The sequence below is a fragment of the Natrix helvetica genome (genome assembly GCF_964273705.1).
Source record: "Natrix helvetica genome assembly, chromosome: 1".
Taxonomy (NCBI): Eukaryota; Metazoa; Chordata; class Lepidosauria; order Squamata; family Natricidae; genus Natrix; species Natrix helvetica.
In genome coordinates, this window is record NC_138548.1 from 202,941,425 (window position 1) to 203,004,758 (window position 63,334).

The window sequence follows — 63,334 nt, forward strand, 5'->3', positions numbered from 1 at the left end:
GCAACATATTGATTGATGGATTCTCCCGCCTTCTGGGTCCTCATGTTGAATTCCTTGCGGCAGACATGGCGGGAAGGTTTTGGCGCGTAATGAGTTTGCAGAGTTTGTTGCAACGTCGTCCACGATACTGCCTGTATTGGAGTAGGCGCAGTGAGGTCTCTGGCTGTATTGAAGACTTCCTTTCCGCAGTAGCCGAGGAAGATGTTTTTCTTCCTCGCATCGGTGATCCCCGTGTATTCGTTTGCTTCGAGGAAACACTCGAAACGAATCATGAAAGCTTCCCATTCGTCGTTTGCTGGGTCGAAAGGAGCGGGGGGAGCATGCATCGCCATCTTCTCAGTTTGAATTTGCCGCGCTGCGGTGATCTGAGATGGCTGTCGGAATTACTGCCGAATTCCTGGGCTGGATCAAATCCGGAGATTCTGGAGGTAGCGTTCTTCGTCCTATCTGTCTCTCAATCCCACCTTCGTCGCCAATGTTAGATCTGGGCAACGAGAGACAGACTGCGGACACGAAGTGACTTAACAGCTCTTTATTAGTAGTAGTAGTGATCCAGCTTGCTCTGCGGTCGGAGGGTTCCCCTTTTATAGGGATCGGGTACGCCCCTCGACCAATCAGAGGGATACCTGTTTCCCGCTGTAGTAGCGGACCAGAGGGGAGACTTATCTCGATATATGCTAATATCTAACACTGACGTTTACACATTTTAAGTTGCTAAGGTTGGGAAGCATTGCTCTAAGGTAACAGGAACATAGAAGTCATTACATGGAGGAAGTCTGGGCAGGGGACAAGATAAGTGTTAGTTATGCTGATTGCAACTGAAGTAATATGTGTAGCCAGCTAAAGAGAACCTCTATAAGGCAATTAAGACCAGTAGTGTAGTGACCTATCTGCACCACTAGAGAGCGCTGGAGCTAGGCTTCTTTTGGACATAAGATTAATATTGAGTAGGATAGCTGTAGCGATAGCAAGGCCTAAGGAAAAAAATGCTAAGAATTGCAGTTCAGCAAAATATTGGGGTGAGACAGTGTCCTCAAAGGTACCTCTTTGGCATGGGGGGGGGGGAATAGATTTCCATCTGTGAACTAGAGAAATAAAATTCATTGAGATGTTGGTTTTCCAGAAATCTTTACCATGTTTGATGTCTTTCATATACCATGGTTGAGCAAGTATGGGTAGAATGACAATGTTCTTTGAATTCTGACCAAAATTAGGCCTGCAAGATCTTAGGAGAATGTGATCCTATATAGAATGAGCAATTGCATGGAAAACTGCCCATTTTCAACAGCTAACTGCCCTTTCCAAAGAAAAATAAATTAAAACATGAAATTGAAGCATGAACAGGTTTTTTTTTTTGCTAACTATAACATTTCAAATATTCAGTGCAGACGATTTCCTTTAAAGGGAAGCATCAAAATAAAACATGTACTTTGTTAATTTGGCCCACAGGTGACAGGTCCCAGCAGTTAGAGAGAAAGCAAGGGAAAGATAAATGAATGAATGGATGGATGTAATGGAATGGAATGAATTGAATCTCTAACTGCCTGTGAAAGTCCATAATGCATTTTTCTTTCCCCATAGGACACCCTGGAATCTCCTGCCTTCACTTTACCAGCCCTTCCCTTGGGATAGTGTTTCTTCTACTCAATGTTTTTTAGGGATGAAGTATCTTCTGCTTCTGTCTCTCCTCATATGCCTTTCATTTAGTGTTGTGGGAAAGACTTTTGGACGCTGTGAATTAGCCCAAGTGTTGAAGAAATCTGGCTTGGAGGGATATCGTGGATACAGTCTGGCTGATTGTGAGTGCTTCGTCCTTTCTTTGCCATTTCCCCACCTCTAGGTGAGAGCTATCCTGTGTCCAGAGCTGAACCCATCATTCAGAAATGTAATTCTGTTGGCTAGACGGATACATTTCGACAGTAACATGTCAGCCCGAAAAAGTCACGATCCAAACTATTACGAGCTAATCTTCCAAAGAAAAGGACAAAAACCAGACTTTTATGTCACCCTTTAACTATTGGGATCCAGCTCCCATCAGATCCAGCCAATGTGGCCAATAAACAAGGTGATGGAAGTCATAGTCTAAGAACAGCTGGTGACTTACTTATCCCCATGAACAGTTGAGCCAAAACCATGACAATAAGCAAGGGTCTGTGTGTTCAGAAATGCTTGATGAAATAGCATACCTCTTCCAAGTGCCAACCTCAAGCTTTTCCTAGGTCTAATGTTGTGTTGATTGGGAAAGAGAGTTCCAAATGACCCGTTTTCCTTCTCCATGCTACAGGGGTCTGCTTAGCCTTCTATGAGAGCCACTTTGACTCGGCGCTTGTGGACCATGAAGCTGATGGCAGCACCAGCAATGGCATCTTCCAGATCAACAGTCACCTTTGGTGCGAAGATTACAAACACGGGAAACCAAACCTCTGCCAAATGCATTGCAGCGGTGAGCTCTCAAGTGGGTTGGCTTCAGTTCTATACAGTGACATTTAACTGGGCTGCCTGGCAGCCACATAAGAAAAGGTCACTACCATCTAGCTCAGCCCTTACTGTTAGTATTAAGTATAAAATTACCACTCAGTGAGTAATTCTGCTCTTATTTATTGCTATGAAGCCACTCTGCTGGATAGTCTAGGATAGGGGTGTCAAATTCAAGACTTGAGGACCAGATCTGGCCTGCAGAGCTGCCCTGGAAACAGTGAAGGATCAGTCTGTGGTGCCTGCCAGCAAAAATGGAGCTCGGGGAGGGCTGAAGAAGGCAGTTGTGACTGAAAATGGAGCCAGGGGGGGGGCGCATGGCCCACCCAAGTGCTGTTATTGCTAGCAGAGGGCTGCACACGGCCCACTTGAGCTCCAGTTTTGCTCGCAGAGGGTTGCAGGAGACCATCACAGCCGAAAGAGCTCGGGTGCCCGTTTTCACTGGCAGATCACTCAGGCATCTCCGATATAAGTAATCTCAAACTGGCTGTGTCCACCTTGGCCATGACCCCCCCCCCCGGGTCAAACACAACCCAAAAGCAATCGACTTTGACACCCCTGGTCTAGGAACTGCTGTAAGGCTGAGATGTGCTGAACTTTAGATTAGGCTAGAAGGTCTCCCTAAAATAGTGTCCTAACCAGGTGGTTGAGGAAGGCCATCAGGAATTCTATAGCTCTGAAGAAACAGGAGTCTAGAGTCCAGCACCTGATACCATCTTCTCTGTTATTGCAGATCTGCTGACAAGTAATATCAACGATGATATCGTCTGTGCCATGCGGATTGCACAAGGACCCAGAGGCCTGGGATCTTGGTAAAATCATTTGGGGCAGGGGCAATGATCCCTTTTAAGACAGGCAAGCAGATGCACAAAGCATGATAACTTCTTAGCAGCAGTTGGGTTGGTCTGAGCATTATTGGGCCAGGAGGCAGTGATTTATTTTGGGGGGTGGGTGGTAGGGGCTAGCAAGTGCACAATATACTTTATGTATAAAGCTCTCTAAATTATTACTTTTTTTAAAATGAGAAGTTAAAAATGTTATTCACGGGAGTACATAATTGTGCACAAATTACATCTGTGAATCAAAACAATTTTAAAAAAGTAACTTAAATTGGAATGCTTGAATTTAATATTGTTTTTAATCAACTCTATCAGTGATTATTTTTAATAGCAGCATGACCAACTGTTGATTTATTTTTATTTTTTGTTGTGTGTTCTTGTTACTTTCCAGAAAAAAAAAGTGGTTATATCTATTAAGATGGATACATATGGATAGATGTATCCATTTTAATAGATATAAAGAATCAAGGTCAATTTTGAATCTAAGTTTTATATAGGATAGGTCACATTTTAAGCAATGTTTTCAGGATGCCATTTTTCATCTTTTCCAGTACAACAAATGTAAACTTGTGTTTTGGGGGAAAAATGGACTTTTTCATTATATGCATTTTCACTTCTGCCACATCTTTCTCATCTGCAGAAATTTGATTATGAGCCTGACTCACAGGTGACAAATTCAGAATCTTTGCACACTTACATACCAGATTTTGAATTTCTTCACTCCCAAAAATGGATTCTTTGCTTTTGTAATGTTGGTATTTAAAATGCCACCCACTCTTTCAATTCGCCATCCAGATAGTTACATCAGTGGTGGGATTCAATTTTTTTTTACTATCGGTTCTGTGGGCGTGGCTTGGTGGGCATGGCAGGGGAAGGATACTGTAAAATCTCCATTCCCATCCCACTCCAGGGGAAGTTTACTGCAAAATCCCCATTCCCTCCTGATCAGCTGGGACTCGGGAGGCAGAGAATAGATGGGGGCAGGGCCAGTCAGAGGTGGCATTTACCGGTTCTCTGAACTACTCAAAATTTCCACTACCTCTTCTCCAGAACTGGTCACAACCTGCTGAATACCACCTCTGGGTTACATACATACTTAAAAACCACCGAACAGTATCATTACTCCAATGCTAATAATAATGTTTTCACTTTGGGGCTGACTTCCTATCCTGGCCTTAGCAAATTCCAAAGCCTTGGCTGATGTAATGCACAGTATACAGTATTTCTGCCAATTCAGCCAAAACAACATTTTCAACAACAGTAGCTATTCCATTCTCAACCTCCTTTGAGAAATACTGCACTAATGGTTTATATAGATTAGTTCTTTGACTGGAAAATATATTGTTTAATGGTCTTCATAAGACTACCTCATATTCTGCAGTTTGGACCATTTCCTCAAATTGCAATTTCTTTACTGATGCCATACGGAATATCACATATACTGTGAAAACAGGTGTTTCTATATCCTTCAACTGAGACAAATTTTTCCATGCATCTTCATTGCCTAGAACTGTCCAATGAGTTAGGCAATGTTGTTCAGTGAGATGTGGAATTTCCTTCTTGTGACACCTCGGTATTTTCCCTATGTGACTCATGCCCCATGTGTAGTGAGCATTATCATCTTTTTTAAAAAAAAATATTTTTTTTATTTACAAACATGTAAAATACACACACACAAAACTTAGACGTACACCACATTTACACAATACAATACGAACAGGAGCTTCCTGTTCTTTCTAATAGCAATTGCCAATCGATATCGTTCACCTTATATTGTTTCCCCTTCTATTATATTTCATTTGCATTTCACCATTCCTAACCCTCTTATCTTACTCCTCTGTCTGCTATATTGGCTGGTTACCTCTAGTAAATTTAAACCACTTGGATACATATATATGTGTTAATTCTCCTTAACTACTATTTTTGGGCTTTGTTGTCTTCCTTCATTGATCCTTGTTTCTTTCCTCCATCCACCTATACCATTTATCTCATATCTGGTAGTATTCTGTTTCTTCTTTTCCCTGGATTTTTTTTGTTAATTTGTCCATTTCAGCACAATCCATAACCTTTCTTATTATTTCATCTTTGCATGGAATTAATTTGTTTTTCCATTTCTGGGCAAAGGCAATCCTTGCCGCCGTAATTATATGTAATATTAAATACTGAATTTCTTTTTTATATTTCACAGTCATTATTCCTAATAAAAAAAACGTCAGGTTTCCATTCTATTTTAACATCTGTTATTACCTTTTTGATCCTTTTCCAAAATTTTTTAGCCTCCTCACAGGTCCACCATAAGTGGTAGTATGTTCACATTTCCAGAATTTTGGGGAGGTATTTGTTGAGATTTTAGTTAACCTTGTTGGTGCCAGGTGCCATCTGTAAAACATTTTGTACTGATTTTCCTTGTATGCAACTGATAGTGTCATTTTTAAGTTTGTTCCCCAACATTTTCCCCATTTATCCAATTCAATATTATAGCCAAAGTTCTGTGCCCATTTTATCATTTGCTCTTTCATGATTTCCTCTTCCATTTTATGCTTCAGGAGAAATTTATATATTCTCTCTATCATCTTTCTACCTGAGCTGTGAATTATTTTATCCAATTCGTGTGGTTCTGTTTCGATGTCATATATTTTAGTATCATTATTGTTTAGTTTTGATTTGCAAGTAGGTTAGCCAGTCAACTTTCATGTTTTGTTCTGCCAATTCTTCAATTGTTTTTAATTTTCCCTGTCCATCAATTATGTCTCTGTATCTTAGCATTTTATTCATATCTATAAAATTTGGATGGATCGTCCTTTCTGTTGGTGATAGCCAATTCGGGATTTTCACATAGTGGATTTTTTTTTATTTTGAGCCAGTTTTGCAATAACGCTCTTCTAATTAAATGTTTTTGAAAGTATTTGTGTGTTTTATTTTTATCATCCCATAGGAATGTATGCCAACCTGCTTGCAAATAATGGCCTTCTAAGGTCAAAATTCTTTTATTCTTTAGCTCTATCCAATCTTTCACCTGTGTTATTGCTACTGCTAATGTGTATAATTTCCAATTTGGTAATGCTAAACCTCCCCTCTCCTTGCTATCTTGCATTGACTTTAGTTTAATCCTCGCTTTCCGTCCTTGCCAAATGAACTTAGCATTATCATCTTTTGCCGATTCAATGTGTTATCAGTGTAGAATTTTGTTTAAAGAGCCAGTTTGGTGTAGTGGTTAAGGCACCAGGATATAAACCAAAGGACCTCAAGTCCAAGTCCTGACTTGGGCAGAAAGCTAGCTGGGTGAATTTGGGCCAGTCACTCTCTCAGCATTAGGAAGAAGGCAAGGGCAAACCACTTCTGAAAATCTTTCCAAGAAAACTTTCATTTAACTTAACTTTAACTTTATTTAATTTCTAGACCGCCCCTCTCCCAGAAGGGACTCGGGGCGGTGTACAGTCATATTAAAAACAGTAAATATATATAATATAAATATAAAATTTATTTATTTATTTATTTATTTCTTAGCGCTTATAGACCGCCCCCTCTCCCGAAAGGGACTCGGGGCGGTGTACAGTCCATATCAAAATACATCATAAATGACTATAAAATTTAAACAATTAAAATATTAAGTGGATAAATACATAAATAAGAGGAGGATAAAAAGATATACAGAACTGTACTGCTAAGTAAATAATTTAAAATGTACAGCATTTAAAACCCCAATATCCTATAAAATTAAATTTAAAAGAGCAACCCCCCTAAAAAAACCAGTAAGAAATATGTATGCGGCAGGAGGAGGTAGCAATAGTTTAGGAAGTTAGGCAAGAAAACTGACTTATTTAGGCAGTCAGCAGGAGTCAAGAATGATTCAAAAACAACCACAAAAATGGATGGTTTAATCACTGTGAAAATCACCTGCATCTTTACAGCAAATACAGTACTATTTTGTAACGCTTAGTATTAAAGGAGCCAAACTTGATAGATAGAGCCCACAATTTACAAACTGGAATCTTGCTACTTTCACCTACCATTAATGTGTAATAAGAGGCATTCAATATCATTCATCACATTTTGGAAGACAACATGGTTAATACACTCAACAAATTCCAAAGTATAACTTTTGCTGCCCCGTCTTTTTGGAAGTGTAGTATAATTTGCTATGTGATTGTGGGTGTTTTGAAGAGAGCACTAAAGCATTCATGGAAATGGCAAGCCGTACAGTCAATGAATATTTTCCACTTGTACCCTTGAGTTTGTCTAAACTCATATTAGTATTTGATTTCCTTACTAAATGTTTTATCCATAGCCTTGTTGAATTCTTCATACCTTGCAGACTTCCTCAAGAAGGGATTCTTCTTTTTTTATTGCAATTTCTCCTTAGGCCGTCAATTTTTATGAATTCCATGACTTTTGATCAGCACAATTCACAACTAAATTTGGTTTCTGCATGTGACAGTCATACTATACAGCACTATCTTCAGTATAAGAAAAATGTTTTTCTTAGCCTATGGGCTACAGGCTTCCTTAGCACTTAGTTGCAGTATACATTAAATAATTAATTTAGCCGTGATAATTTCAAAAGCCATGTGGTTTTTATGTGTCTTAATATCATTGTCATTATCTTGTACAGATCTATGTGCTTTAACATTTTGATGGGATCAAAAAATCACACCGTGGTAACATTTTCTTCAGCCTGGCTCCTAAGCGTGAACATTAGAACCTCCCTTTCTCTCTCCTTAACTTTCCCCCTTGCTTTGATCCCTCCCACCCCCTAGTGGTCCATCCCTTCTTCATCCTGGAGTCTACCAGAAGATGCCCAGGCTTCAGCCTAGCTCCTGAAGGAGAGAAGGTTCCCCTCTCTCCCTCATTCTCTCTCTCCCCCTTTGCTTACCGATTTGCAAAGACACCCTTCATTAGTGCATTATCTTTAACACGGAGGGGCAAAATGAGTCTTATGTGTGGATGTTCAATGGCTGATGTGTGGCCACACAGGTGTGCACCAGAGGTGGGTTCGGCGCAGATCAGGCAAACGGGTAGTAGCGGTGGCGGTAGGCTCCGCCCACCTGCCCAGGTGCTTCTGTGCATGCACAGAAGCATCACACGAGTGCATAAGCATGTGAGCATGTGTGCATGAGCGAACCCGTAGCAAAAAAATATGGAAACCCACCACTGGTGTGCACCACAGACATTGAGCATGGATATCATGATTTTTGTTCTGTTTTTAAGAAAAGCCATCAATGGCCTTGGGAGTTGTTTGAGAAAGAGGATTGAAATTTGAACTTGGGGGGGGGGGGAACCCCCAAGCCCCAAATAGGAGTATTGTCTGTTGTTTTATAGAGGACTTTTATTTTTTAAATCAAAGCCCTGTCCTGATATCCAACATTTGCTGCTAATTCCATCTTCTGGACCAATCTTCCACAACTCAGTAGCTTTCTGATAGTCCGGTTCATATTATCTGGATTTGGGAGTCCAAATCAAACACGTAAGAAGGACAATTGGTTAGAGAAGGCTATTTTGAACACAAATGAAGCTTAGTTTTCTGAATACTAACCAAGTAATAAATGAAAATACCCAAAGCATAATTTAACAGAAAGAAAATGAATTGTATGTATATTATACCAAAATAATGACACACGGTAACTTGAAGAAGAGGACAGCTTAAAAAAAAAAAAAAAAGATCTACAAATATCAGAATGAAAAAATCTCTTCTTAATTGAGTACATCTCAGAATAATAGATTTGGAATTTCATACTAATGAAAACAACATAATTGCTGAAAATCACTAGATTTTTTTGAGTGTCTTTTAAAGTTATCTCTAATCTACATAGATTAATGCTCCATGTATTTGATTAACACTTATTAATTCTCAGTCCTGGTAACAGCACGTAATACTTCTCCTAGAAAATATCTAAAATCTATAAATTGCTTACCTGTACCGTTATCATCTGCTGTCAGAGCTTGGGAGAGGGAAGGAAGAGGAAGAGAGGGAGGGAGCAATAAAACTGCAAAGAAATTCCTGACTCTTGTTTGCCATCTAGTGGGTTTTATGGATTTTTTGCAGGTTAGATATGGTGGTTGTTGTTAGTTGCGAAGTTGTGTCCGGCCCATCGTGACCCCATGGACAATGTTCCTCCAGGCCTTCCTATCCTCTACTATCCTCTGGAGTCCATTCAAGCTCACACCGAGTGCTTTGGTGACTCCATCCAGCCACCTCATTCTCTATTGTCCCTTTCTTCTTTTGCCCTTAATCTTTCCCAGCATTAGGCTCTTCTCCAGTGAGTCCTTCCTTCTCATTAAGTGGTAGCCCGATACTATTGTTTTAAGAACACCATTACAGTAATTGATGAAGAGAATGTCCTACCCTTTCTCTGCAATATTTGAACACTACAACTTGATGCCATCTAGTGGCTACTCTGAAAATGTGGCGTCACCGAATTTGCATTTTAGCACCTGAATTTGGCAATATTTTGGCTGTTGTTAATATTATCCATAGGCCAGTGGTTCCCTAACCTTTTCTTCACCACAGACCCCCTTTAAATACCTTTTGGGGCCACAGACCCCCAAGACTTAACTCAGGGTTGGCTGGGAAATTCTGGGAGTTGAAGACCACAAGTCTTAAAGTTTCCAAGTTTGGACACCCCTGACTTAACTCAAGATTTAAATCATAACATTTTGTTAAGCCTTTGTGGACCCCCTGTAATGACATCCCGGCCCCTGCCCAGGTTAAGAGCCACTGCCATAGACCATCTTATCTTATCTTATACCTCCAAAGAGATTGGGATAGTAAGCATGTTCCCTTCCTGTTGTATCCTTCCAACTACCATATCTATCTTGTGAGAAAGATGAAATGAGCTTCGATTACTGAACACATAGCACAACTACTGTGAGTAGGAATTCAAAGCCAGGACTAACCCTGTGTTGGAGCTACTTGCACAATTGCAACCTTGTGAAGCAGGAGAATAGCCACTGCTAACTAGCCCTATCAGTGTGCATGGGAAGATGTCTGCCAAGGAGTTTCTTTTTCCTAACAAATCTCTCTTCTTTTGTATGGAGTCTCCCAGGCAATTAGGATGTGAGTTATAAGGACTTATCCAACGTGTAGGGCAGGGCAACTGGGACAGGAGTGATGGCAGAGACTAGCCCTTCCCTCTTAATTGTGAATGGAATAGAAAATAGAAAAACAGAGTTGGAAGGGACCTTGGAGGTCTTATAGTCCAACCCCCTGCCTAGGCAGGAAACCCTACACCACTTCAGACAAATGGCTATCCAACATCTTCTTGAAGACTTCCAGTGTTGGAGCATTCACAACTTCTGGAGGCAAGATGTCCCACTGATTAATTGTTCTAACTATCAGGAAATTTCTCCTTAGTTCTAGGTTGCTTCTCTTCTTGATTAGATTGATTATTGAATACTCAAGACGGTTTGTTGACAATCTAGACAACACCTGTTCTAGTTCCACACAGGCTTCTTCCAATCCCAAAGATCCTCAACCAAGGAAAACTCATATCTAGTGTTGTGAAAATTCATATCTCGTTCTCCCTATAGAACATCTAGCATTCTAGTACTGCATTTGTCAAGCTAAACTACATTGGTAGGCACATATTGGATCACAGTCCAATGATTATATTCTGGTATATCTTTCCCCATTTGTGGTAATACTCCATGCTATTTGGATTTCTTATCTCAAACACCAATGTTGGCTGGGAATATATGATGGAAATGTCAAGCTAGAAATGCTGAGATTGTCTGCATTAGAAATAAAACGTTTAAGGTTAATTAAATGAAAGGACACAAGTAGTTACCAGAACTAACCTCAAAGAAATTGGTATTTTTGCATCCCCACAATCAATATACAGATAGTCCTTGTTTAGCAACTGCCCCGTTTAATGGCTGTTCAGAGTTATGAGTGATGAAAAAATAATTTTGTGACAAATACTCACATTTAGGACCTTTTTTGGGTCTGTAAAGCAAAGGTAAACTGAAGTAAGATTATAAACACAGTTGTGGTTGCACTTAATGACTGATTCACTTAATGACTGAGTTGCTGGTTCAAATGGTGGTCATTAAATGAGGACTACCTATAATGGCTACATTAGTCTTCTTTCCTGTCTGCTTAAAATTGCTTGTTTCTTACAATGGGAATCCAGTGATCTTTAAACAAGCTTCTGGTGAACTGGAGACTCATTTATTCCGTGTTCTTTCTAATGTTGCTACTAGACTGAGGGGGTTGCGTAAAGTCAGACACGAGTGCTATATGCAAGGCATGGATGACTGCATGTCATAAGCATGAATGCATGTGCAGTTCCTTTTGCCTGGCCCAGCAATAATTGTGAAGCTGCAGATAGGACTTGTCCACCTTGCATTTCTTGGGTTGAACAGCTAAGTGTTCTTCAAGAAGCCATTCATTGAGCTTTGCAACTGCATTGCTCTTGTTTTGAGAATATGCAAAGGGTAAACTGTAGTCTTGCCATTTGTGTTATTTGCTTAGGTTGAATGTGCTAATAGGAGTCTCCTCTCCCCCCTCATTTGCTCTCAGGATGGGTTGGAGAGAAAATTGTGAAGGTCTACAGTTGTCTGGCTGGTTGAAAGGATGCAAACTATGAGAAGGAGAGACTGAGAGAAAAAAGAAGGTACCAAAGGCCATGAAAATGATTGAAGAGCCCTGGGACTGTTGCCTTCCTGAAGCTAAGCAACCCTACCCGATTTAAAAAAAAAACTAAAAAAAAAAACCCTCTTGGATTGTCCCTTACCAGAAGAGCAACTGTAGCTTGGACTTTTGAGAAAAAAGATCTTGTGGTATAAAAAAAGCTTATTCAAGCAATATGATTGAAATGACATCTATTAAAAACTCATGTGTAAGTTTGGACTGGGAGTTGTGATGTTCCAGTTTTCAATTCATGAAAGATAAAAATTGCCAGATAAAACTTCTTTAAAAAACACGTTAATGACTTAAAACTGCTTTTAAAAACATGTTGATATGATTCTCCCAAGACATTTTAAATTTCTAGCAATTCAATAGGCAAGAGATAAAAGGAACCAAGACAGTTGTTCTGATGTCAAGGCCGCAACCTTTGAATTGGCATTTTTAAAAGTTTACTATTTTTGAACAATTTAGTATTGTGATTCTAATGACCACCTGAAATCACCTCCATAATTTGCCTAATCCCTAGATTAAGGCAGTGACAAGTAACAAATCTGAAGCCTACCATATGCATCCACTTAATTTGGTGATATTAACCAAGTTTGGGATTGTTGGCAATAAGAGTGAAGTGACAAATCCCATTGCATATTACATCTTCAAAAAAAATGGGTGGCTAAAAATTAAGAGGGTTATCCAAAGATAAACCACCAATTTTGTCTTGAAAATATTTCCCATTCATGTGCACATCTGGCTCTCTTATGAATTTTTAAACTCAAAAAGCAAGACTGTTAAACTAGTCTTCCTTAAAATCTGTAGGCCATCATAGTAAGAATTCTCAGCACTAGGAAACACTGATCAGGGAAGGGTACAATGCACACTATGAAATGTTGCTTTTTAAACTTTTAAAGTCAAAAGGAGGTGGTTTAGTGGGCTAGCCATTAGAAATAGGTATGGTTATGAACATTTTCTCAGTGGCACTTTAAAAAATCATTATGGAATAAGCTTTAGTTAAGTTAGAATGTGGCAAGCACCCGTTCTGTTGCAAACTCCCAACTGCAACAAGTTGAAATACTGAAAATAAAAGAGACCCTTCATATTTACCCCTTTGGTTATCTATGAGCATTTAACCAATCAAACACAGGTGATAAGTTTATTGCAATTTTATTTATAACTTGCAACATTATATACAGGATACAGTTTTTAACATTTTGCATTCAATGAGATACATTTAACATATTATAGATCAGAAATTTTATAAAACCAATTCTTTGGTTTTTTAAAAAAGTATTTTAATAAAAGCATAGGCTATTATAAGTATGCAGAACTTTTTTCTCTCTCTCCATGCATTTGGAAAATCCTGATTTGGGAGCTACCCAAACAATGTAGCACTTACAGAGTTGCTTTTAACATGAAAGTGCTAAAGTTTGAGCTGCACCCAGCCAGAAGGTTGTGCAAGCCAAGTTAGGCCAGGATAGTTGTCTTGAGCCACCTAGAAACCACTTCATCACAGAGCACTTAGGAGCACATATGACACAGAAGGACTCCTGGTGAAGTTGTCTCCAGGAACTATGAAGATCTTAAAATGGGACACCAGAAAAGACACAATCCAGTTTGGAGTGAACCTGAGCCGGAGCTTCACCCAAACAATGAAGCACTTTCCAGATTAGAAAAAAGAAAGTGCCCATATCTGGGCAAGGCTGAGTCAGCGAGATGGGATCATGGAGACGCTTCTCTTGGCTTGTTGGGAGTTCTGCAGACAGAAGAAAAGACTTTTAGAGAACATAAAAAGACTGAATGCATTTCTTATCCATTGCAGTTTAAAGAAGCTAAAGTGATAAGATGCCTGGGTTTGTCGTTCTGCCAGGCCCAAATCCCACACAAACAATATAGCACTTAATTGAATTTATTACTACAAGAAAGTGCCACTGTCTGCGTGGGCTTCAGGAGGCCACGTTGGGTTAGCATTTTCACCCATAGATTCAGCTCCTGGAAAAAACTAAGCTCGACAAAACTTACGAAATAAAACGATTTAAAACGATCCCGGGCGCGGCGTTTCCTCGCCGGCCGCCTATTTGGGAGAGTACTGCGAATAGGCGGTCCGTGGTTGACCTCGGCCCGCAACTCAAAAAATTTGTTGTGAGCCAATGGCGCGATGCAATTCTACCACCGGTTCAGAAAGGTCGCCTACACGGGGACGGTTGATTTTTAAAACACGTGCGAATCCGCCGCTGCTAAATACGGACGAAGCAAAGTACGCGCGACTTGGCCGTCTTAAAAAAGTTGCGTAAGGCCGCCATTCCCGTTTTCTCCCACTAGGGGTGATATAAACTCGAAACGAACCGTACTACTTAGTGGCTGTGTGGCCAATGGACGGGCGGATGGCTCAAGGTACCTGGATTAGACGAGTTTTAAAAGTTTTAAAAACATCCATCGGAAAGGCCCTTTTCTGGGATATGACGCACTACAGTCACCCCACACAACACCCCCCCCCCGGCACGCAATGGAGACAACGTGACCAAGACGACGCCAATACAAGGAAGCACTTTCTTCTTTAAGATTACAAGGCAGTGCAACTATATTGGTGGCGTCGAGGCAGCTGAAAAAGGTGTTCAAATGCGCAGGACCGCACTCCTCCGTTTTAAATGTCTGTAGGGTTTTCTTTTTCGTTTCAGATCTGCAGGTTGAGTTAAGCTGTATGTCCGGGTGCCCAAAAATCTTTCCACCCACGTAGCACCGATCCAAGAAACTTTCTCGCCCCACAAAGCTGATCCTTTGACCACTCCAGCCACGTGGTCCTCAACCCAACTCAAAAAGGGGTCGGCTTTCAGTTTTCCCACTTCCCCAGATCTTCCACCCACCCGCTTCCCAGATTGCCCGCTCTATATCACCTTTCGCATTCTTCCTGCCGTCGAAGGAACTTTTCAGTTGCAGTCTGTGAAGTCTTGTCAATATTCAAGCGCGGGCAGCAGCGACATTGAAGCGGTCTTGAGGGGGGGGAAGTTGGTCGGGGTAAAAAAAAGAGAAGAAATGTCATATCTGCTGGCCTGACTCTCCTCCGTTCACCAAAACCAAGGGTACCAATTTCCGCTTCCAGCTTGCCTTCACTCCACCCGGTCCCCATAAATAGTTTTGGAAGGTCAAAAGATAGGTAAGCTGGAAAGATCTCACGTGCTCGGGAGAGCGGAGATAACGAGCCCAGCAGCAGATCTGTTGGGACTGTCCCTGCAACCTCTCGCCCCACCGCCAAAAACTCCCTTTTTTAAGAATTCCAGGAATTTAAATTTCCCGCGTGCCTCCCCTTTCCAATTGGAAAAGTCCTCCAAAGCAGCGCCCCCCAGAGCCCGCGTCTCCTCTCATGCTTACCAATCGTGGCAAAGCCGGCAGTGAAGTCTCTCTTCTGGGATCCTGTGCTGTCCACCCAGTGCGCTACGCTTTATAAAGCTTGGGACTTCTGGGGTGCCATTGGCTCGTGACTTCCCACCATTGGCTTTCCTCCTCCAATCAAGTTCAAGAGCTGTGATCCCTTCTCCACCCACATTTCCCCCTCCCCTGACCAAACCCTTGTCTGATCAAGGAGTGGATTAGGGGAAGGAGGTAAAGCAATCAAAGAGTTGATGGAGGGCAGATAGCTCAATCCATGGCTGGAGACAATGGGTCAAGCCGCCCCCCCCCACCCCATCCAGGAAGGTGGATGATACAGGAAGCCTTAGGCATGAATATTCCCGCCCATACCATTCCAATGGGCCATTCTTTCTTTAGCTTGATGGTTGAGGAATGCTTTTGTTTTACAAATATTCAGGTGATCAAGCCAAATCTTGTGATTTTGTAGCATTTGAAAAGGCCAGGCAAAAGTACTGGGGCAAAGTTGAGGGGGAAATTCAACCTTTGGGTCTTATCCATGACCTTTAAGACTTGTTAACCTTCTGTGGCCAAAAGAGTTGCCATTCCCCAGCTACAATTGATGCTTATTTTTGCAATATATAGGTATATTCTTCCCAAATTGGTTGAACAGGCCAAAGGATATAGAAATTTAGCTCAAATAACAACATTGAATGTATGGATGCCCATGCTTATTTCATTTATCTTTAATATATTCTACAGCATTCTTCTGATGTAGGCTTTTAGCCATAGAAACTGAAGCTCAGATAATTTATATCAATTCTCCAGATGCCATAGCAAAGTTGATGTAGGTACTTTTCTAGAGCTCAGTTGTACAGAATGTATGTGCATTTCCCTTGTTCCTAGGTATATGCATTGGTTATGGCAGTATTAATCAAGGAATATTAAATAAATTAAAATTTCTTCCAGTTGTGATCACTAATTACAGAAATTTCAAAACTCTTCTCTAGCCAGGGCCTTCATTTTTTTTTTGCTATCCAAAGAGCATCCTTGCTATTTCTTTGTTCATCTGCAAAAAATCAAAAAGAAAAAAACCCCAGATTTTCTCACCCCTAATTATTTCTTATTTCTTTCTACTTTAGTTCCATTGTTTGCTTTCAGTTGCAGTCTGTTGACAGCATACCCTTAAACTTTGGCTTCTCTCAAAATATTTTTTTGAGTCTGGCATTTAAAAAAAAATTGATGATATAATCTAATGCCCTCTTTTGAATGAAATGGGACTGATCAATAGTGCTGGAGTGTTGAACACCCTCCTTCCCCAAAGAGTGCTTGTTTCTTGCCACTGCTTAAACTTTGCTCCAGAGAGTAGGTGTAGCATCATTGAGAGTTCTGAAGAGTGATAAGCTTTTAAAATCTATAGCACTTTTCTTCATTCTAGTGTGCTCCATATGTGTTGAATTTCAACTCTCAGTGTTTCCTAGTCAAAGCCAACATATCTGACCAACTCAAAATTGGAAAATCCTATTTTATGTCTTCAGTTGTTTTCTACAGTTTCTATGGGGCATAGAAGGTATCATTTCTCTTTATTCTATGAGGTCTATCATATTGCATGGGATGAGGGATTTATGTGTTTATTGATTTATTTAATTTATATCCCACATTTATTATTTTTATAAAATTGCTCAAGGCAGTGAAATACCCAATATACATTTTTCCTTGTATTTCCCACCCAAACAACACCCCTGCCTTGTTCTATGGGTAGTGAGCTTGTGACTGAAAAGTGTTGGAGCTAGAAGTTCCAGAATGGAGTCTTGTAGTTCCAGTACATCCATGAGCATCAATCTGCTGCAATGCTTTTCAACTTTGGCAACTTTAAAATGTGTGGACTTCAACTCCCAGAATGCCCCAGCCAGCTTATGCTTGCCAAGGTTAACAAAGCCCTGGTCTGCCGTATGAAGCTCAGGGTGACCATGAAACTCTGTTGCTCTCTGGGACAGTGTACAATTAGGAAACTCTTCCTTGATGGGTTCTATTTCCATGTTCCTTAATTCTCTCTCTCCCTGCCCCCCTCCCCCAAGGAAATCCAACTACACCTTCACTGATTTAAGGAATCACTGCCTGATCCGAAGTCTTTCTTCCAATCATATAAAACTGATTTTTGCCTTTCAGTGGCATCTTGTTGATGTGGTGTATTAGAAAATGGGTGACAGGTGACATCAATTTTCTTCCTTGTTAGAATAGGCAGGTTTTGAGTAGTTAGAACAAATGCTCTGTGGCAGGATTTTATTCCTTCATATTAAAAAGAATAAAGCATGTCTTGGGTTTTTCCCCCTAATTTTTATGTGTAAGAATATATATATATGTGTGTGTAAGAATATATATATATATATATATATATATATATATATATATATATATATATATATATATATATATATATATATATATATATATATATATATATATATATATATATATATGTTGTATTTGTACTGATAAATAAATAAAGGGAGACAATTTTGGCATACCAGGGGTTGTAACACAAATATATATATATTCTCCACTGAATTCCAAAGATCTTCTCCTAGTTCAGGGCATGGAATTGTAATCTTAAAGTTTCTTCTTTCTCCCTTTATATGGGAGTCATCTAGTGGGTTTTCTACTCCTGCTGGCTTTATTTGAGCCTATTCTTGAGCAACTGGAAGGGGGTGGGGATGTAAGGAAGGGGAAATGAAAGTGCAATGAAATCAGCATACATTATACTGTAAAAGCAAATTCCCCGAGTTTTGTCAAAATTTTCTTCGTATTTTTATTCCAACTGATACCCTTCAATCCAAGATTCCACTTCTAATTTTCCTGCTACTGGTGTTTTATCATCATAGCAACTTTTATTAGGTGCATGGTCTAACATTGCCCAGTGCATTTCTCCTTGAGTGAAAATTTGAACTCAAGTCTTCTTCTTTTAGTCTAGCATCCTCCTCAGTACACAAATGGGCCAATGGGGGTGGGGGTGGGGTGGGGTGAGATTGCTAAAACAATAGCTGGTCAATTTCTCAACCCCCTCCCACCAAGGAAAGGATTTCTTCCCTGCATAATTAACTCATGGGATGTTTTGCCACAAGAAGTGGTAATTGCTTTAAAAGGATATTAAACACATTACGAAGGATAAGTTTTATCCGTGATGATCAGTCATAGGGTATATATGAAAGTTCCAGGTCCAAAGTTAAGTATTTCACTTTGATTTGATTTGATTTTTTTTAACATGGAAGAACCACCATGCCTGATTTATTTTTGTTTTGAAAGATCTGATTAGAAACTTAGGAGAACGTAAGATTACTAGGTGGACTTTTGACCTGGTTCAACATGCTTCTGATGTCCAATATACTGGCAGGTGAGAAGAGGTGCAGATTGCCTCCACCCTGCCCCTCCCAACAAACCACAGTCTCCCTGCATCTTGAATGAAATAGTATGAATGCCAGATCAATAAAGGTGAGATTTGAACTGGGAGGTGGGGGAGGAGGGAGAACTGGGGAAGGTCAAGAGAAAAGCATTTCTGAAGAATGAATGCTTGTTTGAATGCTGATGGGAAAAGGCAGCTAGTTAGATCAAGATGGAATTTCATATAAGTTCAATACATTGGTTCTAATGCAGGTAGAACCTTGCTTAAATCTTGAAATAATACATGAGTTAGTCATGATTTCACAAGGGTGGAAATGGGAATCGAATTTGACTAAGATCCCATTCAACCCAATCTCCCTTAATACCGTAACCTTTTGTTCCTTTTGAGTATACAAAGAATGCGGAATGTCTCACTCATCTTTATAACTGCCCTACAAGTAAATGCCTGGATCTGTTTCCTAGATCAACCATCTGTGGTTGTGGTCAGCTTGCCTGAGGGCATCTTTGGAAGCAATGAGAACTTACACACCGGATCTTCCTTTTCCCCAACTTAATATTGGAGCACCAAGTAAAATTGCACAAGGGCATCCTTCAGAAATTCTCTTTTGCAACCTCAGTGGAAGTGAGCAAGACTATTGCACATCTCCTGTTGGTTTCACTGGTTAGTGTGCAGGAGTGTTTTCTAGTGCGTTGTAATTTTCTTAGAGAGGGGTCTTTATTTGATAAAACAACTTTGCTATACACATTCATCTCCTCCCCACCCACCCCTGTGTGTGTGCATGAGTGCACTTGCCTTTTTCCCCCTTCATTTTTTATTCTGGAATTACAGGCCTAACTGATTACTTGAAAATGGATATAGATATTCCTTGAAAGGAATACAGTTCTCCCAAGTGTGGCAAGAGTTCACAAGAAGATTTAAAGTTCTCAGAACAGAATTTTCAGGAAGAAAGTCTAGGATTGCACTCAACTCAATGGCCAGTGATAGTTTACCACATTGTGAAAGAAGTGAGGTAACCTTCATGGGTATCTAAAGAGGAAGGGAAGTTTATTACCATTACATCCAGAATTGCAGGACGGCGTTGCTGGCTTTAAGGCAGTGGTACCTTATTTAGATGTTTCAAACATTAGACATTTAGATAGATATTTCAAGGGGGCCACAGGTGAAACATGCAATAGAACCCATGACGTGCAGAAAAGTAAAGTGACTTATACTGCAAATATTGCCTTGTTGATGTCAGAAACGCAGCCACTGTCTGGGTTATATTAATTGACCAATGAGCTACAGTCAAAATTACGTAAGTAGTTGTGCATTGTAAAACTGCATTACTGCGCTTTTTTAATAAATAAAAGCATGTATTCTATTTGCAAGCCAAGTCTGTAAATGAGAATCTTTTTCACCAGTGATGGGACCCAGACAGAAGAAAAGCAGGGTTAGTAGGGGCCATGAGTGGGGGGGGGGGGGAAGCTTGAGAAAACTTTTAAAGCACAAAAATCTGAACTGACAAAGATGCATCACAAATGCATGCAATGAACTGTTCACAGGGACCCTGCTTTTCTTCACATCCCCAAATATGTCCTGCTTGCCACAAGATTTGAAGGGGCTACGCTGGACTTTGAGAGGAGGGCTCTCAGAGCTTATACTGGGAGATGCACAGAGGATTTTACGCCCTTCCTAGTAAATGTGGATCTCCCTGCTCAAATCGAAGAGGCTGAGAATTGAATGAACAGACTCAGATTTTTTTCAGAGTTGTGGAGTGAAGGTGAAGGGCTGAAATCCAACTACAAGTTGGCATCAGATGGAAACTTACCTCTTAGAGGTAAGAAAAACAGCTGCAGAGATTATTTTGTTAGGCAAAACTCTGCATCCCACACAGAGATCTGGGAGCTTGCAAATTCTGAGTAATATTATTTGCCCTAAAAGCCGTAAAACAGAATAGATTATAATTAGTATGTCCCATTTTGTCTGAACAAACTTTTGCCTGCAACTAACTGGGGCCTTTTTCAGAGTAATCCTGAATAAAATCAGAGTAGATCATAGAAAACACCCTCACAATTTAAATTTTGACCTTGAAATCCATATAGAAATAAAAAGGATCCAGGCAAACTGGAAGAGAAGGAGCATTGCCATTCCATTTGCAATCAGCTGGAACATTTTGGGTGTTTCTTGAGCAAATTCCAGCTTCTCATTCACATTGTTAAGTCTTTAGCTTTCTAAGCAGATTTATTTTGAAGCCAGCCCTGTTGTTCCCAAGACTATATGTGCCCCAATATCCCTGCTATTGATTGCTGAATTGGAGTCAGAGATACAGATCTGCTTTAACCTCTCAGGGATGGCAGTACAAATAATGCTGATGTTTTGAGAAAATCATGGTTCCAGTTTCTCTTCGGGTTTTCCCTAAATTTCTAGAGGTTCCTTAATTGCCAAGAGTAGATGCTCATGAAGGCTGCTCTTAATTCTTCAGCTGACCATTGCATCTGTGTTAAAATAGGTTGAAATATCCTACATTTTGTTGCATTTCACCCCAAGAAATTTGGTGCAACTCACAACAACCCTGTTAGGCTGACCAGTTGGAAAGATAGTGAATGCTGGGGTCACACTGTGTTTCCTAGCTAAATGGGGCCTTGATACCATCCCAATGCTCCCAAGTCGTAACTAAGTGGGCTCCCTGCTAACTACATCCCCAATATATCTTAAAATACTGCCTGCATCCACATTTGGTAAGGCAAGAAACTGATGTATGGGATGAGATTGATTTTCCCGCCAAAATGTCTTTATATTTTTGGAGCAAAAGTCTTATCTAGTTGGTAGGCTGGAATGGTGAATGTGCAGTAGTTCTTCATTCTCACACTGTGAAAACTGGGTTCTGACACTGAGCTAGGCATGGATTGTTCCACCATACCTAGACAAAAATGGAGATGATGGTGGTGGAATGGTGTAACAATTGTGGGACAATGTGTGATCAAATGTAATCCTTTTTTTTCAAACAAAAAAATGCTGATTTTTATTAATATGAAGCATTTCCCTCAGGAGCTTAAGGCAATATACATATAGCCCTCCTTTCTGCAATTTTCTCCAGAACAACAACTCTGTGAGGTAGGCTGGATTGAGGAAAAAATAAACAAACCCAAATCCACCCAGTGAGCTTCTGTGGCTGCAGCTAGAACTAGCAAGAGGGTTTCCCTGCTGTTAGTCTGACCACTATATTGCTAAGGCTGTGCAAAGAAAGCTAACCCTGGGATGGTTTGAGGGAAATGTAAATGTGGCCGGGAGATCTGTTAAGGTGCTTGCCTACAAAACAACAGACAGTGAGTTCTAGTCCAGCCTTAGGAATGAAAGCTGCTGGGTAACTTTGAGTCAGTCATTCCCTCACAGCCCAACCCGCCTCACAGACTTTTGGGCAAAATAGGAGGAGGAAGAAATATTAGTTATGTTCACCACCTTACTCCTAAAGTAATAAAAATAGGATTAAAAAAACCCCAAAAGAACAAACAAACAAAACATACAAACAACAAAGGTTTGCAATGCATGTACTTCCATGCATGTAGAAGCATGCATGGTGGTTTGCAATAGAAAACATGCAGGCAATTGAATTGACTGACCCACATTGCAGGTTTATTGCATGGATCATGGAGGAGTGGTTTTAGGTTACTAAAGCTGAGTTATCATATAATTGCTGTATATTATTTATTGTTGGCATATGGCTGAGGCTGTTGCTGGAAGTAAGGTCTGCCCTCTATGCCCATCAATAAACTGGTAGACTATGTTCCCATTGAGAACCACTAGAAAATCAAAAGAAATTCTTTCTGCCCTTCAGCTGAAAGTATTTGGAAGTATTTCTTCTTTGCACCACTTTACAAGTATGGGACAGCCCCATGTTCCTCCTCCTCTGACTCATTCTGTTTCATTCAGTTCACTTTGCTGTGTTTCAATTCATTCATTTCCTCTGGGGAGAAAAAAATAGCAAATGAACAATACAGTATTGTTAATATGCTAATATATTAATCCCTTTAGATTTTTAGGTTTGCAGGACAAATTTGCATGGGAATTAGTGAAGGAGGTGCTTAGATTCTGTATGTATGGAAAAAAAGATTAGATGATGCTAACTTGAAATCTATTTTATGTGAAGGAGTGGTTTTGGTAAATTCTGACATTTACTACTACTGAGATGATATAATTTTGGTTTTTTGTAAACTATGAGTGCGAACAGGCTTATGGACTATTCCAACAAAGAAGGAAATATCTACTCAAAGTTGTTACTTTTTGAAATAGCCACAGATACAATTTGAGTACTTCTAATTCTATCATTGGATAGTTTACTGTGTCTGGCCTTATAGCAAAAATCAACAATTTGATTCAATTAGTTTGAGTACTTTTCACTATATTTTTGTTAATTGCACTCCCTCTGAATCTTGACTTGGGCATTTTGGACACAATCCAATCCTCAAATAAGCATTCTAGGCTGCAACCTTGAAGCTCAGAAAAAAGCCCCACTGAATTTGATGGGATTTATTTTTGCATAGATGTGGATAAGATACCACCCATCAATCTCTTTTGGTTCTTATTCCTGGTTTCTCTTGATTTTTTTCCCCTTTGTGTTTGCATTTGGACATCATAACTAACATAATCTCTTTTTATATATAAAAAATAAAGGTGACATACCCCTTCCCATTAAACCAGTAGCAATCTCGTAAGAGAGTTTTTGTTTGTTACATTTTGATGAGTCTGAAGATGGGATGAGTCTTTACAAGCTGAAACTTTGGGAAAGGAGCAAAATTCAGCTTCACAATTTTGATGGTGGAAGATGACTTGGAGGGATGGATGAAGAAGATGAAAGCCGGGGAGGCCAGGCTTACTCTACCTTAGTGTAGATTCCTGCATATCAATAGTTTTTGGGAAGAGTCTCAGGAGGAGGGAAGAGGCAGGAAATCTGTGTCCCATGGGGAGTGGGTTGGGGGGGGGAATCTCTGCATTTGAATGGGAATTGAATAGACAGAAGGGCTTTGTGATGAAAAGATTAAGTGCCCTGTCACCAACTATCTCAACAACCTCCCACAAAACCTCCTTCTCTGCCTTCCCATCATAAATGTTTTCCTGGTCTTGTTTCAGAAGCCCTGGAGCCAAGGTTGACTTGCAAAGACATTTTATAAACAACCTTCCATTAAAAGTGGAATGAACCTTAGGCAAAGGGAGGAATAGAAAATCCTTCTTGGGACATATTTTGTTTGGGGGGTGGGGGTGGGATAATCCTACACAAACTCCCATAAACTACATGCCCACCTGTCTTCCCATGCTTCTATAATCTGTAACCCATCTTTTCTGAACCTGGTGCCTTCCGGATGCATCATGACTATAAGCCTAAGAATTCTCAGCTAAGTTGACCACAAGTGATCACAATTGTTAAAGCCCCTCCACCCCCAATTATGGAATGGTGGACTAATTAAAGAATGGCACATCTATGTATTCTTTACTCAGCACTGTGAATCTTTTGATGACCTTGAGCATATATTTCACTCTGACACTCTGATGCGTGAAATGTAGGGCACAAGAAGGAGAATGCGAGATGGGGAGAATTTGGCCTGTAGTTTGAGAACTTTGGAAGAGAGCTGGGGAATAACTGTTATAGAATAAATCTGTAAAATAATTCTGTTTCTGGCCTTGAAGTCCCATGATTCCTGAGAGCTGAATCTGGTTCCCTGATGAATGTTGAGTGGCCCCTCAGTTGTCAATCTCAATTGAGATGTAAGGAAGAAGCGAGGAGTAGATCAACAGAACTTGCTCTTGGACGAATCCGTGGGCAGTCCTGCCTGTCCCCAATCTCCTTCGTCCTTAAGCTTCCTTCCTTCCATCACTTGCTGAACTCTCAAGCTGAAGGACAGTATGGGGTCTGTATGGAAATGGTCTTTCTTCCTCCCTCTTTTTATAAATGCCCTGCTTGTGAAAGCAGCCCATTGCTGCTGAAGGCATTGCAAGGAACTTTCAGGTGCAATGTTTACTTATCTCAGATCACCACCTCACCTTTTGCTTTTAATATTTCCCTCCTGCAGAAGTGGAATAATTATTATTATTATTATTATTATTATTATTATTATTATTATTATTATTATTATTATTATTATTATTATTATTATTATTATTTACTTTATTCATTAAACATGAAACTCAGCCAACTGAACATTCAAAAATGCATTACAAATATCAGTGACTGGTGCTAATGGTTGATACGGTTTGCTGCCAGCGTCCTAGATATCAACCAAGTACCTTCTTAAAATATAAGATGTTCAGAGTAACACAGTTTTTTGCAGTTCCGCTGGTGTTATTTCAGGAAGCTGCAATTTGTTGATGTATCTTGTAAAATTCTTGGACATGGTGCCAAGTGCCCCGATGACAATGGGTATCACTGTTACATGCTTCACCCATAGCCGTGTAGTTTCGATGGCCAGGTCACAATATTCTATTATTTCTTTTAGTTCTTTTTTTCCGACTCTGGCATCTCCAGGAACAGCGATATCAATAAACTGTATGTTTCGGCACTCTACATCCTGGTTCTTGTGCCTATGGGGAGGTGAAGGGCAGAACAGTGTGCTATTATGCATTGTTATCCATAAAACTGGCATTTTTCACCCCATCTTAGGGGTAAAAATGCATTCTTGGAGCTTTAATTCTTAGCTTTCTCCTCATCCCACCCATTAACATTCAAGGGCCATTGCAAAAAGTAACTGTTCAGAAGAAGCCAACAATATCCTGACATTCTGAACTAATGAAGGTCAGTTCATGGACAGCATCCTGCTAAATCACCTTTGGGAGCACCTAGTGCAACAAATCCCAGATGAGATGTAAGATACAAATGAATCTTAATAACAAGTTGGGCTGAAACCTGCTGAGTTCCTAATCCCAGTGATCTATAAGAGCCAGTTTGGTGCAGTGGTTAAAGTACTGGCCTAGAAAGCAGGAAACTATAAGTTCTAGTCCTGCCATAGACACAACAGCTGGCTGGGTGGCTTTGGGCCAGTCACTCTTTCTCAGTCCAACTCACCTCACCGAGGAGTATTAGGTATGTTCACTGGTTTGAATTACTGATAAAATATTAAAGGCAAGAGATAAATCTAATAAGTAAATAACATGGTTCATTTAATTGTGGCTTAATATTATGTGTGAACTCAATCACTATAGTTTATTCACATGCTTCGTGGTTTACCATCAGACTACCACTGAAAGCTGCTTTAACCTAGTGCATGAAACTAATCTTGCAAAACTCAAGGGTTTCTTATAAGAGAGAGAGTTGGAAGCAGGAGGTTTCTTCCAGATAGGCAGGAGTACAATCTCCATTAGTTCTCTGATGAGGATGATAGAAATTGTAATCCAATGTATCTGGAGTGTATTAGATATAAAGTTATCAAAGTCTAAAGAGTCTAAATTTGACTCCACAAAAACGCAGGTCTCAGGTTCTGTAGCTTTTAACGGTATAACAGAGTTTGAAGGGACTTTGGAGGTCTTCTAGTCCAACCCGCTGCTGAAGCAGGAGACCCTATATCATTTCAGACAAATGGTTGTCCAATCTCTTTTAAAAACCTCCAGTGATGGAGCACTCACAACCTCTGGAGGCAAGTCATTCCACAGGTTAATCATTCTCACTGTCAGGGAATTTCTTCTTAATTTTAAGTTGCTTCTCTCCTTGTTTAGTTTCAGTTCATTGCTTCTTGTGTTGCTTTGTCTTCTGGTGCTTTGGAAAAACCCTCTCTTCTTTTTTCTCAAGAGCTTTGTACTAAAAAGGGAAACATACATTATTAAGTAATCTGCCATTTATTTCCACAATGCTAAGATAAATATAACTTTCAAGCCCCTTCCTCTCAGCCTTTGGGAAAATTCTTTACTCTGAAAAGCTAGAGGGTTTGTTGAAATTCCCTAAGGATTTCCTGAGCTTTTTGATGAGGCAACATTACTTTAAGCTATTGGCCAAGGATGGTACCTAAGGTGCTCTAGGGAGTGACTCATTCTTTTATCACCCACCCTTTGTGTAAATGCTATCACAATTTAGGCAAAGGTGACTCACAAGCAACCCAAATCCAATCATCTTCTGGGAGGAGAGGGGGTTGTTTTCTTCCCTAGCATGATAGCTAGGTTTAACCAAAACCAAGATAGCCAAATGACCCCAGATTCAGCCCTATTCTCAGCCTGCCTTCATAGTTCTTCTAACTGGAAATTCTTGCATTTGAGTCTGTCAGCCATTCATACTATATCCCCCAATCTGGATCTATACTGTGCATTGGATAGTAGGTCTACTAATTCCCCTAGCTGCTTTGTGAATAGAATTTGGGGAAGTGAAATGTAGCAGATTATCACACATTTAGCTATGCTTCCTCCAAGATGAGGCAGCATGTTGGATTCTGCCCTCTCTCATCCTCACAATAGTCATGATGTTGATGGATATTGAATGATTGGCAGGCCCAAAGTCACAAAGTGACTTTTCATTAGGGGTGAAGTGGAATCTGTTTTTTTGATGAATTATTAGTTCACAAGAAAGGATCACAACAAGTTCAGTTTATGATTGGGTTTACACAGTGTGCTTATATAGCCATGGCTTGTTTGGTCATGATTTACTGAACAAAGGGCAATTGACTGATGTTGCACAATGCAGTATAGGCCACCATGGTTAAGTTCACACAACTCATTAAGCCAAAACCAAACACTCACCCACTCTTTTTTTTTTTGCTTTATGTTATCCAGGAGTGTGGGATAGAATTGTGAGTAAGGTTGTAAGAGATCTAAAATCCAAGCCTTGTTCCTTCTTGTAATCATTGTTTGGCTTTGTACTATACACTCTTTCTCAACTTCAAGGTCTTCCTTTGAACTACATCTTCCAGTTTGGGGTGATCTTTCTACGTTTTATATATTTTATATAATATTACGTATGCAGTATAATTGCATGCACACAGCATTAGTTCATCTTGCTTCAGGAGTGATTTCAGGGAACCGTGAAGCCTCCTACTCTTGTATCGAGGCAGTAGGAAATCATTGTGACTTCTTGGTTCTGCTTCTGAATCTGGATAGTGGAACAGTTGAATTTTACTTTCCAGAACCAATATAGAGGAACTGTTAGGGTAGGAAATTAGCAATCCATGAATGCTCAAAGAAACTACAAAATAAATTACAGTTCTATCCTATTCCATTCAGTCACTGTTACAACATATGCTTACCTGAGAGTAAACTCCTCTACATTATATTATGTTGATTATTTTGTGTATGTAGCATTCCTCAATAATTTATTGAATTCATCAGAAAATGAATTTCTGAAAAAAAAGAATGGAAGGTTTCATCTAAGCAACTTCTCTGATGTCTGACAATTTTTTCCCTCAGAAGTGAAGGCTACTGCCTGGATAAAAGTTTTACATCCCTTGTTGTTAGTTGCGAAGTCGTGTCTGACCCATGGATAGCGTTCCTCCAGGCCTTCCTGTCCTCTACCATCCTCTGGAGTCCATTTAAGCTCATGCCTACTGCTTCAGTGACTCCATCCAGCCACCTCATTCTCTGTCATCCACTTCTTCTTTTGCCTTCAATCTTTCCCAGCATTAGGCTCTTCTCCAGTGACTCCTTCCTTCTCATTAGATGGCCAAAGTATTTGAATTTCATCTTCAGGATCTGTCCTTCTAAAGAGCAGTCAGGGTTGATCTCCTCTAGGACTGACCAGTTTGATCGCCTTGCAGTCCAAGGGACTCGCAGGAGTCTTCTCCAGCACCATAGTTCAAAGGCCTCAATTCTTTGGTGCTCAGCCTTTCTTATGGCCCAACCTTCACAGCCATACATTTTAACTGTGAAAACCATAACCTTGACTATATGCACTTTTGTTGGTAGGGTGATGTCTCTGCTTTTTAGTATGCTGTCTAGATTTGCCATAGGTTTCCTCCCCACGAGCAAGCGTTTTTTAATTTCTTGGCTGCAGTCTGTCTCCATCTGCAGTGATCTTGGAGCCCAGGAAAATAAAATCTGTCACTACCTCCATTTCTTCCCCATCTATTTGCCAGGAATTGAGAGGGCTGGATGCCATGATCTTAATTTCCTTAGTGTTGAGTTTCAAGCCAACTTTTGCACTCTCCTTCTTCACCAGCATCAAGAGGCTTGATTTACATCTCTATAGCTGCCATTGTTCTGAATGGCTCCTGTCTTGTGGGGCAACAATTGTGCTGCCTTGGTTTCTCACAAGGCTACATTGGAAGCCTTGTGGGCAGCTCAAAGTATAGCATTGATGCTGCTTTGCTTTCCAATCAAGCCCATCAATGGAGGAAGACTATAGCCAGCCCTCTGCCTTCTGCTTTTGTAAATACTCATGGTATCTTACATTAATTCATTAATTACTGGCCTTCCTACATTGCTGTAAACTGACTGAGCTTAACCTTAAAATTGATACTATTAACATTGAAATCCATGATTAAAATTAACAACAAAAAGTTTGGCAAGAGAAAAGCCTGTTTGCTATTTTTGTGAAAGCTTTAAATTATTAAATACTTCTGCTTTACTTGCTTGACGCTATCTAAGGATGCCACATTAAAAAATATATCCGGTACTTGAATTAGTAAAAAAAAAAAAAAAAAGGCACAACTGGAGAATGTGTGAGTTCTCAGTTTCTGGAGATTTTTAAGAAGAGTCTGGAAAACCACCTTTGAAGATTGGTTTAATAAATATTCCTGCAGGCTACAAATAGCTGGACTATATGATCATTGTGGTCTTTACCAATTCCACAATGCTGCGATTTGATAATTTTTTACAATAATAATGCTAATTATTGCAGGTCAGTACAGCACAAAGACTGAATGTAAAGGGAACTGCCATATTATTCATTAACAGAATATGGGTTTATGGATTATACAAGAAATGCAAATTCTGCTGCATTCTATAGGCATATACCTTAATAATGGTTAATTTTGAGTTCTCAGCCTTTGACAATATCATACAACCACTGTGTGTATGGTTTAGAATGCTATTCTGGGAAGTCATTTTACTCTGAAATCCTAGCCTATTCATTATTCAACAACAACAACTGGTGTCTGTTTCAGATTGTTTTTATTGATGCCAAGAACCTTTTTTGGGAAAAAAAACACAATCAAAATGTGGGATGGAAAACAAAGCCGTGTGTATGTGTGTGGAGGCTAAAAATAATAATTATGCAATATTCCTGGCCTAGAATTAGGTGCCAGTGGCCTACGTGCTCAGTTTAAATTTTGGGATTTGCTACTCTGATAAGAAGGATGCAATTACCAATCTCCTTTTGAATTTTAGCATGCAAACCACCTACGGAATGTGTCACTATTTTCTTGTGTGTACAGTAGCTAAGTCATTACATCCTTTTTACACAATCAAACACTCCAGAGAGCATTTTGATTCTGTGCAAATGTCCCAGGTGAGCCAACAGTCATTATTACCAAGGAGTTAATCTCTGTGGCGCCAATGCAGAAAGTTCAAGCATGTGACAGCTTTGGGTAAGGAAACAATACAACGTACACCAGTGTTTACTACCAGCTTTATTTTATTGCTGATTAGGTTCCCTCTCACCCTTGAATAAAGACTCTGTGCCTTTAAGACACTACAATAGCCAGACATGAGGTGGGGGTGAGTGGGAGAAGGTAGCAGCTTTGTTCCTGTGAGAAACGCCCAAATGACCTATGCCCACAGTAAGTTTTTGATCAGGAATTCTTGTAAGAATTTGGGTGCACATTCAGTCAGGAAGACATTTGGCGTGTTTCTCAGAGGGAAGCCAAAGACAATTCAAAGGACATGATTTCAGATGCTTTCCATTAATTGGGGGCAGCTGATGAAATTTCTCTTAAAGGATAACCCTGCAGTCCTAAACAAAATTGATAATTACTTAGTCCCAAAGCTGAATTTGACGAGGTTTGCCTTCAAGAAACCTGGATGAACCTGGCTCCCAAATCACCCATTTTAGACTGGATTCAATTTGACAAATTTTGAATTCTAATCCACCATAAAGTAGCTCCTGAATTTTTGTTACGGTCCACCCATTGTTTTAAAAAATGCAGGATGAAGTGAAGTAAGGGTAGCTCAGCTGCAGACATGAAAGGAGGACATATTCATGAGTTAACCACTTTGTGCAGTATAAATAGCAAGATGTGGTAGCAAGAATTGGAGATAATCTAGTAAAATCTTGAATTTGTTTGGGTTTCCTACATATAAAGGAACTACTTTTATGACTTTTTGGAAGTGAAATGGCATCTGTTCCTGTTTAATCCCTGGCATGTTTATTCAGAAGGAAGACCTTATAGTATCAGTTGGGTGCTCTCTCAAGTAAGTACAGATGGGATCCCCAGCATTAAGTGCAGGCCCCAAAAGATACTCATAGCCTTATTTCCATCCCCAGAGAAGAAGTGGAGCAATCACTTACAGCAGGGGAAGAAAGGGGGGAAGGAATGTTGTTTGTAGGCAAGAAGATATTTTCTTTGTCACATCCTCCCCCCTCCCACCTCTGATATGCAGGAATTTGGCCTTCAAGGCTAAAATTCATTTGCAAATTGAGGAAGGGAGGGAGGGAAGGTTGGAAGCAAACAGAGAAAACAGGAGGATCCATAAAAACAGTTTGGATTCATTCTGAACCAAACAGTTGAGCCACCTCATGGGGCAGATATGCATGGTCTTTCTCCTTAGTTTTCAGTGGGATGTTTGCCTACAATACTTCCCAAGGTGAACAGAAGCACAGTCATGGCAATAGTATGGAGGGCTGTAGTAGCTTATAGGAGTGGTGCAAGAAAAGGCTGCAAATGATTTACCATTGGAGTCTCTCTGCATGTTTACTCTGAAGTAAGTCCTAAGAAAATGGAAGGGGGAAATGTATGAGATTTTCCCAACCTACTGTCCTTTAAATGATTGACTGTCAACTCCTATGGTGGAGATGCACCTCAAGAAAGCACCAGAATGAGAATGGCCACCTTATATCTAGCTTGCCAGCACTCCAACCATAATTACATTTATTGAGACAGACCAATATCGTAGACTATAAAATATATGCCTCTATAATTTCAGAGAGAGTAAAAAGATTCATAAATGAATTTATACACCCTGATGAGAATGGTTTCCTACTTAAAAGACAACTGAAAAATAATATGAGGATTATTGTGAACACATTGGAATCTTACGAAGCTCATTCGGAGAAACAGCTAGCATTGATCTTCTTGGATGCCCAATAAGCCTTTGATAATATGAACTGGCAATTTATGATACTACAATTTATTGAGAAGCTGTTTGATCCCTCCTGAGCCTAGACAGATTTAAAAAAAAGCAAGACAGGATTTAATTTAGTAATTGCCCAAATCAAACATAGGGAAATCCAGATGAATTTGATGAAATAGGACACAAATCTTTTAATGGTTCACTTATAGCTGGGGAATCACCTCATTGCTCCAACATAGTATTCCAGATCTAGAAGTCCCCACAATAATCCAAAGAAAGCCTAATAAATTTATGGTTTTCCCAAATTTATCTAAATCTTGCACTTGAGTTTTCACACAAACCCCGTCTGATACTTGCAGGGATTCATTGCAAATGTATGTGGAAGCATCTAGACAACTTTACCTGGTTTAAAATATATAGAATTATATCTGATTAGTTTTTGTAGGAGAATGCCAGAGAATCCTAGGGTGTAAACTAGACAGTTGCAAAAGGTTCCAAAAACATGCTGGAAGAAGGCCATGTCAAATTGCTAATGTGGACAAAATCTGTCTGGATGTTTGTCTGAAGTTACTAGGACCTGCCTTCAACTTGAAGGAGACTTTACCTTCCTTAGTGATTTAGCTGGATTTACACATTGTACTAAGCCAGGAATTTGGTTGATAAATCCCATGGTTTAACCTTGTGTGTGAAGTAGCCATTGATTTCCCTCAATAAGCATAGCAAGTTTCTTCCCTAAGCTAAAATGTGAACCCAAAACGTGAACCCAAATTTCCTATATTTAGGCTTAATATCAGATGACAAGAGCAAGCATGGATGACCATTTCTGGAGTTTTAAAAGAGATATGGCTACACAATGAATCTAAGTATTACATTTATTGGAAAGGATTGGTCAAGTCTGTTGAAGACAGAGGGATCAAATTTAGTGCAAAAATATATAGCAAATCCCATATGTTTAAGGTAGTGTCAGAGAATATTATTTCAGGTGGGGAACAGGGTGGGTTAAAAGATCCTAGGTTCAATCTCTTTATCAGTCGTAAACTTATTAACTGCGTAAAGACTCTTCCAGATTATCCACATAAGGTGGGATATTTTAATTAAATAGCTATCTCTTGCCTTTTAGTTTTCTAAGTATGCCAGTTGCAAGCAGGACTTTCTGAATCTTGATATATTCATTATTTTAAGGACTATCTATTCTGCTCTGAGTACATTTGAAACTTGTAAGCAGGTTTGGATATCAGTCAGTCAGTCTCTCTCTCTCTCTCTCTCTCTCTCTCTCTCTCACACACACACACACACACACACACACACACACAAACACACACACACACACACACACATTTTATGCTGTTTCTACACTGTTTCAGTCAGCCAAATAATTGCAAATCAATTTGAACTGTGATATCGAAGCCCTCCAAGAATACATCCAGTTCATTTCTGGGTCTGCTGAAAATTGGTGAGCCAGCAGATTTAGGAGATCTTCCCCTCTTATTGTCTCCTTTGAATTCGGGTTTCACATGTTTCCCTCTTTTCTGGCTATTTGCCAAATATACAGTCAACCTATTCCTCCTGAATGTTAATGGATGATGGGAAAATGTCTCATCTATTTTCCCAAAACCAGTCATTCATGCATTTTTGACTGTGGTGTATTTTATTAAATAAATAACTAAATACTATGAACTGTTGCAATTATTGCTCTTTCCACAGAATAGAGATATTTGAATCAATGATAGCTAGCTTATCATTGATACCAGGAAGCAATAAACTGGAAATTTCAAGTTAAAGCCAAACTGGAAATTTCAAGTTAAAGCCAACATTTTTCAAAATGGTTTGTGAATAAGCACGTAAGAAAACCTACAATTGGATCAGAACCATGGATTCAGTCCTTCGGTGTTCGTTTTCCATCCTGCCTTACCAAGTGCTTTGGGAATGTCTACAGTCCTAGCAAAGTGGATAATAATTGGGTGCTTTTGGACTGACTTCAAAGTGATGTTAACACAAGCAATTTCATCCAGTTGTCATTGCTGATATTTTCTGTCCTCAATGGATTTCTAGTGAATTAATATGCCACCTTGTATTAAAGGGTAAGACTCCAAGAGACAACTGTTCAATTTTCTTAACAATAAGGAAATGGTTTTTCCATTGCTTTCTTCTAGGATGAAAGCAATGGGAAAACATATGGTTTACTTCCAGGACATTCACATTTTCTGGATAGACATTTGCTGCCTTTCTTAAAATTTCCTCCCCTTTCAACAAAAGCCAACAAATCAACTGGGTTCTCCCTCCCCATCTTCTCCCCTCTGTCCCTTTCGCACCTCTCAAAGTTGAGGTAGGATCCCGAGCTCTCTAACTCTCAAGAGTTCTCAGTGGGAAAAACAACCATGCCTTGTTTCTTTAAAGTGAAATTGATTTATTACAGCATAAGTCTTAAGGTACATATTAATAAGGAATGGAACATGTTACATAATGGTCCAAATGAATATGAAATGTTCACTCTCATCCCCCCCATCCACCATACACACAAAGACAGGACTGAGTAACTGCATTAAAAAAAAAGAAAAATCTTGTGCATTTGGGCCATCATTGTTTCTTTGTCTTCCTTCTTTCTTCTCCAGATAAGAGACTTTCCAACTATGAAGAATTTTTAATACTTTCCACATGTGTGTTATTACTTCATAAAACCAGTACCATGTAGAGCTGTTATGCCTTCAGGATGTCACAAGGCTCTTAATTTGAATCCACGAGGATCTTCTGGTAGAAGGATGTTCACTTCATCCTTACTTTTGGCAGGCTGAGCAAGGTAGGTCCTCATTTCTCCCCCATCCGACAGCTCATTTTAGGGCTGCATGTTTGTGTGTGTTGGGAAGATTGAAGAGGGTGCCATTACTGTTTCTGAGTGGGTGGGAGTTGTGAAAGTCTTCTTGGAGGGGCCCCCGCAGGCAAGTCTGCCCATCACTGTCTCACACCGCCTGTGGTTCACTGTGGGAATTGGGCTCCTACCGCCATGAATATCAAAGGGCAATGGGAGGGGAAGGAGGTAGACCATTGTGTAGGGAGGGGGAAGTGGGAGCTTTGGAACCCCTGCTTGCTTCTCATTAACATTCAGACTAGATTAGATCACAAGAGCCAATTAGTGTTGATGAAAGGCCGGGTTGGGGGGGCAGGGGAAAGAGGATGCAAGAAGGGGGAAAATTCTTGCCACATCTTGCTTTCCACCCAACCAACTCCAATTGAATTCAGTCTGGGCTCCTTCATTGCATTCAAAGGAGCTTCTTGAAAATCCCACCTTGGAAGTTTCACAGCATCTGGTGACCAATGTTACAAGGCTTGGTCTGTGGGAGCAAAAATCAGGAAAGAAAAAGTCTTAAAAGGCCAAAGGAGTCCCTGTAGCAGAGGTACACACACCATGTACTAAGAGAAGAAAACTTGCCAATTGCTGCCACCAGGCATAAAGCTTTGGGATCGGAACAATGTGACTAGATCGCCTGTCATATTTCTGAGAGACTTATTCTACATTCCCTTGCTCATCACTACCAGGTGACATGGATGAGTCAATATCAATTAAGAAGAGAGTTATGCAGGATTACATTTCCAGGATTTGGGGGGACTATTGTTTTGTCCTTCCCGTAACATGGATAAATAATCCTTTAAAATGGGAGGGAGGCAGAATATGTTGTTCCTTGATGTATTAACAATTTCCAATTCTCATTTGTTCTAAGTCCCTAGAGCCTTATGAGGAGACAGAAGACAAATATTGTTTAAAATTATTATTATTATTATTATTATTATTATTATTATTATTATTATTATTATTATTATTATTATTATTATTATTATTATTAATTAAACATGAAACTCAGTCAACAGAACTTGACTGGTGCTTATGGTTGGTGATAATAATAATAATAATAATAATAATAATAATAATAATAATAATAATAATAATAATAATAATAATAATAATAATAAATCGGCACACTGGGTGCTATTCCAAAAGCACTGGAATTACATTTAAAACAGTTAAAAATTGACAAAATCACCACCAGTCAAATGCAAAAGGCCGCATTGCTTGGATCTGCACACATATTACGAAAATATGTTACGACGTCCTAGGCCCCTGGGTGGGGCCCGACTAGTAATTAATGCCAAATCCGGTGAAACAACTGGCCGCTGTGATACAATCGTATAATAATAATAATAATAATAATAATAATAATAATAATAATAATAATAATAATAATAATAATAATAATAATAATAATAATAATAATAATGCATTTTGGAATGTTCAGTTGACTGAATTTCATGTTTAATGAATAAAGTATAATAATAATTTTTTAAAAATATTTATCTTCTGTCTCCTCATAAGGCTCTAGAGACTTGGAACAAATGAGAAATGGAATTATTATTATTATTATTATTATTATTATTATTATTATTATTATTATTATTATTATTATTATTATTATTATTATTATTTCGCACAATCAGCCAGATGTTCATACTGGGTTTGGGATTTTTGTCTACCTATCAAGTCCTTACCAAGAACCTGGGATAGGCAGATGTGGATGTTTGATGGTGTTGCAGATATTATTATTATTATCATAAACCTTTATTCATTAAACATGAAACTCAGTCAACTGAACATTGAAAATGTATCACAATTAATATTGACTGATGCTGATGGTTGATATGGGTTGCTGCCAGCATTCTAGGTATCAACCAGGTACCGTCTTAAGACTTACATTATGATGTTCCAAGTAGCTCATTTTTTTGCAGTTCTGCTGGTGTTATTGCAAGAAGCTGCAATTTCTTAATATTTTTTATAAAATTCTTGGACATGCTACCAAGTGCCCTGATGACAATGGGTATCACTGTTACCTGTTTCATCCATAATCTCATAGTTTCTATTGCCAGGTTGCAATATTTTGTGATTTTTTTTCCAGTTCTTTTTTCTTCAACTCTGGTGTCTCCTGGTAGAGCGATATCAATAAATTGTACATTTCAGTTTTTGGCAACTGTAATATCTGGCGTGTTGTGTTCCAAATGATGATCCATCAGTATTCGAAAGTCCCACAAGATCTTCACCATCTCATTTTCGACAACTTTTTCTACTTTATGTTCTCATGACTTTTTGGATACAGGTAAGTTGTATTTTTTACATAATGACCAGTTGATTAATTTAGCAACTTGGTGATGTCTAGCTTTGTAATCAGTTTGTGTGATTATGCTGCATTCACATATTAAATGTGAAACAGTTTCAACTTTGTTTCAACTTTGTCATTGCAAAGGCGGCAGTTTGGATTGTCAGTGGATTTTTGTAACTTCGCTTTCATGGGATTAGTTTGTAGTGCTTTATTATTGTTGTTGTTGTTGTTTTATCCTACCTTTATATATATATATACACACACACATAACTCAAGGCAATGAACATCTTAATACTCCTCCTTTACTCACAACAGCAATTTAGTGAAGAGGGTTGGTCCAAGGGAGAGGGGCTGATTAAAAGTCACCAAGCTAGATTTCATGGATTTCACATCCAAGGGAGGCTAAGAACTCACCATTTCCATTTCCTGTTTTCTAGGCCAGGATCTTCACCACCACACGAAGCTGCCTTACCTTTCCCATCATGGTCAAAGCTTGGGGTATGCTGCAGATTACTTTACCAAAATATGGGAAAATATGCCACTCTCTGTAAAAACATACAAGGCTAAATCCTTGTAACCCAGGCTTTGTGGATACTCCATCACTGGAGGTTTTTAAGAAGATATTGGACAACCATCTGTCTGAAGTGGTATAGGGTCTCCTGCTTGAGTAGGGGATTGGACTAGAACATCTCCAAGGCCCTTCCCAACTCTGTTATTCTTTTCAGGGATCTTGTATGATACTTCAATTTGTTTTATTTCTTGGATTACTAGATTAAGAAACTCCCTGGATGGTGGGTACAGTTGTGCATTTGGGCTTCAAAACTCCAACATGCAGCTAGATAGAGGCAAAGGGATACAGTTAAATTTTTGCTGTCATATAGTGACTTTCTGGAGATATGGCAACACTAGGGATGGTCCTATCATTATGTCCATGATTATTGTGGGGATAAAGTTAGAGAAGAATATCATGTGTTCATAGAAAGAAATGATAATGTGTCAGAAAGTGTATTTATGGGAAGCTATTTTCTCTATGGAATAGGCAGGTAATCTGACCATTATTATGAGAACTTTGTGACAATGTCTGGCCTTTTCAACACTTTCAACAGGAAAAGGAAAACAAATCTGACACAATTTTGCATTACAAAGTGGACAATTAGAACAGCTTCCTTACAATCCTTTGCTTTTAATTACCTGGAGTTGATTGTGTTCTTTGATGGCATGTCATTTGAGGAGAGGAGAGATCTTGGGGCAAGTAGATGGATATGAGCAAAACTTGCATATTATTTTTCTTTGCTTCATTTATCGTTGTTTGGCAAATTGTCCCAAAATACAGTTCTCAAAATCATCTATAGTTCCATCAAGCAGAGTTCATTAACAACATAGATTAGAAGAAATAATTCAGTTCTGAAGAATTCTATAAATATAAAAAAAAATAAACTGCCATTTTAAAGGGAAGTTAACAATCAATTTCAACCAACAGTAATGTTTTGTTTCTTCAGAAGCCAAAGTAAGGCTAATAGTTCTACCATGATTAAAACTAAGATGAATTTTGTTTCTCCTGTTTGGATTTTTTTTTTTTAACATCAGCAAGAGTGGGGAGTATAGGAGCACAACCTGAACAGTGTTCTGAGTAATACTAGCAAAACTTTGAAGTTTTGCGATTATTTGGACAGGTTATCATCCAGTAAAGAAGCCATGAATGAGAAGGGGGGAAAAATCGAGCAAAGGCAAGACCCATCTTTTCTTTGATAGAATTGCTACTTGGTAATTCACACACACACACACACAAACACACACACACAACCACAACCACTTGTGCCTAACATTTTGTTTTGCATTTTTAATTAAAAGCTCAAGCTTTTTATTTCAACTAGCCGGACATCTTTTGTTAAGGCTCAGTGTGCTTTACAAATTGACTCTATGCAATCGGAAGTAATCACCCAAAGATGTCAGCACCACTTTTTCCTACCTATGCAGAGATTATAGCAATAGCAATAGCCCATAAATTTAACTTGTGAGGTTAGTTGTTTTTGTTCTGTTTTGAATGCTTTTTTTTTTTAAAGTGGAGCTGTTTTGAATATGTGCATTTTATGATGAACTTTCAGTCCAGGTGTTATCTTCTATGGGTGTGCAATAGAAAAGTGGATGCATATCCTGAGGGCATGGAATGTTCTGAGGGTTATTTGGTCCTGATCTCCCAACCCCCAGGATTGGATGGCATCTCTTGTGAGCTATAAGGCTGCTTAAAATGGATGGGAAGGCCCTGTCTCAACTTCCCTGCTTTGTAATGGATATTGCTCTTGCCCACTTCATCTTGGGACATTGGGCAACTTTAGTTTAGCTCATGAGATGCAGTAAGTCTGAATAAACTGAAGGCATCTTTAGTTAAGGCTCCAGTCTCAGGGAGCTTCTTAAGGCTTCTTTCCAAATCCATAGGTCAAAAATCTTATTTATTTATTTTGTCAAGCATATATATATAAGATAACAGATAAAAGTATGAACATGATTTTGAATACATGAAAAGGTTACAAATAAAAAGGGACATTAAGACAGTAGGGAGGGTAGGCACCTTGGTGTGCTTATGCATGCCTCTAACAGACCTCTTAGGAATGAGGTGAGGTCCACAGTAGACAGTTTAAGGTTAAAGTTTGGGGGGGGGGTTAGGGGAAGAAACCACAGAGTCAGGTAGTGCCATTAGTGTCAGGAAGGTGTCTCATTAAACTCATATGTGGCATATCTCTGAGTAGAATCTACACGGGATTGGATTCTTAAGGTTAAGTTTTTGTAAGGATAAGCTGCAATAAATTTATCTGGGCTAAGCTGTCTCCAACTGATGCAACCTTTGAAAGCTTTCCAACATTGTTTTCCAGGTTGGAGTTCTGATCAATCTTCACATTTGCATAATACTTTTTGAGTTGGCCTTAATAAGGCTGTTCTTCTACTGGGTAAGTTTTCTTATGGACCCACAATGACTTATTTTATTTTATTACTTTATTTTATTTTATTTTTTATTTTATTTTATTTTATTTATTTTTTATTTTATTTTATTATTATTTTATTTTATTTTATTATTTTATTTTATTATTTTATTTTATTTTATTTTATTTTATTTTATTTTATTTTATTTTATTATTTTATTTTATTTTATTATTTTATTTTATTTTATTTTATTTATATTATTTTATTATTATTTTATTTTATTTTATTTTATTTTATTTTTTTATTTTACTTTATTTTACTTTACTTTATTTTATTTTATTTTATTTTATTTTTTTATTTTACTTTATTTTATTATTTGTCACCCAGCTCATTTTGAAGTGACTCTTATAGCATTAGGTATATATCTAACTTCCTTTCAGCTGTAACCTCCCCTAATAGTAATAAAAGCCACACTTTTAAAATGATCTGATCTTGTATTTTAGTCAATGTCAGTTATTTTGCAACAACAATATAAAGGCATTATTAAAATAATGGTAATAGAAAACCACATAAGTAGGCAGTATAAAATAGTAGTAATCTTATGCTTAGGTCTTAGAGTAGTGCAGTGCTTCTCAAATAGTGGGGCGGGCCCCCCAGGGGGGGGCGCGAGGCTCCGTAAAGGGGGGCTCAGCTCAAATTATTTTATATATTTTTGTTTTGCAGGTTAAAGTTTTTTTTAATATTGTGTTCCTTTAAATCCTGTGCTCCTTTAAATCTTTTCTGCTACAGTTAATAAAGCTATTCTTTGTTGTAAATTGATCCACATTTCTTTCTTTTTTTATTCTCTTATACGTTAATAAGGATACAGTGTTATGCAGAGGTGTACTTATAACAATTTTATAGACAAATGATACTATTTACAGTTGCGCGGGGGGCGCGAAATGTTTTCTTCTTCCTAGGGGGGGCATGACAGAAAATAATTGAGAAGCACTGGAGTAGTGCAATTCCTGGAGAAGAGAATGATCTGTTTGAACAAAACAATGTTTGGCAGGCCCACTTTGGCAATAATATAGGATAGTTTTATATATTTTAAAAGTTATCAAATTTGAATAAATAACAACAGGAAGTTCCTGTACATGAGGTGGGAAAATATTGAATTCCACCTATCAACTGAAGGATATCCAAATACTGCAGGTGGTTATCCTAACTTTTTCTGATTCTAATTACTCATGCCTAATTATCACAGCACTTGAAAAGGGCAACTAAGGCTTCAATTCCATATATATCAGGGCTCTATATGCCTTCTAGATGTTTGATCTGCAATTGTTATCAATTCCAGACAACAGTCCCAATTGTCAATAATTATAGAGATGCATTTGCCAACGTCTGGGAGAAATAATTTCTGTTCAGGTGAATGGGGATTAGAATACCTTTCTACAAAATTTCACTATAATCTGCACTCTTCTAAAACATGCACAGAATTTTTCTATTTTATCACCAAGAGCTGGCTTTATCTGGAAGAGTTGAATTCTTAGCTCTTTTATTTTTTATAAGATGTTAGGAAGGAACAAAGGATATGTATCCCTATACTTATCCTTTTGAACTTTGCATAGGAAAAAGTGTCTGAGAGTCAGTAATAAAGTTTAAAGAGGAAAATGGCTGAATTGTGTTAAACAATCAACTTCTTTTGATATAGCTGTGACCAGAGTTTTCCTTAAGGAAAAAAGAGAAAAGGGGCAATTTTTGTGAGTTAAAAGCAATTTCAATCTTCTCAAGTTGATTGTCTTCTAATCTTTCATGGATCCTTGTTTTTTCTGGATGAAGCTTATTTGATAATAGACTAAAGCTTAAGGGAGAAAAGTTTTTCCATCTTTACAGACTTTTGACTCATTTTGCTGCCCCAGATTAAAACACTTCCTTTGGACTTTACAGTTATTCATTTAAAAAACATACAAACACAATTAGACAACATTATTACATGTGTGTTATTCAGTGGCAGTTATGATCTATGAAGGAAACTTCAGGTTTTTTTAAAAAAATCAAATCCTTGCTTCTGAATATTAAATGGGAGGGGCAAAAATAAGTACTGGTAATTAAAGACGAGGAAAGAAAGTGCTGCAGTAAAATTGGGATGGGGTGGGGACCTGAAATGATTCAATCAAAGTGTAACCTGGTTACATTTCTCATATTGATTTATCTTGTTGACTATCAGCTGCTTTTACATATTGTGAGGCTGAGATTTTACTACTTTCAATTGGATTTTATTGGTAATCACTTCTGAAGTTTTGGCTGACAGGCAGGGAAGAAAAGAAGGATGGAAGGAATGAAGGAAGGATCTGAATATCCTGTCTCCAATGTAAGCATTCTTAAAATACAATTACAGAAATATGTTCATATATTTACAAACAAGCATTTAAAAAAATTACCTATCCTCAGGACCTTACAGTTATTTATTCAAAACACACACAGACAATTAGACAACATTATTACATGTGTGTTATTCAGTGGCAGTCATGATGTATGAAAGAAATTTCAGCTTTTTAAAAAAAAATCAAACAAATCCTTGGTTCTCAATATTAAATGGGAGGAACAAAAACAAGTAATTAGGTCATAAAGACTTGGAGGTTTTTGACCAGTTGAAGTGCACAGTACATCAGAAAGGAAGGGAATTTGGTGAGATAATGAGTATATTGATGAAACAGATTGGCTTGATAGCAAAGTTTATGTAGTAAGGAAAGACGAGGAAAGAAAGAGCTGCAGGAAAATGTGGGGGGGGGGGACCTCAAATGATTTAATCAAAGTGTAACCTGGTTACATTTCTCATATTGATTTAGCTTGTTGACTATCAGCTGCTATTACATATTGTGAGGCTGACATTTTACTACTTTCAATTGGATTTTATTGGTAATCACTTCTGAAGTTTTGGCTGACAGGCAGAAGGATGAATGGATGGATGGAAGGAAGGAAGGATCTGAATATCCTCTCTCCAATGTAAGCATTCTTAAAATACAGTTACAGAAATATGTTCATATATTTACAAACAAGCATTTTTAAAAAATTACCTATCCTCAGGAAAACTAATTACCTAAGGTTAATGATTAAAAAAAAGAGGAACATTTATAAGACCCCTCTTCCAATTGTTTGAGAATCAAAGTGAAAAGATCCCACACTTTCTTTCTAATGTCCTATTTTATTTCCCTGGGATTCCTTGCTTACCAAATCTTTGAGTTCTTATGATTCTAGAGGAAGGGCATCTAAGAGGTTGCTGCCACTGCTGTTACTTCCAAAGTAATGTAATGTGTGGAAACCGCCATAGAAAACAGTGAGTGTAAGAAGAATGATTATATGTAGACGCTCATTATACAGGTAAAATTAAAGCAGAAGACAGAGGCATAGAGCCCAATGGGCACTTTACCAGGTGTAGCATCTGGGGAATTGTTAACAAGATAAGTTACAATGGGTGAAATCTTGCTTCTCTAGATCCTACACATAATTCTCATTGGACTTTTGAGTGGACTGTCTATTCAATTATTTTCTTTCCATAAAACTTTTCCAAAGACGAATAGCTTTGTTAGCATTAGTATGAGAGGCCAGTCCCCTAATCCCAAACCATTGAAGATCCCAAAAGAGTATGCCATCTTTTCTTGTGGGGTTGAGTCTGTTGATAAAAGGCTTTCCTTCTTGACATTTTTAATCAAATTTGAATAAATAATAACAGGAAGTTCCTGTACATGAGGTGGGAAAATAAATAATAAATACCTAAGTAGGTTTAGATGATTGCCACAATCAGATTTCTGAAATATCCACTCTCACCTGTTTGTTTTCAACAGCAGAATGACTGAAGACTGATCATTGTCATTGCATGTTTCTTCCTCATGTCTCTTTCAGAAGAAATGTATGTGGGCAAGTTATCATCCTTCATTCCACTCATATTTTATTTGTATTTATTATACCCATTTGGAGGAAATGGGACTCCATAATGACTCTGAGCCATCTCCTAGAAGACAGGCTTCCCAAGTTCTATAAGATGACACTGCTTAATTGACAAGATCTTCTGTGTGCCATTCTTGCTGCCCTGACCAGATAGGTGAAAATATTAAAACATAGATGGTCCTTCAAATATAACCTGGCCTTATGCATAACAGGGTTTCATAAGTAATAACCAGCACCTTGAAATGTACTCCCAAGCCCAATGGCAATCAGGGAACATGTGCACATAATGCAACATGCCCATCTCTGTCAGCATCACTGCATTCTGCACCAGATGAGTCTTCGAGGGCAGCCCTACATCAGGTGCTTTGCAGTAATTCAAATGTAAGATGACCAATGATGGGATTCAGCCCGTTTGCACCACTTTGGGAGAACCGGTTGTTAACTTTCTGAGCAGTTTGGTGAACTGGTTGTTGGAAGAAATCTAATTAGGGCAGAGAACCGGTTGTGAAATTATTTGAATCCCACCACTGGAGATGACCAAAGTATCATGGCTCCTAACTGGTGAGTTATTCTGGGGAAAGAGCAAATCTCTGGCCCAAAGTCATCTAGACAACTTCATAGATGAGCAAAGATCTCTCTGGTCCAACTATTTAGCCACTGCACTGCACTGCCTCTTAACAATTATCGGTCCTGTTAATTCTACAACCAAAATCATGATTGACCACCATTTAATCACCGCAAGTAATTATTTTGGATTAACACATTTACAGTTAATGACAAAACTAGGACAGCTTTTTTATGCAGATTATTATGAATACCCGTTCCTTTATTTAATTTTTTACACATCAAATTTAGAAACAGCCAATTCCACTCATAGAGCGATTCTAGGAAGTGCACAGTTGAAAACATAAAAACCATATAAATCTTGTACCCCATTAGAAGGCAGTTAATACAAGAATAGAATATAGTATAAAGTGTGTGTAGGTGTGTGTAGGGGGGGAATGGCCCTTCAAGCCCCTAACAAATTTCGAGGCTGTGTGCTCTATGCACGCCATAAGCAAGTGGGCAGAGCCAGTTCTTCAGGCACTTGATACTTATGTAGTTTTCTGAGATAGCCAGCATGCCAAGGGTTGGACTACAGCTCTCATCATCCATATCTATCTACACTGGTCGACTGCTAGTTGGGAGGTGTAGTTCAACATTCTGGGGAGCACTTAGCTGAGGAAGGTTAACATGAATTCTGTATATTATTTAAAAAAAAACAAAATATGAAGACTCACATACTGGGTTAAAAATAAAAACATCCTTAAGGAATGAAAAAACATGCTAAATGTGTAAAATGCTCCATCGAATAAAGTTCTCCACAGAACCATACTTCTTCTATATTTGATCTGTCAACCAAATATTTGACATCAGGTGTTGATAGTCTGTGGCTTCTGCAAAGCCTTTCTTAGTTTATCCAGTGCTCTGTGGAGGGCAGCTTTCATGTCTGCATTCCTTAGGCTATATATGAAGGGGTTGAGCATGGGGGTCACCACAGTGTACATAACAGTGGCCACCTTGTCCTTGTCCCCAGAATAGGAAGAGAGGGGCCGGAAATAGACCCCAATTGCAGAACCATAGAAGAGGGTCACAACAATCAGGTGAGAAGCACAGGTTTGGAAGGCCTTGCTCCGACCTTGTCCAGAAGGCACCCGAAGCACAACTTGGACAATGCGAATGTAGGAGACAAGAATGAGAATGAAGTTGCCAATAATGATTGTTCCTCCTTCAAAGAAACTCAACATTTCACTGAGGCTCTTATCAGAGCAGGCCATCACCACTAAAGGCTGGAAGTCACAAAAGAAATGAGGTATCTCGAGATGGTCACAGAAGGAAAGCCTGGACATCAAGACAGTGTGCAGGAGGGCATGAAGGTGGGCCAGCAACCATGCCACAAATACCATGATATGACACTGCAGTGGTTTCATCAGCAGAGGATAGCGTAATGGCAGGCAGATGGCCATAAAGCGATCCAGTGCCATGGCACCCAGCAGGAAGTTTTCGGTGATAGCAAAGGCCAGAAAGAGATACATCTGGATCATGCAGTTAGTGAAAGCAATGTTCTTGCAGCCTGTGTGCAGATTGTGCAGCATCTTGGGAATGGTAGTTGAGGTGAAGCAGACATCCACAAAGGAGAGGTGACTGAGAAAGAAATACATAGGTGCATGGAGGAGCCGGGCATCAGAGCGGATCAAAAGGATGATGAGCAGGTTCCCAGTCATGTTCAGCAGGTACAGAACGAGGAAGATAACAAAAAGGAAGTGCTCCTGTTCTGGCCGAGTGGACAAGCCAAGGAGCAGAAAGTCAGGGTGGCTGGTGGTGTAATTGTCACGATCCATGGATCTGAACTTTGACAGAGAAAATTAATTGAATGCCAGGAGAAGCAAGACGACCAGTGCAGTAACCCTCTCCAGGTCTCCTTTTGGCATCGGTAACCATCATTTTGCTGGTGAACTTTCTGTTCTTTTTTTACATCCCAGCCAAGATACATCCAACATATAGCACAATAGCAAACACAGGCAAACAGACATGGGCTGCAAAAATCCAGAAGGCCATCTGATGACACAAAATAATAATAATAATACAGAAAACTCTAACTCTTTGCTATCATTTAGTGATTATCCAGATCTGTAGCCTTGATTTGTTAACCTTAAAGAAATCACTGTGGATATGTAACACCCCAGAGTTGTTATGTACAATGTTATGGATGTGATGTGATGTGATGTGATGGAATGGAATGGAATAGAATAGAATAGAAAATTTATTGATCTAGTTGTTTGTTTACATAAGAAATATAAGACTAATACATACATGCATATAAAAGTAAATGCAAAGAAAACAATAATACATTTTAATAGTAAATCATTCCTCTTATAGTTAAATCCATTCTGATCTAAGTATTCTGTTCTCTTTGAAATGGCCATTGAAATAAAGAGTGCAATCCTAGTAGTGATATTCAGGTTCATTCCCTGTAAGAGAGTTCCTTCTGAATTGCAAATTAATCCAGATATTAGCTGTCATACATAGCTATCCTTCAGAATTCTCTGTGATATAATAATCTCTTCCTACCTTATGATTTATGTGGTCCTGAAGTTCTATTGTTCTTTTCCCTCAATCTATAAATATGTCAATGAACAACAGTTTACAAAAGACAAAGGTAATGTTAAAAATCTATGCAGGTGTTGTAAAATCAAAAGTTAATATGAATATATCTAGCCATTTACACAATCACTTATACAGCTCTTTTCATTTAGCTAGTTATCTGTATGTATTATAGAATTCCACCTATCAACTGAAGGATATCCAAATACTGCAGGTGGCTATCCTAACTTTTTCTGATTCTAATTACTCATGCTTAACTATCACATTATTGGAAAAGGGCAACTAAGGCTTCAATTCCATATATATCAGGGCTCTATATGCCTTCTAATTGTTTGATCTGCAATTGTTATCAATTCCGGACAGCAGTACCAATGGTCAATAATTATGGAGTTGCATTTGCCAATCTCTGGGAGAAATAATTTCTGTTCAGGTGAATGGGGATTAGAATACCTCTCTACAAAATTTCACTATAATCTGCACTCTAAGACATGCACTCATGCTAAGTCATGGACAAAATTGTTCTATTTTGTTACCAAGAGCTGCTTTATCTGGAAGAGTTGAATTCTTAGCTCTTTTGTTTTTTAAAAGAAGTTGGGAAGGAACAAAGGATATGTATCCCTATTCTTATCTTTTTCAACTTTGCATAGAAAAAAGTAATTGGGAGTGGGTAAAAAAGTTTAAAGAGGAAAATGGCTGAATTGTGCTATACAATCAATTTCTTCTGATATAGTTCTGCTCTGATCAGATTTGCAGTTTTCTTTAAGGAAAAAGGAGAAAAGGGGCAATTTTTGTGAGTTAAAAACAATTTGAATCTTCAACAAGTTTATTGTCTTCTTATCTTTCATGGATCCTTGTTTTTGTGCATGAAGCTTCTGTGATAATAGACTAAAGCTTAAGGGATAATAGTTTTTCAATCTTTACAGACTTCTGACTCATTTTGCTGTCCCAGATTGAAATAGTTCCTTTGGATCTTACAGTATTTATTTTAAAACACAGACACACAAACACAATTAGACAACATTATTGCATGTGTGTTATTCAGTGGCAGTCATGATCTATGAAGGAAACTTCAGGTTTCTTTAAAAAAAATCAAACAAATCCTTGTTTCTGAATATTATATGGGGGTGGGGGACAAAAACAAGTAATTAGGTCATAAAGACTTGGAGGTTTTTGACCAGTTGAAGTGCACAGAACCTCAAAAAGGAAGGGAATTTGGTGAGATAATGAGTATATTGATGAAACAGATTGGCTTGATAGCAAAGTTTTTGTAGTGAGGAAAGATGAGGAAAGGAAGGGCTGCAGGAAAATGCGGGGGGGATGGGACCTCAAATGATTTAATCAAAGTATAACCTGGTTAAATTTCTCATATTGATTTAGCTTGTTGACTGTCAGCTGCTTTTACATATTGTGAGGCTGACATTTAACTACTTTCAATTGGATTTTATTAGTAATCACTTCTGAAGTTTTGGCTGATAAGCAGGGAAGGAAGGAAGTAAAGAAGGAAGTAAAGAAGGAAGGAAGGAAGGAAGGATGGATCTGTATATCCTCTCTCCAATATAAGGATTCTTAAAATACAATTACAGAAATATGTTCATAGAATTACAAATAAGCATTAAAAATCATTACCCATCCTCAGGATAATGAATTACCTAAGGTTAATGATGAAAAAAAGGGACAGGAAAATTTATGATTCCAGTTATTCGAGAATCAAAGTGAAAAGATCCCACACTTTCTTTCTAATGTCCTATTTTATTTCCCTGGGGTTCCTTGCTTACCAAGTCTTTGAGTTCTTATGATTCTAGAGGAAGGGCATCTAAGAGGTTGCTGCCACTGCTGTTACTTCCAGCTTCCAAGGTCATGCAATGTGTGGAAACCTCCATAGAAAACAGTGAGTGTAAGAAGACTGATTATATGTAGGGGCTCATTATACAGGTAAAATTAAGGCAGAAGACAGAGGCATAGAACCCAACGGGCACACTTTATCAGGTGTAGCATCTAGGGACTTGTTAACAAGATAAGTTACAATGGGTGAAATCTTGTTTCTCTAGATCCTACACATAATTCTCATTGGACTTTTGAGTGGACTGTCTATTGAATTATTTTCTTTCCATAAAACTTTTCAAAAGATGAATGGCTTTGTTAGCACTGGTGTGAGAAGCCATTCCCCTAATCCAAAACCATTGAAGATCCCAAAAGAGTATGCCATCTTTTCTTGTAGGGTTGTGTCTGTTAATAAAAGGCTTTCCTTCTTGACATTTTTGACTTGGACAATTTTTATGGCCAACAGCCACACTTTTTTGGCTTCCTTATACTGCAACTTTCATATCGAATTAGAGAAGCCAGGAGGTTACACTCCTATGATTGAGTTGCTTGCTCACATTTTTTTTCCTCAATTCATATTCCATAATTCCTTTTCAGGAACAGGACAATTCTGGAGGCCATCCCTTTTTGCAAAGAATTCATTCATGTCATTCCAATAATTCCCACAAAGGGAAGAATTAAAAGATACATAATTTACAGAAGTTTTTTTTTTTACTTTGTTATGTTTCCCATCTTTTTTTGTGTAACTTTTTCCTTTTCCTAACCAATGCTTAATAAAAGCAAAAGCATGTTGATACATTCAGAAGACAGTCTATTCAGGTTGGCTCAAAATGGGCTTGCTGTCAGGGTTGGAGGGATGCCCTAATAAAATCACAGGAGACTTATTTTCAAACATTGACAAAGTGCCACTTCCTGGCCCTTATCTGTGGCAGCATTTTCCTTCACAATCTCTTCTGGGAATGGGTCATTCCTTATTTGGAGATGAAAAGAGTCAATTTCTACAATTTCAGGGTCAGGTCTATTCAGAGTCTCCAGGCCTTAGTTTGGGGGCTGTCTTCCTATCTGTCTTCTCTAGTTTTTCTTCTTTGGCATTATCTTCCTGACAAAGTTTCTTGCCATTCAGAAGTAAATGAAGTCAAATAAAGGAGGGAATGCCTGATGTTTTTAGGAAGGAAAGGAATTCAGTTGCGGTGGGATTGGGAAGGAAGAAGACAATTAGTGAAGACAATTAGTCTAGGGAAGGAGATGTGACTGTTAACAGAATTTACCAACCCAGAGCCAGTGCAAATCAATCATCAATATTAGGCTATTAATATTATTTATTCTTTTAAAACATTCTTAAACTGGCCTTCATTGAGGGTCAAATATAATAAAAGATCTCAATAATAAAAAGACAGAAAATGCATAAAACTGAGTTCATCTTAAACAGCTAAAGATAAAATAGCTTAAAGTCCCTGAGCAAATTGGTTAACTGGAGGGATAGGGATAAGCACTCACAGACACACAAGCCTGGGTAGATGATATCACAAATAGCCACCAGTGGCTGAACAACTTAAGAACAGGCCAGAGCAAAAAACAAAAACAAAAAAACCAACCACACTGAGGTTGTCCTTCTGGTTCCAGTCGATGTTTAAGCATTATTTTCTCTGCTTTAGGATGTTTTTTACTCTTCACTGTACTTTCCCACTCTGCTGGCAGCCAACTCTGTGCCCATCCCTCTCCCTCAGACATTTTATCAAAGAAAAGTGATCAGCAATAGTGGGTGGAGGAGGAGGGAGAGAGAAAGAAAGGAGGAAGTTGAGAATGAAAGCAAGGAAGGGGAAATTAAAGAAAAGAAAAAGAAAACTTGGGGAAACAAGAAACATTGTCTGGCTCTAAAATATGTTTGGGGGATGCTATGTTTGGGGGAAAACTATTCTGGGCATTAAATTGCTTTCCCACCATAGTTGGCATTGAGACCCTGGTACAAGAAATGTATAATTTATGGCCTCACATAATATTGTAATAACTAAGCCTTTGGGTTTTGCACTGATAAAATGATTCTTCTAACATACCTCAAAGGTTCAGGAGATTAGTTTTAATGTGTTAAAGACTGATTAAAAACTACATAGAAAATGCCTGCTCAAATAGTTAAGAATTAATGCACTTTTTGTAATGCTGTCTAGAATAAAATCCAAGACATGAATTGAAGACTTTATGCTTTGCTTATCTAACAGCCAACAGCTAGTAGCCTGTTGAGCCCAGAGGCCTTATCTCTTGTTGGATTCACATGCTAAGTCAGAATTGATTTGCTTTTAGCTTAAGGTATTCAGTGAACTCAGTCATTATGACTTACAAAATCACTGTTTACGGCTTCCTGTCTTATATTAATCAAACTAATTGTGGCTTATTTTAAAATGTGGCTAAATAATGGTTTAGTGCAATGCATGAACCTGGACTCACTTTGGACATCTCTTTAAAATGTTATCTCCTCAACAGTTTGTTTTGAGGGCATCATCTAGTTGCACCTAACCATGGTGCTTTATTGACATATTTTGTCTGCTGTGTTCCTTTGTCCCCAACCTATATCTGAGACATCAGCCATTGCACTTTTGGCATTAAAATGGTGGGCTCCCCCTTAAACCAACAGCAGCCCATGCCAGTTTCAAGGTGTGCAAAATCAGTGATGCTTCCAGTCAACAGGGCAGTCAGGTGACTCTAGAAGTTGGGACCAAGATGGCTTTATTGTAGTGTTTCTATTGGTTGCTTCAGACTGCAGTGGACATAGCCCTTTGCTTCACTTTTTCCTCTTGCTCTGGGCAACTGGAGAATCCACAGAACCCACCTGCACGAAGTCTTGAAAGGAGAAATAGGGGTCTGTCTGGAGATGTGTTGAGTAACTTACTGGAAAGGCCAAAGTTGGCTATGCTGTTATAGTTAAATGCAACTGGTGGGTGGCAAGAGCTTTTCATCATGCTAGGGCAGTGATGGCGAACCTATGGCACGCGTGCCACAGGTGGCACGCGGAGCCATTTGTCAGGGCACGCGAGGCGCTGCCCTGTCAGCTGGCCAGCACGCATGCGCGCGCTGGCCAGCTGAGTTCACCTTTTTAAAAGCCATTTTTTGCCCTCCCTAGGCTCCAGAGGCTTTATAGGAGCCTGGGGAGGGTGAAAAGAGCCTCCCCCACCCTCCCAGAGGGCCTCCGGAGACTTCAGGGACTGTCCGGAGGCTTCCCTGAAGCCTTTGGAATGCTTAAAACAACCCTCCGAGCTTCAGGGACCATCCGGAGGCTTCCCTGATGTCTTCGGAGTGCTTAAAACCACCCTCTGACCAAACTGGAAGTGACTTCCGGTTTGCTCGGAGGGTGGTTTTAAGCGTTCCAAAGGCTTCAGGGACCATCCAGAGGCTTCCCTGACGCCTTCGGAGCACTTAAAACGACCCTCCGAGCAACCCAGAAGTCACTTCCAGTTTGCTCGGAGGATCCTTTTGAGCGCTCCGAAGGCTTCAGGGAAGCCTCCGGACGGTCCCTGAAGCCTCCGGAGGGCCTCCGGGGGGGCGGGGGAGGCTCTTTTTGCCCTCCCCAGGCTCCTATAAAGCCTCTGGAGCCTGGGGAGGGCGAAAAAAGCATGTAAAAATGGGGGGGTCGTGCGTTGTGCGCGCATGCGCACTGGGGGGGTCGCACATTGCATTATGGGTGCGGCACACCCGCACACGGCCCCCCTGTGCTCCCCCCACTTGTGGCACGTGAGCCAAAAAAGGTTCGCCATCGCTGTGCTAGGGTAAGCTCTTATAAACATGAAAAAACCCTGGGTGGCCAGATTCACATATAATATTATATATTCAGACCATGCTGAAAACCCACAATGACTGATTTCACATATCCTGCAAAACAAAACCAGACCAAAAGCAGCATGGCTTAACAGAGTGCCTGGTGTGTGATTTCAATATGAATCGATGCATCTATTGAAATAGTAGGAAATATATAAACTTCTCATGATTGAAAAGAAACAGGATTTACTTTCATTTTGTTCCTTTTCTAGTTGTTTTTTTCTCTGGGTTTGCTAGCACAAAATTATTTTAGGAGAAGTGTCATCTACTGCCTCAGTACATATCGAAACATGATCTCAGAGGTGGAAACTTAGTCCTTCACATTCAGGAGCTGAGTAGGTATAAAAATATCTATGGTAAACCTCATTGACTTTTTGCCATTGCCTTTCATCACCTGTATTTGAGTTGGGCTATTCTGCAATTATTGTCTTTGTTTCAAGTCATTGCTGGTCTCCCCACTTCCTTCCAAGGTTACAGTCTAACCAATTTTGCAAAATCTATGACTGTTCTTGCACAGTATCAGAATAAAAGAGAATATACAACTTCACATCAGCCCAGTTCAACTATTTCACTTATAATTAAGGAATGAGACAAAGATAAGATCATACAGACATGTTGGAAAAAGATAATTTTTGTGCCATGGTTGGGAAGAAGGAAAAGACTTTTGTTTGGCTTCCATTTTGGGGAATTCAGTTCTGGGGAAGCCCAAAAAATCTTGCATAATGCTTCCTATTCTAGCAAACCTTGGTCAGTGGGTAGGTGATATGTTGTGTTCCATGGATTCCTGCCATTGATTAGATTATATCATCTTAGATTTAGAGACATTTTTCTAATGATAGAGTTTGCATCAGAAAAGGCTGATCCTATTTTCCCATCAATACCTCATACCACATTTTGTTCTACTTTCCTTACATTGACTCGTGATTCAGCCTATCCAAGAAACAAAAAGAGAAAGAATAGAATATTTTGAGAGAGTTTTGTGGGAAGATTTAATCAGGGAGTATGCCAAAACTTATTCTCGGACAAAATCATTATATCTCAGATATAATCATTATATCCGAGAATCCGAGATAAGTGTAACATGTAATTTCCTGGTGCAATGCTAAGGTCAAGAATGGGAAGCAAATAGATAGAAATCTGATAGAGGGCAGGATAGTTGAATTAGATCAACAGGGGTCTTTCTGTCTCCATTGTATAATGATCACAAATCAAATTATAGTCATACTTGCATCATGCTGAGCCATAGTTTGATATCTTACAATTGGCTGATTACAGACACACTGAGTAGTAAATCACATCAGTGTGAGAATCCAGCAATTGTCTGCCTTGACCTGTGTTGTATGCTATTCTTTAAACTTTAGCCTTCACAATCTCAATTGTAAAATCTAAAAATGATTTGTCTGGCTTTTTCATTATGCATATTTGTCCTCCCACATACAGTTTCTTCCAGGGTGTAGGGTTGGCAATGCACAAGGCAGCTGCCTCTGACCTCTGGGAGTCACCATGTTATAGTACCTCTTTACATTTGGTGGAAACTTGCAATTCCAGTTAAAAGAAGAGGGAAGTAGATCCTGTCAGCCTGAAGCCTACTTGTCTATAATAGGGATCTCTCTCTCTCTATTATGGGCATATAATGATGAGAAGAAAGTTGGGTTTCAGAAGAAGCAAATGAGCAATACTGTGAAAATGGCACTTACGTTCAAAGAAAGGACTGGAAAAATCTCAGGACCAAGGGAATTGGTAGGAAGTGCTCTTACTCTTCCTTTCAGATTTTCAAAGCTGAGGAAAGATGTGTGTTTGTGTGACGAACAAACATTAGCATTTCCCCCAGAGCTTCAATATGCCTCAACCAATTCTTTCATTGACAAACCTGCTATGGATATTTTTAGGCAGAGCATTTTACCCTCACAGTCAGGGTGAGGGATTTGGTGCATGTGTGGTCTGTTCCAGAAGAAAAGAAGGACCCTAGGAGATTTCCACAGGAATCCCCATTCCATCTCTGACTCGGCCAGGAATGCAAGTTCTCCCCCTACTGTCTTGTCTTGAAACAATTTGGCCTTCCCATTTCAGAGCTCATTCTCTCCCCCAGCAAAAAACAAAACAACCCCCCCCCAGACCTGAGCCCATCCACTAACAGATAAAGTCTCAACCCTGTTAGCAGATGGCTATGCTTAACCAATCCCAAGTGATGAAAAACTAAATTGAGTTGAGCCTGGGGAATACTTGGGCGAGAGACCATCAGGAAATTAGGGGTTGGTTTGGAAGGCTGGGGGAGTCAGTTTGGTGTAGTGATTAAGGTATTAGCCTAGGAACCAGGAGACTGAATCCCTCGAGTCCCCTTAGGCACAAAACCAGTCACTTCATCTTAGTCCTGGGAAGGAGGAAATGGGAAACCACTTCAATAAAACTCAAGAGACTAGTCCAAACATCGCCAGGAGTCAACACTTACTCAAAGATTCCTACACACATACTCTGGAAGGTTGGGGGGAAAACAGGAGAAGACAGTGGCAAACTACTTCGGTCCTGTTGTTAAATAAACCAGTTGCATGCAAATATGAGTAGACCTAATATTTTCTAATTTTTGCTTTTAATAGAATTGGACTCTTCCTGGAATCTTTATCTACTGCCACCTTTCTGAGTGAGGCAGGATCCCAGAAGACCTTGATAGCTCCTTGACCAGCTTCTTTCAACCCAGAGCCCTCTGTAAGCATTGGATCTCATTTAAAGTTAATAAAGACTGCTTTATCTCAAGGATGCTGGTTGAAGAAGCCACCTTCATCTGAGGGAAAGAACTTCTGTTGCAAACTTCTTCCTCAGCAAGTGGAAGCCCCTGGTTGGGCTGTGGGCTCTGCCTTGTCCTTTTATGGGAGACAACTGGGAAACAACAGGGAAATAAGCTAGAATGGAAAACAACTTTCCAGGAAGATGGCAATAGCAAACCATTGTTGTGCTGTTGCCCGCCCCTCTAAAACTGCATGGGCATGTCCACCATTAATTTACCAGGAAATAAATTCTTATTTATTTATTCATGAAATTGATTTGCTGTCCATCCAAGTGTTCTACTTAAAGTAAGTTTTATTTTCCTTTGTTTTAAAAGCAAACAGAATATGAGCTTCCTCAGTACAGTCTCATTGAAGAAAAACCATGAGCTGGAAGGTTAAACTTGGACTCAACATTATGCTTATGTATACTGTATATGTTTTTTGCAAAATGCACCAAACTGTGGCCAAATCAATCACATTATCATTTAGCATGTCCTCTGGAGGACAATGAAGTTAAAGCTTCATGAGAAATTAATACAGCAATTAGATAGCAATCTCAGTTGTAATTAAAGCTAATGTTAGTGGTGTCTGTGGTGATTATAACTATTTTCCTTTCATTGATCTGCATTCTCTCTTTTGACCATTAGGATTCTGGCAACTACCTTCTGGAGCTGTTACGGCGCCTAGGAGCAGAGCCTTCTCTGTGGCGGGCCCAGCCCTGTGGAATGACCTCCCTCCGGATATTAGGACTACCTCTGACCTCCGCTCCTTCCGTGTAAAGCTCAAGACCCACCTATTCCAAGTAGCTGGCCTGGCTCAACCATAGTTTGATCATATCGCTCCTGACGGGTTTTTAATTTTGTAATTTTATTTAGGGGATTTTAAATTGCGATTTTAATTGTTTCCATTCATCTGTCTACCTCCTCCATGTATACGTCTATATTTTTGTGTATGTATTGTCCATATTTGTATTTTATGTGTTTTTTATTGTACGCCGCCCCGAGTCCTTCGGGAGAGGGTGCGGCTAACAAATAAATTATTATTATTATTATTATTATTATTATTATTATTATTATTATTATTATTATTATTATTATTATTATTATTATTATTATTATTATTATTATTATTATTATTATTATTATTATTATTATTATTATTGTTATTATTATTGTTATTATTATTATTATTATTATTATTATTATTATTATTATTATTATTATTATTATTATTATTATTATTATTATTATTACTGGAGACCATTAAAATCTAAAATCTAAAACTAGGAGTTCTTCTCAGCTAAACTGTTAAATGAAGGGCCAAATGAAAAATGGCAACCACATAGGTGTGTCTCACTCTCATCCCATGCAATGAGGTGCTGCTTTTGTGAGAACTTTCCATGCAGTAGGCCTCTTCTCATGGATATCTACCACTTTTCATTATCCATGTGACACCGCCCAAGATCTCTTCTAAAACTGCTATTGAGAGGAATAGAATTCTTCTCACACGATAAGACTTTCCTTTTTTTAGAATTGTTTTGTTACTGTTTAGTTTCAGTCAGACCTTGGAGTTTCATTCCCTCAAGGCTTGTTAAGTTCATTGCTTTCTATTATTCCAAATATTTGTCAACTTCTTTCAGAAAGTTTTCTCATTAACTTCCTGATTGTTTTTCTGACATAATTGTCTGGCAAGAGAGTAGGTCACCTAGGAAATCTAATAACAAATGAGGATGATTAAAGAGTAACTCCTTAAGGACCTAATCAATAAAGATTCTACTGTCATCATCCCAGCACCAAGAGATGTTTTACTGTTTGCAGCAATTCTAGATTAAAAAAACATCTTCTCTGAAGTTCACCTGGTGCTGTAAAACTTGTTGATCCAAAGATTCTAGAAATGTAATTAAGAAATTCTATCCAAAAGTGTCCACAAAAGGAAGTATACAAATCCTGTGTCCTTTTCTGAGGATGCTGGTGCAAGACAATTGTTCCCTCATCTGCCAGAGCTCTAAATTCATTGGAGACCACTGTCATGCAGTTTCCTCATGAGGAGCAACTGCTGGAGCACTAGTGGGCTATCTCAAGTCCTCTCCTTGTCCAGAACGGGATTATATAGAGCTGGACAACAGGCTAGCTCTTCATTCTGCTATAATTGTTGGAGATGGAGCCATCTTCAGTTTGCCATTCTCTCTCTCTCCCCCCCTCCCCCAGTTCTATTTAGCAAAATAAGTTTAAGGCCTTAACGTTCTTTTTGAATGAACAGCAAAAGGGTGATTAGAGATTTGATTTTGGAAAGTTCATTCATTCAAAGTATATGTCGCCCATCTCAACAAGTGAATTTGAAAACAGGTTGAAAACAAGACTAAGGTTCTGATGATTGAAAAATAACATTTTGGAATTAGTTATAAGAATCCTTCCTGTGGGTAAATGTTTTTGCTTTGAATTCTTTTTTAAAAAAAGGATAGGATGAGACTCTGAAGGCTGGACATTAGAGGGCACCAAAAGGAAGCTAGATTACACTTAAAGGATAATAACATTGAAATTTGACTTACTAATACAAAATGGAGAAAAATATTTTAACATTGGGCACACTGAAGGATGTTTTTGAACAATGGAACCAGAGGTTAATTTTAAGAGTGCCTGCTTCTATAGACATGACAGAAATATTACTTTATGACAAAGTAATTCTTCTATTGAGTTCAGCACCTAGTGACATCATATTTATGCAATTTTGTTGGGAACAATACAGAAGTGGTTCATTGTTGTTACTTTTCAGCTTGTTGTATTAACTTCCTGGTCTGGCCTGCAACCTTAGCATGTCTTGGTGGTCTCTCATCAGTGGGTCAGCAGATCTTATCTGGCTTAGCTTTCTGAACTTGGTGAAGATCAACTAAATATTGCAGAACTCAGAAATGCTCTGGCCCAATTTTTTTTAAAGGTCAACATAAACATTTTGAATTGCTCCAGGGAATGGATTAGAAGTCAGAAACAAGTTTTTTTAAAAAGAACATTTGCTTTGTTAAAGGAATCCAAACCGAAGAAAACATCCCATTTCCTAAAATATTTTGGAGTTTCAGCTGGTGCTGAAGAGTGTGAATCCCCTGTTATAATGGCTATACCTTTTTCTGGACCAAATTGAATGTGCTGACTAGTTTCTTAGGATAGGCTTATCTGGATAACCCCTTTATTCCATATAAACCAGCAACTCTTAACCCTAGTCTCTTAATTGGGACAAATAAAGCATCTTCTTATTGTCTTTGATTGATAGATCTGATTTTCTGTTCTGTTTCTTTTTTCTTTTTTTCTTTAACAGATTGGCTAGCTTTTTTTAAAAAAATGCAAACAAAAACAAAAACCAAGCAACTCTTTAGCTGTCTTTTGTATTGAGTACCCATGATTAAGGCAAAGCTAGTTGAAAATGGTTTAAAAATTATAGAAACCCAGGTCTCATTTTCTTTATGGAGTATCAGGGATATTTCCCAAAATGGGATGAAAGCATTCACTTGGAGAATATCAGTTTTAGCAATTCATACCTCTTTTGAACGCCAACCTCAAGCCAAATATTGAAAATATCATCCTGGGGATGTCAACACATTGAGGATTAGCTGGGATTGTCACAATGGTGTCTTCTGTCCCTTATCTGACCTCTGAGTGAGGAGAAGTAGTACAATAAGGTGATTTTTCCTTTCTATTGCCAGGCATATTCCTTTTTAGTCCCGCATTTCCATTTAGTTAGTGAACTCTCCATTTCTAACTCTAGTCAGAAAATAAATTTCATGTCAGAAGATATTTAAAATAGGAACAGATCATGTTGTTTGAATATCAAAAGATTCATAGTATTGTATGTGTCCTTCAGTTTTATACTCACAGATATCAAATGGAAGTTGTTTAGGCTGACAGACAATAGCAAGCTTCACACATCTTGCTAAAGCACAGTTTGTTAATTAAGTTTGTGCTAAGACAGAATCCACATTTTGGAAACCACACTTATCTTAGTCTTTTGACAGCTGACTAGGAGGTAGGAATTTCAGACAGCTGGTTCTGTATCTGGGCTGTGTGTGTGTATGTGTATTCACTTGTCTGAATTATTATCTTAGCATTAAATTAAATCCCCAAGTCAAAGAGCTGAGGTGGTGCAGTGATTAGAGTGCAATACTGCAGGCTACTTCAGCTGACTGCTGTAGTTCAGCAGTTCAAATCTCACTGACTCAAGTTTGACTCAGCCTTCCATCCTTCCGAGGACCCAAATATGCCGACTCTGTAAACCACTTAGAGAGGGCTGAAAAAGCACTATGAAGCAGTATATAAGTCTAAGTGCTATTGCTATCATATTGTTGGAAGAAATTTCCTTCTGGGTTCGGCTCCAAATGGGGAAAAAGACACTGGAGACATGGAGGCTGCTTGGAAAGATGATTTTAATGGTGGACAGGACCACAAGGCTTGACTACTGAACAGAAAAGGTGATCACATGCTTCAATGTTGGTGGAGAAGAGAAGAGAAGAGAAGGGAAGGGAAGAGAAGAGTAAAGAAGGGCTTGCAGGGCTTTTTATAATCTGTTCGGCCCCACCTCTCTGTTTCCTGTTCCTGTGTAAGAAATGTATTCCGATTGGTTGCCAGACTCCCATGGGCCCGGGCAAGGGCAACCCTCTAGGCTGAGTTTTGAATCCAGGTTTGGTTGAGTTCAGATGTCATGTGGTCAGTTGAGTAAAGTGCCAATATTATCATGCCTTAATCCCATCCCCCTGGAGCTGATGGGGAGAACTCTTTATTATATAAAGTGGACTAGCTTGGCCTTCTTAATGGCCCATTGACAAAGTGGGGATGGGCAGGAAGCTGCAGAAATTTACTTTGTGTTTAAAATGTGTTTCTCCCTTTTTCACATCCAGGAAAATATAATATTCTGCCTTTTCAATATTTCCTAGGATATTTCATTTTTCTGGGAAAGGGCTGGGTGATAACTTCCTACAATACCATGGGGCTACCATGTATGGAATGCAAGATGAGAGGGCTTTTATTGTAATCTAAAAGTATTGTATACAAGCTTCATACCATGCTCATCTCTATCTTATGTTCTATTAAAATCCAGGTGAAATTTCCCTACATATCCTGCATTCAGTATATGGCAGAGAAGAAACTTCAGTTTAAAAATGTTTGCCATGAACCGTGAAGTTGGACTCCAAAAATATGAGAGTAGCTTGGACTCTAAATCTGGATGGTTCTAAGAAGTCAACAAGATATCCTCTTAATTGTATAACAAGCATATGAGTAGAAACATTAGCTTTCAGTGGAGACTGTCCAATGACGATATAAGGCTATTCCAATAATCTAGCTGAACAATCGGAAATTAATTTAGAATCTTCTGAATCCATCTCCTTAATGGAGTTTCTCACATCTCTTCTGAAAAAGGGATGAGTGTGCTTTCAAAATTAAAGCCAAAAATGATTCATTTTAGAGAAGTTCTGTACAGTTTTGTACTATATTGTAACTACAAAACACAGACACTCAAGGGGGCACTGTTGTTCTGTTCAAATTTTGTTGAAATCTCATTTTGATTAAAATGGGCCACTGCTAATTGTTATCTTATTTGAATTTCAGAGGATAGAGAAGATAGAGATGAAAGGTCTGAGATAATCCTTCCCTAGACATACGTGGCTCTTTTAAAAAGTATTGCCCCGTCCAACAGAATTAGGGTTAACAAGATGGGCAGCAGCACATGAATCTAATAAATAAATATCAAACATCCCAGTGGACCTATGTCCCTTCATGTATCCATGTGCAGTTTCATTGAAACTGCACATGGATTAAGTTGTGAATGCCCCAAAACTAGAAGTCTTTAAGAAGATGTTGGATAGCTATTTGTCTGAAACGGTATAGGGTTTCCTGCCTAGGCAGGGGGTTGGACTAGAATACCTCCAAGGCCCCTTCCAACTCTACTATTGTATTGTATTGTATTGTATTGTATTGTATTGTATTGTATTGTATTGTATTGTATTGTATTGTATTGTATTGAAAAAGAAGAAGGCAGCTCTGAGCTAAGAGCTATTTCTTGAAGTGGGAGAAGTTCATTCAATGATCAAAGTAGATCATTGATACAGATAAAGATACAGAAGGATGTAAAGATACAGAAGGATCTTGACAAACTTGAACATTGGGCACTATCTAGTAAAATGAAATTCAATGGTGAAAAGAGTAAGGTTCTACATTTAGGCAACAAAAACAAAATGCACAGGTACAGTATAGGTGGTACCTTGCTCAACAGCAGTAACTCTGAGAGGGATCTTGGAGTCCTAGTGGACAACCATTTAAATAGGAGCCAGCAGTGTGCAGCAGCTGCCAAAAAAGCCAACACAGTTCTAAGCTGCATCAACAGAGGGATAGAATCAAGATCACATGAAGTGTTAATACTACTTTAAGGCCACACACTTGGAATACTGCATTCAGTTTTGGTCACCACGATGTAGAAAAGATGTGGAGACTCTAGAAAGAGTGCAGAGAAGAGCAACAAAGATGATTAGGGGACTGGAGACTAAAACCTATGAAGAACAATTGCAGGAACTAGGTATGTCTAGTTTAATAGAAAGAAGGACTAGGGGAGACATGATAGCAGTGTTGCAATATCTCAGGGGTTGCCACAAAGAAGAGGGAGTCAAACTATTCTCCAAGGCACCTGAGGGTAGAACAAGATGCAATGGGTGGAAACTAATCAAGGAGAGAAGCAACTTAGAACTGAGGAGAAATTTCCTGACAGTTAGAACAATTAATCAGTGGAACAGCTTGCCTCCAGAGGTTGTGAATGCCCCACCACTGGAAGTCTTTAAGAAGATGTTGGATAGCCATTTGTCTGAAACAGTATAGAGTTTCCTGCCTAGGCAGGGGGTTGGAGTAGAAGACCTCCAAGGTCCCTTCCAACTCTGCTATTGTATTGTATTATTGTATTAGAGCTATATGGGGTCCAATTTTCTGTTTGCAGAAAAACATTTGGAGTTTGAGATGATGATTTGAAAAATGCGATTTATCTTACATCATGCGGAATGAGTTAAAGCATGCTGGGCTACCATGAGCTATCTAGAGAGAATAGCCTGGCTCAGGAATTGAATTGTAGTTCATTTAAAATGTGATTTATGGCCATTTTTCACAGTTACGACCTTTGCAGCATCCCCATGATTAGGTGATCAAAATTCAGATGGTTGTGACTGGTTCATATTTATGACCGTTGCTGTGTCCCAGAGTCATGCGATCCCCTTTTGCGACCTTTTCACAAGCAAAGTCAATAAGGAAACCAGATTCACTTAACCGGGTTACTAACTAATCAACTGCAGTGATTCACTTAACAACTGTGGCCAAGAAAGGTCACAAAACAGGACAAAATTAACAAATTACTTACTAAGCAACAGAAATTTTGGGCTCAACTGTGTCGGAAATAGAGGATTATCTGTATCACCCAACATCATTTTTTCATAGTGGCTTCACCTTTAAAACATGATTTCTGCCAGGGCTGCCGGAATCTTTGGTTGATGCCTGAATGGTCTATTTTGCATAATGAGTTGTTTGAGAGTTTGGATGTCAGAAGTCAGTTTCAGCCTGTATCCTTGAGGCTTGCAGTGGTGAAGCAATTGATGAACAGAGTAACACTTTTGTGAATCAGGTTCAGATGAATGAATAAGAAATTTTTGCTTGTAGATACATCGGGGTGAAATCTTCCCGATTCGGCCCGGTTCAGGTGAACCGGTAGGGATGATTGTCCTTGGTTCTGCAAACCATTAGTAAAAATAATAATAAAAAAAAACTTCTGAGGATTGTGCGACTCAGCTGTGAGCTGCGCGATCATTGAAAGCTTTTTTTCCTGCTTTTTAAAGCATTTTTTCCCCTGCCGGTTCGCCTGAATCGGTAGGGAAAAAATGCTTTAAAAATCATTTTTAAAAGCTTCCAACAATCCAACTGACTCTCACAAAAAAAAAT

General features: G+C 38.9%; 2 protein-coding genes and 2 long non-coding RNA genes across 8 annotated transcripts; 2 read left to right on the forward strand and 2 right to left on the reverse strand.

Moving 5' to 3' along the window:
* Positions 1 to 1,660: 1,660 nt before the first annotated feature.
* LOC309395014 (sperm acrosome membrane-associated protein 3-like) lies at positions 1,661 to 11,899 on the forward strand (the record flags this gene model as incomplete). The annotated part of the gene is made up of 4 exons (XM_081958743.1): positions 1,661 to 1,799; positions 2,285 to 2,443; positions 3,209 to 3,287; positions 11,833 to 11,899. The coding sequence occupies 4 exons, from the start codon at positions 1,661 to 1,663 to the stop codon at positions 11,897 to 11,899; spliced, it is 444 nt and encodes a 147-aa protein (XP_081814869.1).
* A 1,239-nt stretch (positions 11,900 to 13,138) lies between these two features.
* Positions 13,139 to 15,382, reverse strand: LOC309384095. Its single transcript, XR_014173962.1, has 3 exons — positions 15,301 to 15,382; positions 14,826 to 14,921; positions 13,139 to 13,687 (listed from the first exon to the last, which is right to left on the reverse strand). It is a non-coding gene; the product is annotated as an uncharacterized lncRNA (long non-coding RNA).
* A 14,913-nt stretch (positions 15,383 to 30,295) lies between these two features.
* LOC309383287 lies at positions 30,296 to 56,057 on the forward strand. Of its 5 annotated transcripts, none has more exons than XR_014173815.1 (5): positions 30,296 to 30,339; positions 34,462 to 34,646; positions 36,855 to 36,990; positions 37,431 to 37,491; positions 38,100 to 38,235. It is a non-coding gene; the product is annotated as an uncharacterized lncRNA (long non-coding RNA). The 5 variants fall into 5 exon arrangements; XR_014173816.1 differs by lacking the exons at positions 30,296 to 30,339; positions 37,431 to 37,491; positions 38,100 to 38,235 and adding exons at positions 30,717 to 30,970; positions 55,212 to 55,320; positions 56,027 to 56,057; XR_014173817.1 differs by lacking the exon at positions 30,296 to 30,339 and adding an exon at positions 30,720 to 30,970.
* On the reverse strand, positions 45,258 to 46,226 carry LOC309384119 (olfactory receptor 1L4-like; the record flags this gene model as incomplete). Its single annotated transcript, XM_081937306.1, has 1 exon — positions 45,258 to 46,226. The coding sequence occupies one exon, from the start codon at positions 46,224 to 46,226 to the stop codon at positions 45,258 to 45,260; it is 969 nt and encodes a 322-aa protein (XP_081793432.1).
* Positions 56,058 to 63,334: the final 7,277 nt, after the last annotated feature.